Below are 72,089 nucleotides of genomic sequence, written 5' to 3'. Positions count from 1 at the left end.
AGTGACTCAACAGAAATGTGAACCTACCTCAAAATCTATTAGCTAAATGTTGCAATATCAGCTCATTTGTGGTCCCTACAATAATGTACTGATGTTCTAGAACAGTGGCTTTCACACTTGTTTGTACCCCCTTTTTCTTATTCTGAATCACGTACCTCCTTTATCCGACTACAACAATTTGCTTAGAAAACTATTTAAAAACATCTATAGAGCATGATGATGGAATGAACGACTGATAACACACATGTTAAAGAATCTCATTTGTAAACAAGTGGAAATACACATTATTTCGTGCAGTGGTTCCCAACCTTTTTGGATCGTGACCCCATATTAATATCAAGAATTTATGGCAACCCCAAAGACATTTTGTTTTCTAGAATTAGTTTTTGATCATGTTTGAGCTCAGATATATTTTCACTGCATTTTAGTTGAACTAGATTTATATTTCACAAAGTGAAAGTATAGAAACACAGTTGTTAAAGATTGTGTTGTTTAAATTTTTTTAAAACAAAAACAATAATATATTAAAAATCTTATTGAATTTTTCAGAAATTTCAGGCAACACCAAATAAACTCCAGGTGACCCCAAGGTTGAGAATCAATGATTTAGTGCCTCCTGAATAGATTTATATCTATAGTTTTCATCATATCCAGTCATCTCATGTCTGGGGTGGGACCAGACAGACACTTTATTTGTTCCACTCTCTTCTCTCTCAAGTAACCCCTGTAGTGCCATCGCGTACCCTTAGGGGTACACGTAACCTAGGGGGTACACGTAACCTAGGGGGTACACGTAACCTAGGGGGTACACGTAACCTAGGGGGTACACGTAACCTAGGGGGCACCCTCCTAAAAGTGCAGGAATCACAGGATATATTTTAAACCTTGGAACAAATTACCTATGGACCTGAAAGACATGTCAGCTTTACGCATATTTAAAAGATCTTAAAATCATTTTTTACCAACATTAATGTATATATCGTGTTTTCTTAATGTATTTACTGGTGTAACGAACACGTGTCAATCACCATGATGGAAGCTAATGGGGATCCAATGAACAAATAAAGCAATAAACATGCATCACAAAGCTTTAAATAGACCCTGATTTCTTATTTGTAATCATTGATCAGCTGATCAAAGGTTCAAGTTTCAGTAATGTGTAGCTCTACTGTTCCTGTTGATCACAGTGCAGGGCACTATGTCTGTTAAAACTTATACCACAGTGATTTTCAAATCATAATGTTTCATGGTATCAGAGTATAGGGTATAGTTACTGCAGTACTTTATAAATGACTTTTTTCTTTTTACTGTCATAAGGAGTGAATGTTATAGAAACAATAATTAAATACACATTGTGTCTGTGTCAGACTTTCAGACACTCATTCACAGTTGAGATATAAACCAGTAATGTACTGTTGTGGCCACTAGACGGCGGTGTTTCTCCACACATCAGCTGTCCTTCTTCAGGACGCACCACACTGGGTGAACTAAACACACATTCTAATATATTATTATAAATCAGATATTGATAATTCATCACTTACGTTTATTTTGCATTAAAATTTTCAACATATTTGAAATGTTATTTTATGAATTTTTTTTAAAAGTTTGGATTTAAACATTTTTATTTATTTATTTTTTACTTTAAAAAGGTGTGTCTTACAGTTTTTCTCAATTGCTAAGACACATTTCTTGAAACCTGCTCTCCTTTTCTCTAAACTGTGAACACAAAACACAATTTCCAAGCTATATTCACAAAACGTCAGACTCTTCTTGCAAAACCAAACTTTCACCTCAAAACAGTTCAATCTGTGCTCAAAACTGAACTGTGTTGTCAAATCATGCCCCAAGTCAATCAGAATTAAAAACACTACTGAACAGTCACTAAACACTACGTAGAAAAATAGAAAACACAATGCTCAGGACATGAAACTGGAGAAATAAATGTTTATTCACTGTAGGCTAAATGCATGTTGCAAAACAAAGAACCTGTGCATAGCACTTGTACAAAAAGACAAAACAGAAATCTTATGCATTTACACGTATCTTATGCAGTTGCCACTTGTGTACAGTAAGCCCATGTAAAAAGTACAAAAATATGCATTACTCAGCCACAGCATCATGTCTCCGTACTGGGTCAGGCCACAGGACTTCATCCACATCACAGGCCACATTTTGTCTGGCCAGGCAACGGGGAAAAAACCCCTGGCATGCCGTATCCAGGCTTGCCAGATTGACGTTTTTCAATCTAGAGGTCCAGTGGGTTTTACGGATGGGCGGGACTTACAGCTCTATAGTATGTCATACAGTAATTGCTGTCAACGTTTACATACTGTACTATAATGTAAAAAAAAAAAAGGTAATTACCTGTTCTCGTCTCTAAATCTTCGGATTATGGTGGACACAGTGAATCTACTGATGTTTGGTGTACCCTTTGTCCAGCCTCCCTCATGCTCATACCATGGACAAGAACATGGTCAATCACCAGTAGCTCTGATTTCATCAGATATTACTGTTCTTGTCTTCGCTGACCACCTCGCCCTCCTCTCACACGAACTCTTCCTCTCAGATTTCTATCCATTGTAGGGCCTCACAAACCAGTGCTCTTCCCTTACATCAATAGCCACAAGTGTGATCAGTTTTGAGTTGTTGTGTTCAAGTGGTGACACCAGTGCTTTAATTGTGTTTGACTTTTGTCACCTGTGCTCACCATTATGCAGCACGGGTGCATCACAATGAAAATGTGTTGGCAAGTTGTGTCTAAACAGGTGAAAAGTGTTTATGGTTTTGCCAAAAGAGTGATTGTTTCAATCAGTGGGTTCAGGCAACTGAGCATTTGGTTCAGACAATAGGGTTTAGTGTTTTAGCAATTGAGAAAAACTGTATTACGATGTATGAGGCGATTATTGTGATTTCTTTTTATATATGACTTAAAAAACAACTAATCTGTAAATGTGTACACCTTTATGAGAACATTATGTATGAAATATACTTTATTGGCATATTTTACACTCAAAACATTGGCTTTAACATGCCATGAGCCAACAACTTCAAATAAAAAATAACATATAATCTGCCTGTGGCAGAATAATGTGATATAGCAGGAAGAGCTCCTGAAAAATGAAACTGTTTATTACTACTTAATACTTATTTACTGTAAAAAGTAACATGGCTCATACTGAGTGTACCAACAGAAAATTAGGATGTTCTACACATGCAGTTAGTGCAGAGACAGGCTTCACATATGAAGTGGATTTGCAGGCCTTTAGAAGTGAAAGAACAAGATGTGATTTCCATGTTTGTGTGGGTCTTAGTGTTGAAATACTAAATGCATTGATGAGTGTGACAGACTAAATATATTATAGAACTGGGATAACCTATATGAGAATCAATGAAACTATTTATTATCAGAAATTATGCAACTGCAAAAAACTAAGCTGACAGGAGGGAAAAGTACTGAGTAATAACAGCATCAATAGAAATGTAATATAGAAAGTATCCCAAAAAAAAAAACAAATACTCAAGTAAAGTACATTTACTTTATTCATTCACACTGTATGTATACATGTGCAATATAGGAAACAGTTTGTTGACATTACTTGAAATTGAATGGTTGCCGTGGCAGCAAGATGAAAGAGACTCAAACGTAACTAAATCTTCAGTTGCTTCTCTCACTGCAAGTGGTGAAGTAGCAAAAACTCTCTGAGTATCTTTGTATCAAAAAGTAAAACAATCAATTTTTGTGAAATTTGAAAGGTTAAATTGTAAAAACATGAGTGAGGAATGGCTGCTGCAGGTAAGACACAATTTACAGACAAAATATGAGGATTAATTTTAATCTGCTTAGTAAAATGAAAACTATAGTCATTAAAGGAATCACTAAATTTTCTTTAACAAAAAAAGTACATAATATCCTTAGAAACTACTTTTACTGGTTTTAATAGATTGAAAACATTTTTCCTGAAAAAAACAATTCAATATTTTATGTAGATGATACTGAAACAGTTTGAGAGTCTATGCATGTTATTAGTGTTGTCAAGAAATTAAAATAAAAAGAGTGTTTAATTAATTATGCTCTGTAATTAATTTATTTCATTAATGTATTTTTAAATCTCACTTAAAAATATCTGAGAAAAGCCCTCAACTTCAGGTATTTTCATTTAAATTAATTACATTATTGTGCAGATCAAAAGACTGATACAAAATAATGTATTATTTATAACAGACTTGAACAGATGCAGACGTAGCTATTTACTATAATTCAGCTGTATTTGAGACTATAGGAGAATAATGCTGTGTACTTTTGTCAATTTTCATATCATAAAAACTAAAAATGAAATAAAACATCAGGTCCATATGAAGTGCTATAAGTTAAGGCATGAAAAACAATAACAACACTTTTCTGAGCTATAAAATGATTAAACAGTCTGTGTAATTACACAGAACTTGTTGCTTTTTCTCTCCTTCAGATCATAACATTTATCCAGTGAGTTTGTTCATTTGTCAGTCGTAAACTTATTCATTTTGGCTCTGAACCCTGTCATCTTGTCCAGTGTGTATTGGCAACACAGCGTGTTAGCATGTAGCAGCTAGCACTGTCCGAGTGTCCGTGCTAGCCGCTACATGTTAGCATTGAGGTGGTAGAGGAGGCTGCAAAACATCCAGTGATCAGCAAACTCTCTTTCTTAAACAATTTGTAAACTACTGGGCTTTTGTTTTCCATCCGGTGTTTTTAAAAGTACAAATTAACACCAACAAAGCTCACCAGCGTCCTGTGTTGTATTGTAGTCTGTGCATCAGTATTATGGGTATACCGGGAACTCTTTAAATAACAAAGGTTCCGCGCTGTTCGGAGCGCAAAAAAGCGATTAACGATATTATTTTAATATTTATTTTTACTGTAATTAATTAATCGCAATTGACGCGTTTAAGTCCCATCCTTACATGTAATACATAAAATAAGGGTGTTTGATTTCAATGTTCACAGAATGGATGTGATTTAGCAGAAAGAGCTCCTAGAATATGTATTAATACTTTTTTACTGTTAAAACTTACTGGATTTGCAGGCCTTTTTTAGTAACAGTTTGTTGACATTACTTGAAACTGAATGGTTGCCGTGGCAGCAAGATGAAAGAGACTCAAACATAACTAAATCTTCAGTTGCTTCTCTCACTGCAAGTGGTGACTTGTCTAAGTATCTTTGTATCAGAAGTAAAACAAGCTATTTTTGTGAAGTTTGAAAGCTTCAATTGTAAAAACCTGAGTGAGGAATGGCTGCTGCAGGTAAGACACAATTTACAGACAAAATATGAGGATTAATTTTAATCTGCTTAGTAAAATGACAGAAAATGTAGTCATTGAAGGAATTACCTGGATTTTCTTTAGGAAAAAAAAAGATTATTATAATTAATAAATTTTTTTTTAAAAAAAGTACAAATTATACTTAAAAAAAATCTTGAAAAATAAGTTTAATATCTTATGTAGATGATACTGTTTGAAGTGTGAAAAAACTCTGTCAGTGTATCTTTGTATCAGAAGTAAAACAAGCTATTTTTGTGAAGTTTGAAAGCTTCAATTATAAAAACCTGAGTGAGGAATGGCTGCTGCAGGTAAAACAGACTTTACAGACATAATATGAGAATGAATTTGAATCGGCTAAGATGAAAGAACACTGTAGTCATTGAAGGATTCACTAGATTTTCTTTAAACAAAAAAAAACAGAAATACAGATTGTCATTATTAGAGAATACGTTTACTCTGGTTTTAATATATTAAAAATACTTTTCCTTGAAAAATAGGCTCAATATTTGATGTAAATGATACTGTTTGGAACACTTTGTGGGAGCTTTCAGAATCAAAGATGTGTGTGCATATCTTTTACTGTAAAAAGTGCTCAGTGTACCAACAGAAAATTAGGATGTGCTACACATGCAGTCAATACAGGGACAGGACTTCACATGTACAGTGGATTTTCAGATACTGTTGGATTCTCAATCATCTTGCAGTTAGACAACCTTTCACTTTCAAATAATGTCAATAATCTGTTTCCTATATTGTACATGCATGTATTCAGTGTGGACAAATGAACTTAAAGTACTTAATACTGTACGTAACTATTTTTGAAGTATCTGTACTTTATTATTATTCTTGCTGGATATTTTTTCATTACGTTTCTATTGATGCTCTTGTTACTCAGTACTTTTTCCTCTTGGGCTTTTTTTCTAACCCAAACTTTAGAAGTGACAGGACAGAACAATATTTCCTTCTTTGTGTGAGCATTAGTGTTAAATTACTGAATACTAACCTTGTGCCCTGTCATTTCACTTTGACAGCACATCCTCTAATGGTAGGGCATGCCCTCCACAGCCCCTCCACTCGATACACAATCCTAGAGTTTATCGGAGAAGGTAGCTTTGGGAAAGTTGCCAAGTGTCGTGCTCACAACAGCAGCAAATTGGTTGCAGTAAAAATCCTAAAGAAGGAGTATTTTCAAGATGTGGAGGACGAAGTAAGTGTTTGGTGCCTTCAACAGAACTTTAACTATGAATTTTTGGGGTAAAGTGATATGAAGGTGATCTAACTGTCCTTTTTTCCCTCCAGCTGTCAGTGTTGAAGACCATCAGCTCTCTGAATGCTGACCACTTCAATCTGGTCACATTCTATGAGCAGTTTGAATACCTGGGCTATAAGTGCCTCGTCTTTGAGCTGTTGGACGTGGATTTGCTCCACCTGGTTTGTTCACTGAACGTCAACCACATCCGTCCTATTGCAAAGCAGGTATGAATCTTTTTGTTTCTTGCTGATTGATTAGGAAAGCCTTGAGTTCAAACCTGAGCTTAAACAGCTCCATAAGAGGAACTCCATTCTCATCCTGTCTTTTCTCATTGTGTCCCTGCAGCTGATGGTGGCATTACAGGGACTCAAAGCTGTAAGAGTAATGCACACTGACATCAAGCCAGACAACATTATGATGGTCAACATTGATGAAAGTCCATTCAGCGTAAAGCTCATTGATTTTGGAATGGCTTCTCCCATCTCTGCCGCCATGCCCGGGCTCAGACATCAGCCCATCGGCTACAGGTATGAGGATGTCACCCTGAATGACTTATGGGTTTTTGGAACAAACGTGTGTTTTTATAGTGTTGGTACTTAATGCTAAAATATAGAGTTCTGAAGTATATTTCATTCATTTTGCTTCACAGGGCCCCAGAGGTTTGTCTTGGCCTTCCTTACTCGGGGGCCATTGACATGTGGGGAGTGGGCTGCACGCTGGCATTCCTCTTCCTAAATGACAACCTCTTTCCTGTCCACTGTGAATACCTCATGGTAGATCGTCTTTTCTATACATCATCCCTCCATTCATTTAATTACCCATGTGCTCTTTTTTACAGGTATAGAAAGTGTTGAAGAACTGCCCCTAATGTGTATAATTGTGTGTTTTTTGTGCAGATGCAGAGCATGGTGGAGATGCTGGGAATGCCATCAAAGTACCAGCTCCACTTTGGCTTATACAGCAAGAGGTTCTTTTGTCATGAGGTGGATGAATTGGGCACAAGATGGAGGCTGCTGGTAAAACATAGTTTTTATTGTTGTTGAACCTTGACTGTTGCCCTAAACTTATCTTAAACCCCTTATATTGTCATTGTGTTTCCTCAGACACCAGAAGAGTACACCTCTAGGAACAGAAGACAAGCTGAGGAGTGGCCCGAATATCGTCCACATTTGTCATCATTAGATGACCTGCTCTATGTAAGTGTTCTCTATGACATTTGAGTTCAAATACTTAGAGATCTCTTCTTTAAAATCTAACCTACTTCAGACATGTTTATAAGCTGAATTTACTCACCATTATCGTTAACATGAGCAAGAGAGGTATAAACTAGTGTATTGACCGAACTCTATTTAATTTAATCCAGATGTCTGAACTAGGGGACAATGAGACGTGGAAGACAGGAAGGCCTTCATCGAGTTCCTGAAAGAACTGTTGAATCTGGATGGGGAAGAGAGAATCTCTCCCATTGATGCTCTTCAGCATCCCTACATTACAGGGTCATACCTGAGCCAGGAGCCAGACAACAGAGAACAGTGAGTAACTGCACTGTGAAAGCGATCACGCACATGAAGGTCATTTTGTTGTTCTTTTGAATTTTGTACTAATCTTCTTTTATTTTTCCTCTAGTCAAACCGAGGCACAGGTCATTGAAGAACATTCACCTGAAGATTGGGATGCCGAGTACCCTCTTAATAATGAAAATGGCAAATGTGGACGCATTGTGGTACAATTACCTGAAGATTGGGATGCCGAGTACCCTCTCTTCAACGAACACAACAAATGTGGACTCATTGTGGCATATTAGGCCAAAGATTGAAATACCAAGTACCCTCTCTCATGCAATTGGTAAATGTAGACATTCTGAGTAGTATTTTCTTGTTCTTCTTTGTATTTCTTTGTAAATTTGTTCATTCAATGTATTTTTAAGTAACTGTATTGAATGAATAATCTTAGTATATTTTTTTATTTCATTGTATTTGTAAATAATCCTATTGCATGAATTTTTTAGCCACATTTTTACAATAAATATTTATGACTAACCTGCTTTGTTAATGTTTTCATAGTTTTGACCCCTTTCTCAAACATTTTCTTTTTAGTTCTTCGGGGAAGTCCCTGACATTGTAGTGTGCTAAAAGTTCTGCAGAGCTGCTAAATCTCCTGGAACAAAATGAAAAGGGGCTTTGTTTTTATAAGTCACTAAGGGTTATGGCATATTGCCCAATACAATGTCGGCCTCAAAACTAATTCCAAACTCCAACTTGGTAGCATGATCTCAACTTCCTCCTATGGTTACCAGGAGTCCATGTGGCCTTTGTCCTGTCTATTCACCTCATGCTATTCTTCAACAATAATGTCACTGATATAATAATAAATCATATATTTAGAATTGGTAAAACATTTGTGATGGAATAAAATCTGACAAAATATTAATAATTTATGAACAGTCATAATAATTTTGACTCTGTCCATAATCAGTTTCCTATGGAAGAGCTCAGCACAGTACAAAAACAATGAAAAGGGTCGGCCATGGGTGTAGCTAACAAAACTGCACATCAAAATGAAAAAGGGCCTCTGCTCTCTAAAAGGTGACAGGGATTGCTCTCCTCTATCACCCATTGAATATATCAAAATGATGGAGACAATTAGGACCTGAATTATAATTAGGGCATTGTTCGCCACAAACAATCAAAGTAGTACTTGGATCAATTATTTACTGTACAGGTGCAGCAGATCTCTCTGATTGGCACGATGAGCTGGACATGGCTGTGCACTTTGTGCCAATCTGTAACAGTATGGTAAATCCCCCAATAGATCCTCTGGAATTATGAAACATTTTTGCCTGAGTAAAAACTAACCAATAAATTGATATTATTTCAAATTTTGTTGTTTTTTTCCTGCATGGAAATATCAGTAGCAGTGAAACAATCTTGTCAAAAAAATTGCAAATATGGCGAAAGCTGCATTTCTTTGCACTAGACAAATATATGCTGTCAAGACCTTGATGTACTTTGCCACCATGTAGACCCCTACTTGTGTGAATGTGGACAGTAAAACAGAAACAGACTTTACGTTGAGAACAATTAAAGACTCAGACTCTCAAATTTAGCCAAACATTGCAGAGTTCTGTTCATCCTCTCAACCTCATCCACCTTATTTAAGTTGTAGCGAGTTGTATTTCAGTTTCAGGGTGATCAATACGCTGTATTACTGCGATATGTTCAATCAAAACTTAGACTTTTTTTATTGTCATTCAAACTTGAAAGAATAAAATTTTGTTGCATAACAGGATTAAAAAACAGCAGCAAGTATTTACATTATTTTTCTAAAACAAACAGGAAACAGGTTTATTACTAAAAATGCCAGTAGGCTAAATGTTATGATAAATCAAACAAGTGATAATTCTGAATGTTTTTGTATGTACTAACTCTGGGGTGCCAAGTGTAAACATTTAGTATAAAAGTTGTAGCTAACACATTTTCATTATTTATCTCACTTTTCACATATTTAGCACATTTTCCTACATTTAACACAACACTTAACCACATATATCGAGGTTAAAAAAAGCATTAAATCTAAATATTTAAATCTAAATCTAAATGATATTTGTTATATCTAAATGCTTAATCTTCTATCTAAATGTTAAATGTTGAATCTAAATATTAAATCTAAATCTAAATGTTAAATCTAAATCTAAATGTAGCACTTAAATGTTTCGCACATGTGCTAATTGGTCCTGCACCTTGTAACCTCAACAAATACACAAGCAGAGACACACACAGCCGCTCCTAAGCACCTCTTCAACGATGCATGCCTTGGAGATATGTATGGCTGGTTCTCTCCCAGCGGCGGAGATTGAGCATACGGTCATGGCAGTTGTACGAGGCAGGCATCGTTGACTAGGTTGTGTATTGGTTGAGGTTACAAGGGGCGGGGCCAATTAGCATATGTGTGAAACATTTAAGTTCAACATTTAGATTTACATTTAATATTTAGATTTAACATTTAGATTTAGATTTAACATTTAGATTTAAAGATTTAGATTTAAAATTTAGATTTAGATTTAGATTTAACATTTAACATTTAGATTTAAGATTAAGCATTTAGATTTAAGATTAAGCATTTAGATTTAACATATAATATTTACATTTAGATTTAAACATTTAGATTTAATATTTAGATTTAGATTTAACATTTAAATATTAATTTAGCATTTAGATATGATATATAACATTTAGATTGAGATTAAATATTTAGACTTAGATTTAACATTTAGATATAACATTTGATTCTCCACTCACACAACACACAAAATAGACAAAAAAAGAGCAAATACAACTTGACCAGCAACTGTAAAAGTTTCCGTATTGACACACAAAAAACAGTTCATTTTGTCGACTCGTTAATTTTTTTTTTGTTTTTTCACAATTTTCTTAAATTGATCAAATGTTTGGTTTGGCCAAATTTCCAATGAATAATCATTTAATTACCTCATTCATCATCGCTCAAGGTTATTCTCATCTTCTTCAAGGCTTGCATGGTGGATTAGTTCACTAAGCCAAGTTCTGCCATATTAACTTTATTCTTATTTTCACTTCAACACATTTCTCTTTTTATCTTTAATTTCTTTATTTCACTCTTTCTTTTACCTAAACTTATCATTACACTTTTTCCTTTCCTTTCATTTATTTTAACAATTTAAACAGAACTCCTTCACACATCATCAACACATATATTTTCCTTCCCGCACACTGTTCTTGTCAGTGTAACATCTCCACAGCACACAGCCATCTCCCCAACACACACCATTCCAAATTCGTGAAAACCACTCACCCAGTCTGATGGTGCCGGAGAGGCATCTATGACTGCAGAAACATCACATCAGATTGCACCGACAATGCCAATTTATGGTGAGTTCCCTTTTATCTAAATGTTGATGTGATGATGTGAAGAATTCTAGGCGGACGCCATCTTGATAGTGAAGATGAGTGTCCGAATTAGACCCTCCATGACAAGGTCTGAGAGCAGCAAAGCCAAATGCTACTCAAACGGAAAAAAAGCCAAGCAAACACATTTATGATCTGATGAGAAACCTGAAACCAACACTTGGTGTCAAAGGCTTTAGCTAAGGAACAAAGAGAGGAAGCAACAAATGTTTATTGTGGACCCTAAAGGTGGTAAACCTCCTATATATCAAAAAACTGGAGCCGGAGTCCGACATTTATATGACATACAGCTGTGGCTAGTCTGGGACCAAGGAACCTCCTTGGTTTCCGTCTCAATATAACACTCTGGCAACTGTGCTGGCTAGGTTTAATTGTGAAATCATGTGTTCAAGCATGCAAAAGACCAAAGTTCAAATCTAGGTAAAAATGTATATTGCATTAAATGAATATCATGTGAGGCAGTCAATACACCTCAATACGATCAACCGTGACACTGCGCACACACACAAACTGAAATGTGATAAAACCACCACCAGGGATTGGGTCGCCGATTGGAGTCCACAACATCTGTCTACAGGAAAAAGGGGAACCATAAAATGGCCACACAGCACACTCACACTAAACAATAAACAATATAGAAATAACAAAAAACAATATAACCAAAATCAAACTATGAAATAGATCAAACTCAATGAATCAATAAACAATAATGATTAAATCTCAAATACAAGAGAAATACAAAATAAATCAAATTAAAATCGATACACAAATGAAGGATCACATAAATCAATAAACATCCATCCATCCATCCATCCATTTTCTGGATGGATGGGTCGCGGAGGCAGCAGTCTCAGCAGAGATGCCCAGACCTCCCGATCCCCGCACACCTCCTCTAGCTGTTCTGGGGGGACCCCGAGGTGACACCAGGCCAGCTCAGAGACATAGTCCCTCCAGCGTGTCCTGGGCCTACCACGAGGCCTCTTCCCAATAGGACATGCCTGAAACACCGCCCGAGGGAGGCGACCGGGGCATCCGAAACAAATGCCCGAGCCACCTCAGCTGGCTCCTTTCAACGTGAAGGAGCAGCGGCTCTACTCCGAGCTCCTCCGGAGTGACTGAGCTTCTCACCCTGTCACGAAGGGTGCGCCCAGCCACTCTGCGAAGGAAACTCATTTCGGCCGCCTGTATCCGCGATCTTGTCCTTTCGGTCATTACCCAAATCTCATGACCATAGGTGAGGGTAGGAACGTAGATCGATTGGTAAATTGAGAGCTTTGCCCCCAGACTCAGCTCTCTCTTCACCACAACAGCCCGATACAGCAACCGCATCACTGCTGACGCCGCACCGATCCGTCAATCGATCTCACGCTACATCCTACCCTCACTTGTGAACAAGACCCTGAGATACTTGAACTCCTCCACTTGAGGTAAGGACTCTCCACTGACCCAGAGAGGGGAAGCCACCTTTTTCCGGTGGAGAACCATGGCCTCAGATTTGGAGGTGCTGAACCTCATCCCGGCCGCTTCACACTCGGCTGCAAACCGCCCCAGTGCACGCTGAAGGTCATGATTTGATGAAGCCAACAAAACAACATCATCTGCAAATAGCAGAGATGAAATCCTGAGGTTCCCAAATTGGACTCCCTCCGGTCCCTGGCTGCACCTAGAAATTCGGTCCATAAAAGTGCTGAACAGAACCGGTGACAAAGGGCAGCCCTGGCGGAGACCAACATGCACTGGAAACAGGTCTGACTTACTGCCAGCAATGCGAACCAGGCTCCTGCTGTGGTCATACAGGGAACGGACAGCCCTTAGCAAAGGTCCCCGGACCCCATACTCCCGCAGCACCCCCCACAGGGCACCATGAGGGACACGGTCGAACGCCTTCTCCAGAACCACAAAGCACATGTGGACTGGTTGGGCGAACTCCCACGAACCCTCGAGCACCCGATGAAGGGTATAGAGCTGGTCCAGTGTGCTGCGACCGGGACGAAAACCGCATTGTTCCTCCTGAATCCAAGGTTCGACTATCGACCGGATTCTCCTCTCCAGCACCCTGGAGTAGACCTTGCTGGGGAGGCTGAGGAGTGTGATTGTAACTGGAGCACACCCTCCGATCCCCCTTCTTAACGAGAGGGACCACCACCCCGGTCTGCCAATCCAGAGGCTAGTGTTGTGGTGGTCAGGACCGGTCTTGGTCTCGAGACCGGTCTCGAGATCAAATTTTAAAGGTCTTGGTCTTGTCTCGGACTCTGAAGCATTTTGACTCGGTCTTGTCTCGGACTCGGGCTGCCCGGACTCGGGATTTTCCGTCAAGACCGTTCGAGACCAGCACTAATTCCTGCTATTTTTAAACTTTTTTATAATGTGATAATAACACGGAGAAGAACGGGATAAAACAATCTTTTATTCATTATTTAATCCACCCTGTATAATGACCACAACCTTCCTTAATGTGACTGAGTGACGTGTGTGACACACTCATACGTGTCTGGCTACGGTGTCAGTTTGGACCGCGGAGCGCAAGGTAGATATGAACTAATCACCGGTGAAAATCCCAGTAAAACTCCAGAAAACAATCATCAGTAATATATATTATCTCCCTGGTAAAGACAGTAGCTCTAACAACTGGTAAAATAATAAACTGATGATATTACAGCCTGTGAAGGCTGGATAGGGGACGCGCTTACTCTGTTTCTGGGTCCTAGTGCCAGCCGACGGTGAAGCCTGTTCCGTTTACCGTGTTTACTGAGGTCCGTGTGTGTTTAATAAGTCCGTGTGTGTTTAATAAGTCCATGTGTGTCCGTGTGAAAGTCTGCATGTTTATGCATCTGTCCATCCACTCTTTTCATTATATCCATGTCTTTTAAGGCTTTATTACATAATGTCGGCTGTAATCCGGGCAAACGCCATCTTGGTTTATGTCGTCACCAGCGCGTCATCGCCGCAGAGTTGCACTAGCCCAGAATGACTTAAATAACTGTAAAGAGGTCTTATATTAGTCTATTTTCTTTTTAAAGTGGTGTTTTTTTTGTGACTTTAGACTCCAATTACATTTATGTATATAATATGTTCCCCACAAAATAAACAGGTTCACAATATAATTATTTTTTATAGTTTCTGTTTCCACTGTATCCAGAATAATCATAATAATTCTCAACAAGAACTATTGATTGATTTGTCACATGACTTTTCCAGGGTTTGTGTTTGTTTTATTTAGTTTCACATCTACCTGTAGATCTATGTTTTTTACACTGCTGACAACTTGTTTGTAGTTTTATTTCAGAAAGTTTCACTTTTACAGTTACAGTTGGAAACCTTTGTTAATTGAATATCCTAATTACATTACAGCAACCAAATTAAACTATATCAACTAAGTGAATTAATAAAAATGGCCTGTGTAAAGGCTTTTTCAAACTAAAAAATTATCTTGTGAACTCTGTGACCTGTTGACCTGCACAACTCAAAGAATCAGAATCAAGAATCATTATTTCTTGGTAGAAATACTTTTAAACACTTGCTGTACATTCAGCTGACATAAAAATCTTGTTTTTTTCAAATATGTAGAATAATTGTGAATTTATCAGTAGTAGTAGTAGTTTTAATATTTTAGTTAATTTTTTGCAGGCACCTTTTTTGTCCGTCAAATGTATTTAAAATAAACTAAAATTAAAGAGAGAATGTTATTTAACTGTTGAACCTTGTCATACTTTTATTTATTTATATATATTTTTTTTAAATTGAAAAAAAAAATGTTTATGGTCTTGGTCTCGGTGTCGGCTTGTCTCGGTCTTGGTGTTGACTCGGTCTCGGCTCCCGAAAGTCTTGGTCTTGTCTTGGTCTCGGTGCATTCTGGTCTCGGGCAAGTCTTGGTCTCGGATAGTGTGGTCTTGAACACAACACTACCAGAGGCACTGTCCCCAACTGCCACGCGATGTTGCAGAGACGTGTCAACCAAGACAGCCCCCGGAGCCCTGCCCCCGAGGAGCTTTTCAACCACCTCGGTGACTTCAGCCCGGGTGATGGGCGAGTTCGCCTCTGAGTCCCCAACCTCTGCTTTCTCATCGGAAAACGTGGCAGTGGGATTGAGGAGACCCTCAAAGTACTCCTTCCACTGCCCGACAACATCCCCAGTTGAGGTCAGCAGCTCACCCCTGCACTGTAAACAGTGTTGGTGAAGCACTGCTTCCCCCTCCCGAGGCGCCGAACGGTTTGCCAGAATCTCTTCGAGGCCGACCGATAGTCCTCCTCCATGGCTTCTCCAAACTCCTCCCAGACCCCGTGAACTGCCACCTTAACGTGGTGGGGTTGTTTGAGTGCCCGAATGATCCAAGGAGCTATGTTGTTTGGGGCATTATGCCCCTGGTAGGGTCTCCCATGTCAAACAGGTCCTTGGTGACGGGTCAGACTAAGCGCAGTTCAGAAGACCCTCTATGGACATAATAAAAGCAAAGACCGGGACATCGCTCGGGATGGCGCAGCCGGGGCCCCACCCTGGAGCCAGGCCTGGGGCTGGGGCTCGAATGCGACCGCCTGGTGGTCGGGCCTTTGCCCACGGGGCCTGGCCGGGCCTAGCCCGAAAGGACGATGTGGGCACGCCCTCCTGTGGACCCACCACCCGCAGAGGGATCCGTAGGGGTCGGGTGCAGAGAGGACTGGGTGGCGGCGAGCACCTAGAAGCCGAGGAGCCAGCGCACTCCGCCACAGCCCCCAACCCCCAACCAAGGAGCACAGGACACGTCAGCACACATGACAAACAATCAGCAACAGGGTTTGCCTTCCCAGCAACATGCTGAATGTCCGTCGTAAAACTCAGATGAACGCTGTTGACGAGCTGACCATGGCTCAAACATCTTAGCCATTGCAAACATCAAAGGCTTATGGTCGACATAGGCTGTGAAAGAACGGCCCTCTAGCAGGAAACAGAAATGATGAGTTGCTAAATACAATGCCAGCAGCTCACCGCCCCCACAGCAACATCCGAAGCATCTGCTGTCAGGGCAACACCTGTCTGGCGCACCCCTCGCCCACCGCACCGGTGGGCGAGGGGTGCGCCAGAAGTGCTGCATCCGCCAGAGCAGCTTTAGCTTGGTCAAAAGCTAGGACTTGCTCAGGGGTCCAATCGACCAGGTCCCTGGCTTTCCCCATTTTCAGGGCCCCATAGAGTGGTTGCAGGAGGTGGGCCGCATGGGGCAGGAAATGATTGTAAAAATTCACCATTCCCAGAAACTCCTGCAGAGGCTTAACCGAAACAGGATGGGGAAAATTTGCCACCGCCTGCACTTTGGACGACAAAGGAACAGCGCCCTGAGACGAAATACGGTGGCCTAAAAAAAACGATCACTGGTAGGCCAAACTGGCACTGAGCCAGGTAAACAATCAGGCCATGTGTCACGGTCCGGTGTGGGTGTGGACCCAAATGCAAGGAGAGATGGAGGCCTGATTAGGAATGGGCCACACCTGGGTGCAAACATGAGGGAGCTACTCAATCACCAAGCACTCACACAGACATCACTGAGGGGTGGAGCCACAAGCAGGAATCCCTGAAACACAGACAAGAGTTAACACAAGACTAGACTCAAAATAAACAAAGACACAGAATAACTAAACTTAAACAACAGAACATGACATAACCCCCCCTTTAAGGAGCGGGTTCCAAACGCTCTCAAAACAAAAAAAATCTAACCACCCAAACACCAAACTAGGGTGGGTGGACGGGGAACCCGGAGGAGGGTCAAGACAGTTCCGGCGGCCTCCCATGAGGCGGAGCCAGCGAAGCAGGGGACCAGGAGTCCGGCGGCCTCCCCTGAGGCAGAGCCGGCGAGGCAGGCGGGAAGACCTCCGGCGGGAAGACCTCCGGCGAAGAGGGCTCAGACGAGGCAGACGGGAAGACATCCGGCGAAGAGGGCTCAGACGAGGCAGACTGGAAGACCTCCAGCGAAGAGGGCTCAGACGGGCCGGGAAAGCTGGGAGTTGGCGGCCTGGTGCGGGGAGCCGGCACTGGCGGCCTGGTGCGGGGAGCCGGCACTGGCGGCAGGGCAGGCGGCGGCCGGGTGCGTGGAGCCGGGACTGGAACGCTAGCCTGACAGCTAGGGGACACAGGAACGCTAGCCTGGGAGCTAGGAGACACAGGAACGCTAGCCTGGGAGCTAGGAGACGCTGCCTGGGAGCTAGGAGACACAGGAACACTAGCCTGGGAGCTAAGAGACACAGGAACGCTAGCCTGGGAGCTAGGAGATACAGGATCGCTAGCCTGGGAGCTAGGAGATACAGGGACGCTAGCCTGGGAGCCAGGAGATACAGGGACGCTAGCCTGGGAGCTAGGAGATACAGGGACGCAAACCTGGGAACTTGGAGACTGGCGGGGTTGACCCTTCCTTCTCGAACGACCTCTACCTCGTTGTAGGCTCCGGGGTCCTCCCAAAGCCAGTCGGGTTGAGTATTTCCCACGGTGCGGCGGGTCACGCAGCATGTGGACTGCTGATCCAAAGCCGCAACAACCAAGAAGTACCTGGAGTCGTCCGCTGTGATTCCTTGTAGGTGGAACGGGGTATTTTTGGCATTTATTCCCTCATTACACCCCAATAATGAAATTATTTTCTTAAAAACAAGTGTGTGTGTGTGTGTGTGTGTGTGTGTGTGTGAATGAGAGAGAGGGGCAAAAGCAGGAGCGGTAGAAACAGCAACACCCCTCGCGGAGCCTTCGTGATTGGCACTCTGCAAAAAGGGGACACTGATACTGTAAGTTGATGACCAAAACATTGAAGGAAATTTTGTCCGATGAAACAAGATTCCATGGCTGCTCCGTTTGTATCATGAAATAGTCAAAGCTTTAGTTTCTATTCACTAACAAGAATAAATTCCACACTTCCATCATTCTACATTTCCTGTTCAATTCAAATGTGATGCCTTAAGATGTTATTTAGAGCTGAACTGTAATTCTGATAAGTGTTTTTTTTTTTAATAATTGCCATGTGATTATTAATCAATAATATTGCTTCTTTTCAGATGAATATTAAACATACACAATGTATTTTTAGGACAGTTTTTACCTTGTAGAGTATTTTCAGTATGTGAAGTGTTTTAGAAAAACCTGGTGTAATAGACAAGTAACTAATCAAAACATCAAACTGGTCAGTTATCAACATCCCTATTGTAAATCAAGTCCTTTTTGCAGTAGTTCAGAAGCTGAATCCACTGCTGTCCATCAGTCCTGATTCTTAAGGAGGAATGGGAGTTATGTTAAGCTGGAGTTAGATGCTCTGCTTTCTTCCAGAGAGAATGAAGCCGACAGTTGTAGATGTTACTGTGCAAGGATAGAATTCTACTGCAGTGAGTGTTGAAATCATAGTGGACTGATATAAAACTGGGTTTACAGGAACCATCAAAACTCACACATTTACTGCATACACACACGACACATACGTCCAGCATTTGGGGGGAAAAATGGCAGATTTATTAAACATGGACAAACACCAAAATAATCAATATTTGTAAAACAAGCTTTAAAATGCTGCAACAAATATTTGGTCACAGATACAAATGTGTGCATTTCAGCCACATCCACGCCCTGATGAGCAAAGATACACTGCAGCTCAGTCTGTGATTTACAGAGTCAGAATAATCCATATCACAGTTTAGTGTTTGCATTCCTCAACACTGAAACCATTCAAAGCCATTTAGGACCAAAACAACAGTTCATCACATTCGACTGTTTTATACACACTGACATTTGTTTTTGTCTATTTTAATTAATCAAACAAATTATTAAAAAAGATTCAGAATTATAAATATCTAAATTTAAAATAGTGGAGGTAAAAGAATGAAGCTGCTTTAGCTTCATAAATGTATAATCGCCTCAGAAGATTCATGTTTCTGAAACAACGTTTTTAAATTTGGTTTCTTTATTTTGATCCTTTAGCATATATTTAATAAAAGAAGTTCCACATTTTGCAGCATTTCTACAGACATCAAACATCACATTGTAAAAATTACACTCCAGTGTGGATGTTTACATGTTTCTTAAGAGTTGGCCACAAGTTTTTAAAACTACAAGTTTTACTACAAACATTACATCCAAAGGGTTTCTCTCTAGTGCAGGGGTATTCAGGACACCATTGTCTGAGTCTTTCCCTCCCTTCAGCTCCGTCGCCTGTTTCTTTTACTGTTTCTCATTAATGCAATCTTTCTTTTCTTTTCTCCACTTTCTCGTGTCCTACCCTCCTGCCCGTCTCTGCTCTGAATTTATTCCTGAAAAATGTATCACGACATAAGTGTTTGATATCAGTCGATATCGATAATTATTGATTCGGTTTTTTAAAATTATTGAAAATAAGGACCAGAAGAAAAAAGGCCAAATGTAAAAAAAAAATATTTTAAACATAATCTTTAACATTTAAAAAGGTCAACACAATTATGGAGAAAAACTAAAAAAAACCTCAATAAAATGAAGGTTTGCTATATTTGTAGTGTTCAATGTACAAATATAGACATTGAATAAATGCGTAAACAAACAAAATTTATTTACGCATTTTGTAAATAATAAATCAGTGCACATCTGAGGTAGAACTAACATCTCCGACATGAAATGAACAGCAGGGTATGAAATTAAGAAATTATTGTGGGGTATTTTTGGCATTTAATCCCTCATTACACCCCAAAAATGAAATTGTTTTGTGTGTGTGTGTGTGTGTGTGTGTGTGTGTGTGCGTGCGTGCGTGCGTGCGTGCGTGTGTGTGAGTGAGTGAGTGAGTGAGTGAGTGAGAGGGGCAAATGCAGGAGCGGATACTAAAAAGGGGATACTAATACTGTAAGTTGATGACCAAAACATTGAAGGAAATTTTGGCCGATGAAACAAGATTTTTGGGGGGCGTTCTTGAATAAATTAAAAGGCCAAGCCATGGCCCTAGCTAATTTCTGACACTGACAAACAGTAATATGGCAGTACACGTTACAGGTGGCCAAACCTGCCTGTTGATGCCCAATCTGATCAGATGTGTGAAGCTAAGCAGGGCTAGACCTGGTTAGCAGTTGGATGGGAGACCACTGAGAATTCCAGGTCATCTCTTCTTCTCACTTCTAACAGAGTTCAGTGAAATCATTTAACATTCTATCACACATTTTCTATTGATATTGATTACATCTCTATCTAAATATATATCACTATTGTTTTATCGCCCAGGCCTAGTATTACACAAACCTGATAGGTTTAGCTGTCTCACATAAGATGGAGAACTTGTACGCGACTGGTTTGAGCGTTTCCTTGTCGGCTAGAACGCTACTGTAAAGACTGCAATAGCTGGACAGGCTAGATATAGAAGCACCACATTAACTTTTAATTAATTACTCCTTTTTATTTTGTGGGTCTGGGTCTGCATATTTGGTGACCGTTGCTCTAGTGTGAATTTTCATGTGTCGATTCAGGTTAGTCTTTTGAACAAATCTTTTCTGACAAACATCACAAACATAGGGTTTCTCCCCCGTGTGAATTAACAAGTGCATCTTCAGATGCAACCTGCAAGAAAATGATCTCTGACAAAAATCACAACCAAAAGGTTTCTCTCCAGTGTGGATTTCCATGTGTCGCTTCAGGTGAGACTTGTGACAAAATCCTTTACTACACACGTCACAAACAAAGGGTCTCTCTCCTGTGTGAATTCCTGTGTGTTTCTTCAGATCACATCCTATGCTAAATTGTCTCCCACACACATCACCACCATAGGGTTTCTCTCCAGTGTGAATTATTGTGTGGCTCTTTAGATTTGATCTGCTGCTAAATCGTTTCCCACAGACGTCACAACCAAAGGGCTTCTCTCCAGTGTGAATTCTCCTATGGATCTTCAGGTCAACTCTTCTGCTAAATAGTTTCCCACACACATCACACCCAAAGGGTTTCTTTCCTGTGTGAATTCTAATGTGGACCTTCAGATTAGATCTGCGGCTAAATCGTTTCCCACAGACGTCACAACCAAAGGGGTTCTCTCCTGTGTGAATTCTCCTATGGATCTTCAGTTCAAATCTTCTGCTACATAGTTTCCCACATACGTCACAAGCAAAGTATTTCTCTGTGTTCTGTGATTTTCCTTTGGTGTTCGTCTCAGTCCTAACCTCAGATGTCTGAAAGCTCTCACAGCTCATGTCCATGTGTTCACTCTGAGCTTCAGATTGGGACAAAGGTTCCCTCCAATCCTCACTGTCATCAGTGTCAGAGCAGTCTGTTTCCTCTCCATCAGTGTCTGGTTGTGTACAAGTGTTTACTGCATCTGGACCTTCACTGATGTCTACATTTGGTTCTACTTTCATGACTTTAGCTGAGCTGCAGGTTGCAGGTTCTCCTTTGATGTTCTTCTCATTTTGTCTCCAGTGTAGCAGAGAACACTGAACTCCATCCTCTTCACTCTTCACAGCAGCGTGTTATCCGTCTCCTGCTTTACCTCCAGACTTTCCAATAGTTCTTCCTCTTCCTTCTTTATGTGGAGATGATCCTGGAGCTGTAGGACATGAGCAGATTCTCCTTTACAGGAAACAAAAAATGGTTTATTGGATTTTTTTTGTTTGTGTATATTTTCCTAGAAATTTTGTAAATTTTTGTTGTTTTGTGTGTTTTTGGAGTAATTTTCTCTGTTTTGTTGTTGCTTTTCTATAGTGGGAAATGTCACACATTTACACACTATTGTTCAAAGTAAATGGATGGGCAAAAAGACCGAAATGTCACTACAAAAAATCATGACATGATGGACTAAACCCTCTGGAATGTAAAGAACTATGGCACAAAATAAACACTTACCTGCATGTTTTGGGACAATACTAAAATATGAACATTTAAATCATATTTTTCACTGTAAAACAAGTTGGTTCATGTTTAGCTTTAGCAACTGTAGTAAAAACAAATGGACACATCAAAGTAGGCTGCAGAGGGTTTGTAGCCACCTCAAGACCCAGGCTACTCAGAAAGATGGAGGGCGCCCACTTTATATCCCAAGGATGCCATCACCCAATTGATCATCCCACAGGGTTTAATCAGTGCCTCAAAACGTAAGCAACTAGGGATACTAACATCTCATCCTACACAACGCAACTGATCATCAGGTGAAAAAGTGACTGCTGCAAAAAGGCAGCTAACAACAAGGGAAAGACCTACTGATGGCATGGAAAGACAGCTGACCACAAGGAATAAACCCAACTGCGGCCACCACGAGCTTGCTACCCATGGCGGAGGGATCCACTTCAAATGGTGCATGCGTCCCACCCACACATGGCTACAAAAAAAAAATAAGATACCCGGCAGTGGTCACCCCCTGGACCGCTGGGATGTGTGGCTGGTGCCCTGCTGTGGTTATGGGGTGGGGGTGCCGCTCCGTGGGGCCAGTATGGTTCGGGGATGCCGCAGGTTGGGTTTGCAACTGTGCTGCTCTGCGTGTCCCTGGGGCCGTAGTGTCGCGTGCAATCTACCCTCTCCGGTGGCTACTGGATTTGAGTGATCCAGTTGTAGCCGAAGCTGCCCCCATCCTGGCCACCGGAAGGAAGTGGACTCAACTGGCTGCAACTGAGCAGGCAAAGGTGCAAAAGGAGAGAAGTGGTCTTGGTCTTGGGGCCAGCACACCAGTCTGGAGCAAGACCACTCCAGCAAAGAGACGTAAGCTGGTGGTCCAGGAGGTACACCGGTGCGCACAAGCTATGGCACAGGAAGTGGATGGCATGGGAAGAAGTGAGGAAGAGGAATATAACCTGGAAAAAGCTGTGGGAGATTGAGACATTCAGGGCGAGCTTTACAATCAGGGCTGCCAACCATGTCCTGCCTTCTCCTGCAAACCTAGGCCAGTGGTACGTTGAAGACCCCATGTGCCCTCTTTGTCAGACCAGACAGCAGGCAGCAAGGAGATGCACGGGGCTGAAAGACTTTGGCCAGAAACTCCGCTTCCCAACTGAGATCGCAGCTACCAACCTTGTCATTGTCTGGTCGCAGACAAGGCTGCGAGAAGGCTGGAAAGTGAAGGTTCCTCCGGTGGAAATAGGCAGCAGAGTTTGTAGTCAAATCAACATCCAGGCTTGTGAAAGAAGAACTACCAGCAGGCAGTTAAAGACCTCTCCATGGCTACTGAAAAGGTTAGTCAGTGGCTGTGGATGAAGAAGAAGGACTCCACCTGGGCTGTGAAATTAAGTTGATTTCATCTAGGGGTGAAGCTGGGATGCTGGGATTTACTTTTGAACCCTGTAGAGGTGTTGTTCAGTAAAACACCCAAGGAGGAGGGCGCCCACTTGACAACTCAATTGATCACCCCACGAGTCTCATCAATCAATCAATCAATCAATCTTTTATTTGTATAGCGCCAAATCATAACCAATAGTATCTCAAGACACTTTACAGTAGAGCAGTTTTAAGGACGGACTCTTCATTTTATGGATACACACATATGCATATATACGTATATACAGCCATCCACGTTATGCTGTGTTGGGTGTGTGCAGAGGAAAGGGTGGGGACAGAGTTGTTGAGACTCTGTAACTCCACACTGAGGATCCCACGGACCTGCAAGACAAAAGCCAGAAGGAGTACAGGAGCAAACACACAAGGGAAGAAGCAGACATAGAGGGAGTGTTAGAGAGAGGAATGGGACCCTCTCCGGTCCCTCTCTAACCTAAATGACCTCTCTCTTAACGCCCTCTCCATCCTCTCTCCAACCGAGCATGCCAGACCCCCACACCGGCAGTCTATGCCTATTGCATCTTAACTATGAGCTATGAGCTGGTTCCTAACTAAAAGCTTTACCAAAGAGGAATGTTTTGAGCCTAACCTTAAAGGTAGAGAGGGTGTCTGCCCCCCGAACCGTGGTTGGTAGATGGTTCCAGAGAAGTGGGGCCTGATAACTGAAGGCTCTTCCTCCTATCCTACTTTTAGAGACAAATGGAACAACGAGTAGTCCAGCATTTTGAGAGTGTAGTGTTCTGGGGGGATTGTATGGCACTACAAGCTCCTTGAGATAGACTGGTACCTGTCCATTTAGGGCTTTATAAGTGAGAAGAAGAATCTTGAATTCTATTCTATATTTTATGGGAAGCCAATGCAGAGAGGCTAATACAGGAGTAATGTGATCTCTTCTCCTAGTTTTAGTCAGTACACGTGCTGCAGCATTTTGAACCAGCTGAAGTGTCTTAAGCGACTTGCTCGGGCAGCCTGCTAAAAGAGAATTACATTAATCCAGTCGAGAGGTAACAAAAGCATGGACTAGCTTTTCGGCGCCGCCCTGAGACAGGATAGATCTGATTTTAGCAATGTTACGGAGATGAAAGAAGGCAGTTCTTGCAGTTTGTTTTATATCAGCGCCTTAAGACGTATGCATTGAGGGAAACAAACATCTTATTCTACACAACAAAATTTTAGGTTATGTATATAACCCTGGTTTTATGAGTAATATGCGTGAGATGTCTCACTATGTCTGCATTCCAATCCTGATTGGCCGGTGAAGTGGGTCCGTTCGCAAGGGGGAGACCCACCTCCTATAAAAGAAGGACGCGGACAGGTGCGCACCATTCAAAATAAGCACCTCTTCTCCTCATTCGAGCAAGAAGGGTAGTCTGGTGAAACATCGCACTCATATTACTCAAACGTCCAGCATGTAAAAGCAGACAAACGTGAGGGGGGATGTCCAACTCGCCGCCGCACGGATGTCCTGAACAGACACTCCCCTGAACAAAGCCCAGGATGTGGCAAGACCCCGAGTCTAGTGTGCACGCAGACCCGTAGGTGGCTGCAAACCCTGCCACGAGTAAGCCAAAGCAATAGCCTCCACCACCCACTGTGACAGGCATTGCTTAGTAATAGGCTTCCCCTTACGGGGATTGGCCCAGGAGACGAACAGCTGATTGCTCCTCCTGAGGCCCCTTGTCATATTCATCTAAGTGCGGATCGCACAAATTGGACATAACACGTCCTGTCGCTGCTCACCATGCAAGGCAGAAAATGCCAAAAGGTCAATGGGAGAACACGAGCCCACAACCTTCGGCACAAAAGCCGGGTTAGGTCTCAAGATGATCTTCGCATCACCTGGGAAAAGCTGAGCGCACAATGGATGAACCGAGAGTGCATGGATGTCACCGACCCTCTTGGCCGAAGCCAGAGCCAGCAACAAGACAGCCTTAAGAAAGGCGAACTTCAGGCCCGCCTCCTCCAGTGGTTCGAAAGGAGGACGTTTAAGTCCCTCCAAAACCACCGCCAGATCTCACGGTGGCACCAGTGATCTTAACACGGGGCGGAGCCTACGCGCCCCCTTCATAAACCGGCAGATCAGCAGGTGTTGACTGGCCAATTTATCCCCAAAGCCAACGTTTTTGTCAATCAGGTCCTGTAAGAAATTCCAAACTCACTCCCACCGGGCACTGAAAAGAGATTTGGTTCCTCTGAAGGCACCACCCCTCAAACAGCCTCCACCTAGACCAAATTTGGCCCGCAGTGTAATTATAGTTGGCCCACGAGGCAATCTCAAATGACTACTAGAGCTGGCCCACCAGTATTATAGACAAATCTGACAAAACCAGGAAGTAAACAGCGCATTCACCGCTAATACTACAAATCTCATAATGTTCTGCTGTTGTTTTGGTGCGTCAATCAGGTCGGACCCAGAAAAGAAGTACAACGTCCAAACGTTCAACTACAAACGGACAGTAGTCATAGCGACTTCACGCGACAACTTGCACCGTGCGACCTATTCCCAAAAATGGCAAAAAGAAAGGCAGAAAACCGGAGCTTTCTGGACAAGTGGGAGGAAGAATATCTGTTTACATATGTAAAAGACAGACCTGTTTGTCTTGTTTGTGGAGTCAACGTGGCTATAACTAAAGAGTACAACATTAGACGACACTATGAAACAAAACACCATGACAAGTACAAGGACCTGGACATGACTCATAGGAGACACAAAGTAGAGGAGATGAAAAGAAGTTTGGTTTTACAACAGAATATGTTCAAAAAAGCCACATCACAAAGTGTGGCTGCTGTAAAGGCTAGTTATATTGTGGCAGCAGAGATTGCAAAATCAGCCCGGCCCTTTAATGAGGGAGAGTGTGAAAAAGTGTATGATGAAAGTTGGTGACCTCGTGTGCACAGAGAAAAAGCAAGCATTTTCAAACGTGAGCCTGAGCAGAAACACAGTAGCTGAGCGCACATGTGATCTTGCCACCAATCTATATGACCAGCTGATGAAAAAGGGAAAATATTTCGTTGCATTCTCCCTTGCTGTGGATGAGAGCAGCAACGCATCTGATACTGCTCAGCTGTCAGTCTTCATCCGTGGAGTGGACTCAAATCTGTGTGTTACGGAGAAGCTATTGGGATTAAAATCAATGAATGACACAACCACAGGAAAGGAAATCTTTGAGGAGGTTTCCAAATGTGCAACTGAAATAAAGCTGCCGTTGGATAAACTTGTGGGATTAACGACAGATGGTGCGCCAGCAATGTGCGGTAAAAAGAGTGGACTGGTGGGCAGGGTTAGGGAGAAGTGCGGGAAGAGAACTATGCAGGTGAGCTAACTGTTTATCACTGCATCATACATCAGGAATCACTGTGTGGCAAAGCCCTAAAGATGGAACATTTTATGACCACAGTAACACATGTAGTTAACTTGATAAGAGCCAAAGGTCTGAATCACCGCCAGTTTAAGTCTTTTCTGGAGCAATGTGGTTCGGAATACGCGGACGTGCCGTATCACACAGAGGTGAGATGGTTAAGCCGAGGAAAAGTACTGAACAGATGTTTCGAGCTGCGTGAGGAAACAGGAACTGCTCAGTAATCCCTTTGCAGTTGATGTGGAAAACGCACCAACAAACCTCCAAATGGAGCTGATTGAACTCCAGTGTAATGACACGTTGAAGTCAAAGTATGATGCTGTGGGTGCCGCACAGTTTCCACAGTTCATCCCTGCCACAATGCCTCAGCTCCGCACCCAAGGTGCTCAGATGCTCTCCATGTTCGGCAGCACTTACCTATGTGAGCAACTTTTCTGTTCTATGAAGATAACCAAAACATCTCACAGGAGACGTCTGACTGACGAACACCTTCGCGCAATACTGAGGATTTCCTCACCTCAGAGCCTGAGCCCAGACATTGATGAATTGATGAACTAGCATCCAAGAAGAGATGCCAGGTATCTGGTTTGGACACATCAGATTAGATCAGTGTGTAGCAAACTGAGCAATAATTACCCTTTTCTTTATTCACTTTTTCTTGCTACTCCAAGGCATGGGCTTGAATGGTTGATTGGTTCATTATTGCTGTTTTATTTTTGAAATTATTAGCCTGTGTAAAAAGTTTATTTTGATATTTAAATCAGAAGGCTGCAAATAGAAAAGAGGCATATGATTATTATTTAAATTTTATTTGATAAATCAATGCCATTGATGTGTTTTTTTATTTGAAATTCGATTTTGCGTTGCTCATTCCATATTCAATATTAAAGCAAAACATGTTTTGGTCCATATTAAAAGGTTCATTTGTTCAATGTTGGCCCGTTACTTTGCTGAAGTTTTAAATTTTGGCCCACTGTGTATTTGAGTTTGACACCCCTGACCTAAAGTGATAAAGAGACCTAGTGGAGGGGGCTCGGGCACTCAGTATGGTGGAAATCACACACTGTGACAATCCCACGGCTGACAAATTGAGTCACTCAGGGGCCAAGCCCACAGCGCCAGACGGTCTGGATGCAAGTGGAAAACAGTGCCCCTCCCCCATGACAACAGGTCCCTGCGCAGCAAGAGCTGCCAGGGACGTGCACACAGCAGCCGGTAAATCTCCGCCAGCCAATGCATGGCCGGCCACAGTGGAGCCATCAGGATCAGTGTGTGTCCACATTCCCTCACCCTGGACAGGGTGGAGGGAATCAGAGCCTGCGGGGAAAATGCATAAAGAAGCACGCGCGGCCAAACGTGCGCTAGTGCGTCTACACCGAGGGGAGCCTCTGTGCTGCACAGGGAGAAGAACATTGCGCGCTGCGGGTTCTCTTCCGCAGCGAACAGGCACCACCTCTGGGTGCAGCATCCACTCCCCGTAGAGCGGCGTGCCCCTGGAACACAGGTCTGCGCCCACGTTTATGATCCCCGGAATGTGCGTCGCTCTTAGCGAAAGCTGACGCCCAACACTCCACAGGATCAGTCGGCATGCCAGTGACAGCAATCGATAAGAGCGCAACCCGCCCTGGCGATTGTTTCACGCCACCGCTGTGGTATTGTCCGTCCTTACCAGGACATAATGTCCCGTGACAGACAGAAGGAAATTGATCAGCGGGAGGAACACCGCTGACAGCTCCAAGTAATTTATCTGAGCAGGCAGGAGGACTGCATTCCAGCGACCCCTCACAGCCCCACCCTCGTGGGTCCCACCCTAGCCTGTTAAGCAGGCGTCCGTGGAGACCACCTTCCTGGACGTAACGATGCCTATAGGCACCCCATCCGTCAGGAAGCCCGGGGCACATTAGTGGCGCAGAGTTGCGCCGCATTCCAGCATGACCAAAAATCTCAGTGCGCCATGACGTACAAGATCGAGCCCATGTGAGGCCACCCACAGTTGGAAATCCCTCATGTGAATGCGACCGAGGTGGATCACGAGGATGGCCGAAGCCATCAACCTGAGTAAACGAAGACACAATCTGAACCGGACAGACGTGCCCGCCCGAAACAATCCAAGACACGCCCCAAACATCTTCACCAGCTCCGGAAAAAGACGCACAGTGAACGGTACCGAGCGCAGGGACAGACCCAGGAAAATTATTTCCTGTGTAGGGGACAACATGCTCTTTTCCGCATTCACCACAAATCCCAGATTTGACAGGTGATCCAGAAGAATGCACGTGTGCGCCCAGGCCTCCGCCTCTGATCGTGCCAAAAGCAGCCAATTGTCCAGGTACGTAGCCAGACGAATGCCCCGCCTCCTCAGTGAAGCGATCGCAGCATCCGTGCAGTGCACAAACACCCTCAGACTCAAAGAGAGGCCGAACAGGAGAACACGGTACTTGTAACACACCCCCCAGAAAGCAAACCGTAGCTACTTTCTGTGGGGTGAAATTGGAACGTGGAAATATACGTCCTTGAGGTCGACAGACGAGAACCAATCATTCTAACGCACCAGACGCAGTAGGGAGGAATGCGTGAGCATCCTGAAGGTGTATTTCCTGTGGCACTTGTTCAGGGCCCATAGGTCCAGGATGGGATGGATCACGGACCCTCCTCGTTTGGGGACCAGAAAGTACCTGGGGTAGAACCCATCCCGAGACCGAGCGGGAGAGACCACTGAGATCGCACTCCTGCAGGGATGTGATCTCTTCCTGTAACACACGGGCTGACTCTCCGTGGGCCCGAGAGAGCTTAATGCCGGTGAAACAGAGAAGGACAGATGGAAATTGCAGCCTGTAACCCTTCGATATCGTCCGTAATACCCAAGGCGGAGCCGCAAGCGCTCCATCTTTCTATCCTCAGGGAGAAAGATGTCAAGTGCTCTGGTGTACCCACTGAGAGAGGAGCCATACACGGAGCAATGGCGCCCTCTCCCGGAGGCAGAACGTAAACGAACGGAGAGCCCAAAAATGGCGCGACGGCGCCCCCTGTCGGAGGCCACCGGCGCAGACCGAGGCAGCTTAACTGTACAACGGTGGAGCCCCCTCGAAGTAACGGGCCGCATGCACAGTAGCAGGCCGCACTGCGGTGGCGCCCCCTGCCGGTGTCCGGCCCCTTCAGCCTAGGGGCGTGAGCGATGAACACATCACACTACCTTTCGGCAGTGAAGGACAGCACCTACCAAGCAAAGCAAGGTAAGAGCTGTATTCTACCCACTTCTCAGCCAGTTGTGGTCCAATGCAGGCGCTAGTTCTGCCACTGTCCGGCAGCTGGAATAAAGAAAATCCACCTGTGGACAGTTAAGCTGGCAAAGAAATATGCGAGATAGCTGAGAGGAGAAGAGGTGTTTGAATGGTGTGTGCCTGTCCGTGTCCTCCTTTTATAGGAGGTGGGTCTCCCCCTCGCGGACGGACGGGCTTCACCGGCCAATCAGGATTGACAGATTGAAATAAATGCTTCTGAGGAATGCAGACACGTTGCATGCCATAGTGAGACATCTCACAAAATATTAGGAAATAGAACTGACATTTTGACCTTAGAAGGACATCAGATGGCCTCTCATTTCTGTGGAGTGAAAGAAATACAGCAGACATTCCCATCAATAGAATAGAAAAGATTACAGCAGCCACCTTTACATTAACACCAGAGTCATTAATAATAACATGTTGCTGCGATACAACAGTAAATGTCAGAACATGTTGACAATGTCTGTAGAGACTCATTAAAGTGTAGATCTTCTCATGTGTTTATTGTGATCCTGCTGTGTAATGGTATTTTATTTTGTATTGTGTGCTGTGTTTTTAGTGTGTTTTGTATTGGTTTTATTTTTGCAGTGCATTTTTAGCTTTTGTTTTATGAGCCTTGCCAGTCACATGCTGTCATTTGATCAACCCCATCACATGACTATGTCCAAACCCTGAGGCTAATCAACACAGCTGAGGCTAATCAGCACCTGTGGCTGGAGCACAATAAAAGGGGCAGACAGGAGAAGGAGCTGTGGGTCTTCACCAGGTTCCCAGGGCACAGGACGGCACACGCACAGGGGACCACAAGCACGCTGGGATCACAAGTGTTGCAAGGCGATATACACGCAGGGGCAGAGGAGAACTCTGCCTTCCGTGTGAGTACCCTTGGGGAACGTAGTAACACTTGTTGGACAAAGTCAGATCGGGGATATTGTTGTGGGACGTTTGACTGCCGATAGCTGTTCTGTGTAGGTGTCCCAGCGTGTGGAGGACTGGAGCCAGCGGGAAGTATCGAGACTGATTGGAGTGTTAAGAGCCACATACACGCAGAGGGGAACTCTGCCTTGCCCTGGGACCCTGAGCCTGTGACCAGAGGGATCTACTGCCTTGGGACAAGGGAGAGCGGAGGACCTGGGCGTAGCTGCACATTGCACTTTATTGTGGACAGTGACTTTTTCCCCTATTTTATTCGTTCCTTAGCCCACATCGTTAATGGATTTTAGTATACATTGATTTTAATTTGTGGGCATTTTAATCTGTTTTACCTTAATCTTTTTAATAAATTTGTGACTTCTGCAGTTGCTGTCCTCCTTGGTAACTAAGAGGTGCTCACACCCGGTCGCTTTACTCTCCCTCCATAAACTTTTGGTCAATTCACTGTTATTCAAACTTCCCCAGCAACACCCCACCCCCATTACATTATCACTGCAGTGTTGGCCCACAGCACAATATGAACAGGTGAAGAGCAAACATTCAAGTCATTCAAGATCCATTTCAAAATAAAAGTAAACTTGATTACCACACAGGACGTTGGCTGGAATCCTCTTGTTCTGGAACAAAGCTTTTATTTCCAGTTTCTGGGAAAACAATAAATATATTTAATGATGAGGGTGAGCAGCTGTAGAAATATGTTGGTTAGATAAGTCTACAGTAAACATGGTCATAGATCTGTGATGTTACCTCCTCAGGTTCTCTGTCAGTCTGCTTTGCCTCCTGGCCTTGCTCAGTCATGATCTCCTTTATCAGCTGCAATTATTCACGGAGAAAAAGATTTAAACAAAAAATCAACAGACTCCAAAGCTCACTGTAGACATGTCAGGATAGATCAGGGATGGGCAAATGTATTCACTAATAAATGTGATCTAGCAGATATCTATTTGAACAGGAACGCATGTAGCATAGATCTATATAAACAGGACCGTATGTAGCATAGATCTATATGAACAGGAATATATGTAGCATAGATCTATATGAACAGGAATACATGCAACATATATCTACATGAACAATAAGGGTGAGAAAAAAATCTATTTTAAGATTTATTGCGATTTCTTGGGTGATGATTTTCTGCTTCTCAGAATAGATTTTTTTCTTATTGTATTTTTCACATTTCCGTGGATGACCGCTGGGTGGCGGTAATGCACCAACAAGTGATTGCATACATGAGGAAGACTTGCAGCAGCTGTGATTTCCCTTTTGGCGGACAAAGATGGCGGACAAACCAACACCTAAGATTAAAACTGCACCTGTGCGATTTAAATCTAAAGTATGGACATACTTTGGGTTTTGTTCGATTCCAGGGCGAACAGATTTGAACGTGACAAAAGCTGTATGCAAACTTTGCTCCGGACAAGTATTGTAATGTGGTAACACAACCAACATTAATACTCTTGTCTGTCACCATCCGGACTAAAGCTGGAGCAAGTAAAAACACCCAGCAGCAGACCAACGGACCCTGGATGGAATGTTGAATAAACTCCCAAATGGTTCAGACAAAGCAAGACGTATCGCAACTTCTACAACTACAAAGACCTCTGACCATATATCGTGGTGGAAAATACGGGCTTCAGAAAAAGGCTTTATAATTTGGAGACGCGGTACGTCAAACCGTCACAGAAGCATTTTTTTGGAGACAGCAATTTCTCATATCTACAACAAGGTGGTGTCAGAAGTGAAAGAAAAGCTGAGCAAAACTGAACGAGTCGCTCTTACCTGTGACTCATTGGACCTCCTAAGCCACTTAATCCTTCGTTACCATCACAGCCCATTACATCACTGATGATTAGTCATTATCCTCCCACATTCTCCAGAAAAGGGCAATGCACAAATCTCACACAGGGGCAAATATAGCAAAGCTGCTTCACACCGTCGCAAGTGAGGGGAACATCTCGGAGAAAGACGCTGCTTTAGTCACCGACAACACAGCTCACATGGCTGTTGCTGCACAGTTGGTCGGCTTTCTCCACATCAAGTGTTATGCACACCCCCTGAACAAGGGCTGCACAATTTTGACAAAAAACCTAACTGCAATTTTTCTGACAGATATTGCGATTGTGATTCCATCTACAATTTTTAAAAAATGTTTTTTTTCTTCCAAATTTCGTGTTTTCCACATTATTTTTTTTTCAATTTAGTTTTTTAAGAAATATTAATCATTTTTTTTCAGAAAATATTAGTTTTTAACTCGTGAGGAAACAAAATACTAATAAAAAAACATAATTAGGCAAAAATGTGTCAAAAATAAAGCAAGATACATTTAAAAGGTAGATATAAATTGTACTGTGAGGAAACAAAATAAATACTAATAAAAAATAAAACTATAAACAAAAATACATGTCAAAAATAAAAATGTAATTTAAAATAATGAGTAAGATACAGTGAAAAGGTAGATATAAGTTGTACTGACATGGATTGTTCTGACTACTGCTTTTTAAATATTTATATGTCATATAAAGATGTATCAGCGCAGCATTAATGTCACCCAATTCCCCCTCAGGGATCAATGGTTTACTGAATCTGAGCAGGTTTATTGATTACATTTTGATCAAATTAATTTAAATTAAGATAATTTAAATGATCCTGATGATATCACTCCAAACCTTAATGATTACACAAAAATAAATGGACGCAAGGATGCATCAGTTATTTCACCACTAGGGGCAAGAATATTTTATGTTTAAGACTCTACAATCCCTGGCATCAATGGTCTCGTCTACAACAACAGAACAACTTTTCCCACGAATCTTCTGTTGCTCTGATGAGATGTTTAAACAATGAGCAGGTGAAGATGATTGAAGCTGATTATGTTTTCACGGAGCAGCGCTACATGACACGTTAAAGTTAAGCAGGCACTGGTCGGCTCTATTTAGGAGTCAGCGATGATTTGCATAGTTTTTTTGCAGTTTAGACGGTGTTTAGTGCAGTTAAGACTGTGTTTGAAGCGGGGGGTGGGCGGTGCACCTAATAAGCAGTCTCCAAAACATTTCTTCATAAAAAACATACTTTTCCTCACGGTGACGGCGTTTCAACCCGATTCAATCCATTTCCGCATTGAACGATAGATTACGTTTTCATTGGTCGATTCTGTGATTTAGTTAAGATGGATGTTATTAGGCGCTAGTGTAGTTGTTGTTAGCGTATTCAAATGAGGGGTAACTGAGACTTGCTGCAGCACACATTTGCTTGTGTCCCATAACAATCTCTGACTGACCAGCAGCCCAGGAAGGCGGTTCTCTGCAATTCTGATCATATATATCACTCAAATGATGGAGACGGAATCAAAAAACTTCACCATCTGAGGTTAGGTTATCACAGTAGTGAAAACCTCAATATCGCTGCGATTAAAGTTAATCGTTCAGCATTACACTGAACCTGGCCTCTCAGCATGTACTAAAGCTGCCGGCGGTAGCAAGATGTAACAACATGTTACCGGTTTCTTCCACAGAAGCGCTACAGCATGCCATGCTGTATCATTTTATCATTTTGAATATTGACGTTTTGGAACGTATTAAGATGAATTTATTTCAACAGGAATACAATTTCAAGTGACTAATTCAGTTTCAAAACAGTAAATTCAATTTCAAATTGTTACTTGAACTAGAGAAATTCAGTTTCTTGGGGCAAAAATCACAGCCCAAACATTTCTCTTTTGGAGCAGCCCAACTACTGAGCATGTTGACCAGCTGCTGTTCCGTACGGTGGCTGGGAAGTGTCAGGTGAATGCATTTACAGAAACGAACACAAATGCAAACAGTTCACAACACGAATGCAAACCAGCCACAACGGAAGTGTTTCCGACGGACCGGTATTACAGTCGGACACGTTTCTGGCGGATGTTTTTAACCCACCAGAACAGAGAAGAACAAGAAGAAGACATCGAAACGCGTATGAAAGTAAGTGAAAGTTGATTAGGATACTCTTATATTTTTCATATCAGGCTATCATATCATAATACCCGTCCGACTGTAATACCGGTCCGTCGGAAACACTTCCATTGTGGCCGGTTTGCATTCGTGTTCGTTTCTGTAAATGCATTCACCTGACACTTCCCAGCCACCGTAGGTTCCGATATAAAAACATTGACACTCCCAAGCACGAGCTTGATGAACGTTAACAGTATAATTTGACCAACTTCCAAATGTGTTGTTTTATATATGCCTCCTTTCTGATGGAGGTTTTATTTTGTTATTTATTTCAATTGAAATAATAATAAATCAGTGAATGACTGGATGTGACGCAATGTGCATTATTATTTGGTACTGTGACATATTTCTAGGAATGTAGGTATTCAACTAATATTTGGGTAAGGAAAATAAAATCGTAATAATCATCACTGTAGAATCGCAATACTTGTAAAATCAAAATCGCAATTTAAATCAAATCTGCATCCACGAATAAGTATTAAAATTCCAGCCCTGTATCTTAGATCTATATGAACATTAACGTCTGTAAAATAGATCTATATAAACATTTATAAGGATTTATAAGGCTCTAATAACTAGTATAGATCTATAAGAACACAAGTGCACATCTCTAATATAGATCTATAGCAGTGAGCTGCTACACAGTACCGAGGCATTTGTGGTGCTGAGCGAGTGTTACGGTTCAACTGGTGACCGTGTTACCCTGAGGCTGGGCTGAGTAGAACAGTCAGTGTTAGGAAGATAAAAACAGTGCAGATGTTCTCCTAAAGGAGGTTTGACTGACAATAATCAGCTTTAAAGACAGAAAGCGGCTTCTCACCTTCTTCTTCTACTGCTTTTCCTCTTCTTCTTCTTTGGAGTTTATCTGCTGCTTACATCCTTATTGTTGCTCTATCGCCCTCTTCTGGATTTGTTAGCCTCCCACGTGATCCAGGTCCTTATATTCTCTGTATCAGTCTAGGAAGCGTCTCATTGAATGTGTATGCACCCTGTCCTACGTCTCCGTTTGTGTCAACAATCTCCAGGGTTTGTCATTCTACCACCAGAGAGTCCAGCTCTGTGTCCACCACAGATTAGACCTCTTTACCAGTCTGTACAAACATGAACCCACCCAACAACCACAACATGGAAGGTCCAGTTGACAGAATGTTGTGTCACTCACATGTACTACCCAAAACAATGTTTGACTGTTTGACCTACGTAAATCTTCTTGCTTCTCTCGACGAGGACAGTCGCATTCTCTGTTTCTCCCTCCCTTCCGTCTTATCTCTCCAGCTGCTGCTTTGTCTGGTCTTGTGAGCCTAACAAGAGCCTCTCTCTGTAACTCATCCAAAACCGGAATAATGGAATTAATTAGTTGGTCTCTCAGTGCTATCGATCAGATTTTTTCGACGAAAAGAACCGGGGGTGGTGAACCCGCATGTCCAAGCGGGACGTTTGCGGCTGGATACACCCTTGACCCTTGGAACAAGTGGCGAGTTGTGTGTCTGTCCATCCTTTCCGTGGAAGACGTGGAGGACATCTACATGATTGGAATAATGATAGTAGGCATGCTGCTGATCGGAACTGGTGGCTTCCTAATCTATCGAAAAGTCCGTACTACGCTGGCGACTGTTTTGGAAAAGCTGCCAGTGATTTCTGAAGGATGTAGCAGGGCTCTGAACACTCAGACTCATGTGTTGATCGATATCAAAAGCAAGCAAGAGCTGCTTTTGGATCGTCTACGCGTTATGGATAACAACTGGGAGAAGTTGGAGACCCGGCTTGGAAGTGGAAACTAGGCCATTCATTGGATTACAGCAGAGAGACCCAGGACAGAAGGCTATTGGAAATTAACATAGCCTGTATCAAATCACATTGCTTATCTCCCTTTCGGCTCCCCAGCCAGCCAAGGCTAAAGCCAAGGTTGTCTCAACTCTTATCACCAGGAAGTTTCTGCAGACGGCGGCTCTTACCCCCACTCCCTCCCCCCGCTCCTTCCCTACATTCCTCCTGGAACTGTTGATGCTGAACTTTTCCACACGTCATCTGGTTATCAGTAACGCAGCTACAGGTCTTCAACTTCAAATGCCTCGTCGGCCATCTTTCCCCACCTCCCCATCCACAGCTGCATGGAGGCGTGGTTGCAGCGCCCATTGGCAGCACGCCCATGTCCCCAAACGGCTGGAATCCTGCTGTTCTTCCCACCTGACCCCCTCCCCCAGCCAACCTCCCACCCAACCCTTCCTACATGCCTTGTCTCGAGTTGTTTGACTGTGTCATGCTTACATTTATGTTTGCAGAGGCGGTTTTTTTCCTGGTTTCACACTGTTTTCTCTGTTTAGGGAAATCAGTTTCAAACTGGCAGTTTTTTTTCCCCTCCCCCCTCCTCTCCTCCTGTTATTGATCCCTTTTTTCACCTAAATATGTGGGCGCCGCAAAAGGCTGCCCCGGTGTGTTGATGTGTCTTCTTCACTGCAACTACCAAGTCAAATTCCTCGTATTGTTCTAAACTGTACCTGGTCAATAAAGCTGATTCTGATTCTGATTCTGATTCTGATATTACATTAAAAAAGAAGAAAAACACTAATTTCTTTACAAATCTGAGTCTTATTTTTTCTACTTGAAGCACGTCATTCATACATACTGTATATCTGTGTAGTGTCAAATGTTGGCGATCAATCAATTCAACAATGTTGGCCCAAATGAGCTGGAGCAACGCATATGAGAAAGTGTTTTATTTCTATTAACTACAGCTGAGAGGAAACTTTGGTCCATGTGTAACACAGCAGTGATGGTTACAGCGTTCATCCTCTGCTTCAGTGGATCAATCACATCTGAAATGAAAAAAGAATAAAGCCACACATTTAATTCCTCCTAAACGTGTGTACAAGATTTATAACTTTGAGAGTGAAGCCCAAAGACAAGCTGTATGATTGTACTAGGGCCTAGGTTCCCAAAGTGGGGTACGTGATACCCCCATAGGGGGGTACATGAATAAAAAATAAAAATTGGAAACTGAAATATAAATGGACCAGCAGTCAGGAGCCTCCATGCATTGCCACAAATTACACCCATGGTGAGAGATTCTTATTTATTATATATTATTCCTCAACAGGATAGGTAAAATTCAGAGACAAATTTCACTGTACATTACATGTGACATTAAATCAGTGGTTCCCAATTTTTTTGGGTCGTGACCACATTTAATATCACACATTTTTGGCGTCTCCAGAGCGTTTTTCTTTTCTTTCTAGATTTAGCTTTTGATAATGTTTTGTTGTTGCGAGGATTAGTGACACAATGTGACAAGATGTGGCAGCTCAGATATTTTTATACTGCATTTTATTTTATGTAGATTCCATTTGTGAAAGTGAAAGCATAGAATACAGTTATTTAAGTTTGTTCTGTGTGTGGTCTTATGATTTGAAAAATAATTAAAACATTTCAAAAATACATTTTAATCATTTTTTTTTTTTTTTTAAATCATACTGCCACTGCAGTAGAACAATTGTTTACAAGAATTTAGTGAACAAAGCTGACTGCTTTTTAACTGTAAATAATATGTATCCAAATACTATTTAAACTATAAATGAATAATTACGTGTCTGGACACAAAACTTCCTCACAGTATGTGTGTAATAAACACTGGTTATAGCAGTTCACCATCATTAGCATCATTAGCTCACATACACACTGTATAGCTCTGTACGTACAGTAGCACTGATTCTAGCATGTTAAGCAGTAAGTTGGACCATTTATAACTTCTCTGATGAATACAGATATTTTCACATTTGATCGCTTTGAGTGTCTATGAAAAACATTAAATAAAATCTAATGCATTAATATTATTATTATCCACCGTATCCATGAAGTTGCCCGTAGTATTGTAGTTGGTTGCTAAGGAATTCAACCAGGACTCTAAGCTATGCTTTACAACGACTGTGTTCTCTAGAACTAAAGTATCCTCTTTACCTGTCCGTCACTAATGAGAAAGTTGTGCCGACTGCAAATCCTTAATATCTTTATATTTTAACTCGAAAAGTAAAAATCAATTAACGGCTGAATATCCAGCACTGTGGACGACGCCATTGTGATGAACTCTGACCCGGAACCCTGTGTTTAAAAAAAATAAAATTACAATATAATCCGCACGGGGAAAGAAAAAATTCGGAAAACGGATTTAGAAAAAAAAAATCGGAGAATGGATTAAAAAAGAAATTATTTCGGAAGACGGATTTTGAAAAACAAATTTCGGAAAACGGATTAAAAAAGAATATTAATTCGGAAAACGGGTTTAAAAAAATATTAATTCGGAAAAGGGATTTAAAAAAAAATTTATTTGGAAAATGGATTTAAAAAATATATCAGGGAGACTTATCAAACAGAGCTATGTGACCAGAACATCTGACCAGGGACAGGGTTGTCGTCCTGAAGTTGGAATATTCGGGGGTAGACGGGTGAGACGTTGTAAAGACAGTATTAGCGAATTAAGTTTCCCCAATTATACCAGCTTAATTCACCCAAGTTAGTGTATCATGGTAATACCTGTAACTCTAGGCTCTTACCCATTAGTTGGAGAGCTTGTTCTGATAATCCCATAGGGGGTTAAAAACAGGGGATCTCACAACAGTAAAATTGTACTATTTTTATCCAACAAAATGCGAGTAACAATGGAATGAATGTGGCAATCATTATAAGCAGTAGTATAAGTGATGGTCTGAGTAGATAGGTCACGCTGTGTCCAGGGTTAGTAAAGCCCCCCTCCACACCCCTGACTCAAAAAGTGGCCGTTTTTATAAGCTGCTCTAGCATCAAATCCACCAAGAGGAAATGGGCTGCTGAGGAAACTGAGAAGTTAAATGACAGCTCTTTCACAGCCCTATGTCATCACAGGAGTCTAGGTACTGGTAAACATGAGTCATTTCTGTGAACTGACCACATGTTGATTTCCTGTGTCCCAGAAATCAATATTTTGGGAATAGAGAATGTCTCACAATATTCAGTAATCGAAAATTACATTTGGGGTAAAAAAAAATTAAACATCTAGAAAAAAAAAAAGAAAAGAGTCCAGTGTAAATCAGGTGCAGCTTAAGCTTAGGATGATGATGATGATGATGATGATGATGATGATGATGATGATGATGATGATGATGATGATGATGATGATGAGGGTAACAAAGCATAACTTGATTGGCTTAATGTTTTGATGAATTTCTTCTCCCTGGCTCTTTTGCAGTCAATTTTTTTTAGATGTTGAACTATTTTACACTAATTTATTTTTATTAGGTGTTGAATTTAGTTTTACATGTCGAAATTTAGAATATATTTTGAGACATTTACTGTTTTTACCGTGAATTTATTTAAATTTTGAAAAAAGTGAGAAGCAAAAAAAAAAAAATTCTGTGCTTGAATTTTGATGACTTTTACAATTTGAAGTCTGATTTTGATGGTAAAAAAATTCAAAGATAGAAATTCAAACTGAGATGGCACAGATATACTTCCAATATGTTTGATTAGAGCTTGAACAAAGCTGGACTAGAACCTATTGGAAAGCAAGGAATTATCATACTTTCTACTACTGCGCAAAATGATGCGTTTCTGACGGTTTAAACGTGTTCAAATCTTCGAGAAAATTTGCACACAAGTCAGAAGTGGCGAACCATTTTATATTTTGTGGTCACTGCGCATGTGTCTGGCAAAATTATTTCATAGCGACCCTACATTGTTTTTACATTTGTAACATCTAAAACTGGTAACACATTTAACATGTTTCATGTCCAAGACATTTGGTAGATGTAGGCAGCACGTTAAGCCACATAAATGTCAATGAAGATGCAAAGAATAATTCTGATCTGAAACTTTTCATTGTCTTGATTTGCTGAATGAATAACCATTCTTTTTTCTCTCTCTGCTGTTTAAGCACCTCATGGCAGATTCATCACGCACTAAAGATGAGACACTTCCTGTTCTCCTTGAAGAGACGGAGCTATCCAGCAATAGTGGATCTGATAAAGGTTATGAACCGTTGTCAACATCATCCTCTGAGGATGAGGTTCTTACACAAGGTACAAAAAAGCAAAAGACAAAGTTTTATCAAAAAGCTCATCTTGTGAACAAGAAGCTGTGCAAATGAAAGAACGGACAGGAATAATACCACAAATTACAGTTAAAACTAGCAAAAAGAAGTATGGAGGAAGGAACTGGGATAAGGCCCATTACTGTTTCTACTGTAAAAAAAAGATCAAATTTAAAAATGGCACGACATTTACAAAGAAAACAGTGAAGAAAGTGTCCCCCCAGGTGATGATGTGGATCGTGAAAAAGATGTAGTTTGGAAAAAAGGGTCTTTGATGAAACTGGCTTGCATAATAATACAAAGTTTATTAAAACAAGCAGAATCAAAAAACAGGTCAGGGACAGGAACCCTGTGAGAGCAACCGGGGTCAAATCATGCTCTCTCAAAATCCAGCTTGGTGATCACATATATAGGCTGACGAGAAACTTGAAACCAACAAGTGGAGTCTAAGGCTTTAGCCTTAAGATAAAGGCAGGAAGCCACAAATGTTTAACTGGGTGGAAGAGCTCTCCTGTATAAGCAAAGAAAGCCAAAGTTAGACTGTTTTTGATATACTGCTATCAATGGAGGAAACATAAGTCTGGGAACAGGCAAATTTCAAGGTTCACAAGTCAATCAACATTCCAACAGCCGAGCTACAGAGGTAACTGGCTGGGATTGTATGTATCTTTTATTCCTTTTTTCATTTAGGGCGATTATTTTAAGTAGGTGAATTGCCTTGTTTTAATAGTAAATAGTCTAAATAATTTCAATGAAACAAATTGTGATAAAACTGTGATTGTGATTCTACAGAGAAAAGAACTGTGATTCGCACTTTGGCAGATCGTCCTCATGATTTAATCCTTAATGATCTGATATCATCAGATCGCACACATCCTTATCTGCAGCTAATTAAAATGAACACAACTCACTGAAGTTTAAAGTGTTTTAATAATTTTGTTTATGTAATTATCAGAGCATCTACAACTCTAAAGCACATTTTCACGAGAATATGGTTTCTCACCAGTGTGAGTTCTCATGTGACACTTTGGATTACGTTTTGTAACAAAACACTTCCCACATGTTTCACATGAATGTTTTTTGTGGAAGTTTGTGTGTTTTTTCAGTGACAGGGATTGATTGAAGCGTTTCTCACAGACGTCACAGTTGAAAGGTGTGGCAATTTGTTGTCCAACAGGAAAATCTTTACGTCTAAAGCTTTTGGTCTTAGTGTCAAGGTTACGTCTGTTGTTGGACTTCTGCTCCATGTGTTTCACAGATCCTGATTGTTGGTGTCTCTGTTTGTGAGCTTCACTTGGTTGGTCGACTGAAGGGGCTTCATGTCTGAAGCTTTGCTGACATTCCTGTGAAGAATGCTGCGTCTCATCAAACTGGAAAGTGAAAGTTGGAGCTTGTTCAGAGGCTCTACTTGGTAAATGATACTCCTGTGATGTGAATGACAGTCTCATTGGTAAGGTGATGTTGTTGGTTGAACTCCTCGTCCTCCTGTTGGGGATATTCAGGAGAGTCCTTGTTTTGGAGGACTGGCTCACCGTCTGCTTCTGTTTTAATATCTGCTACCAGAACAGAGTCAAGTTCTTCTTCAATCTGACTGATGTGTTGCTGTGGGAGATCTGAGGAGACAGAGTAGAAGAATGCCATCAACCTTGTGTAGAGTGGGAGGAGGAAGACTACTGTAGACCGTGTGATGAAGAATAGAGCTGAGTAAAAACAAATCGATTTGAAATTTACCAAAATAGATTATTTCATAGGTACTGAAATCGATTTTATTTGTACTCTAACCCCAGTAGTCTCATTCTATAGCCTGGCGTTAGCAAAGCTGACAACTGCGCCTGCTCAACGCGAGGGTGCATTCAATCCAGTGAACAAATGATAGATGAAGCTCACCTAGGGGTGTAAGAAAAAAGCTATTCAGTGATATATCGCAACATTTCACCACGTGATTATTGCATCAGTCCAAAAATCGTCCAAATAGATTTTTTAAATCATGTTTTTAATTAAAAAAAAAACATTTAATGTCGCTAACATTAGCATAGAACGTAAACTCCCGGTCACTAGGTGTCAGCAATGCATTTTAGCTTTATTTTCATAAAACACACTGGAAACTTAATAGATGTATGTGGTTCGTTTCTATTCAAAAGAATTTCAGAATCTGTTGTAAAAGCAAAAGTTAAACTTTTTTGAAAAATGTAATTTGAAAGTTTGATAAATGTATCATCTGCTTTTGATATTTGTACTTGAATTACAGTTGGTTAAAAAAAAATGATAATTTGAATGTCACATAATTGTGTACTTTTATGAAATTTGTAATTATTGACACTGTGATATTGTATTGTTTAGTATCGTGGTTTATTGGGATATATCGTATCGTGACATGCAAATTGTGTATCGTATCATCAGATTCATGGCAATGTACAGCTCTAAAGCCAGCACAACTTAAGTCAGAAGTTTGGAACCATCTCATAAATATCCAAGTAAAATTTGAAAGATCAATACTGAATCGAAATCAAATCGCGATTAATTGATTCAAAACCTTATTAATCAAAATCGAATCGATTCCGGATATTGGCCATGATACCCAGCTCTAATGAAGAACAAAAGTAGCAACCATTTCTAGATGCCTTGAGTTGTGGACGACGTGTGCAAGTTACATTCCTACTGTATTTTGGCAGAAAAACTACTGCCTAAAACAGAGAAGTGTGCAAGAACACAAATGACGAGTTCAAACTGTCATCAACAATGGGACACTTCCAGTGTTTGGTCCTTCATCGGCCTGTAGAACGCTGAGGTGACAAACTGACTCCATCATTCAGGATTTATTATATTTTGGCAATTTTAGTCCTCGCTCTATGAATGTAGCATGTCGTTACAACTCCTGTACATTTGGTGGTGGTATGCATCGCTTCTGTCAATAAAACCAAAGAAGAAGACGCGCTTGGTCCACCAGAGAAGAAGAAGAATACATTGGTTTTGACCGAAACACTTTTCCCACCGACCAAACACCATGTTCAGCCTGGGTGTGCGTTAGTAAACCGGTCAACGTGTCAGCAGAGCGACTGTCGGTTGAGACGCAGTGAAAACAATGAAAGTTTCACTTAAGTTCCAGTTTGTCATGTCGACGCATCGCTCCAAAAAACTCTGACCACGCATCAGAGATTCTCTGGACTTCATCACGACTGATTTTATTTGAGTCTTTCAGCAGCACAGCCAGTTGTAGGCCTGTGCATTATTATTTAATGTATACATGAATGGGTCAAATTAATCATATTTAGTATTTTATTTAAATTATATTATATTGTACATTGTTGGAATGTCGGTGCTAAATTTATTTATTTATTTTTTTTTAAAGCATTAATATTAATTTGTGCAATAGTAAGGTTTTAATTTTAGTGAGGTTAGTAACATTCAGAGCCATAAATGCAATGGGACAAATAAAAGGCTTAATCATGTTTTTCTGCGTTTTAGTTTTCTGCCTTAAGTTTTCTCATTTTTGGTTTCGGCCAAGAATTTTTTATTTAAAAAAAAATAATAATAATAATAATTATTTAAAGAGTAACTAAACCCCAAACTGTAGAATATGTGTATTTGGGTATTAAGTATTGCATGCAGGTCTATGATTAATTGTAATTAGTAATTAAATAGATATTGAAAAAAAAAAGTGTATTTTCATTATTATTGTTGTTAGTATTGTTGTCGTTGTTGTTTTTGTTGCTGCTGTTGTTTTTGTTGTTAGTGATTTGACCAGGCAAACCCGAACCACGGCTGGCTTGACCGCAGTGTCCATGTGGCTGCTGTAAGTGACACTGAGTTGTTGCTGCTGCTGAGGTTTGTGCACATAGAGAGAGAGAAGCGCTGCAGTAATATGCTTTTAACAGAGCATGTTATATTACTGTGATGTTACTGTCGGACTAACGTTAGCCTGTTAGCTCCTCTGAGGGAGGGACTTTGGAAAGTTTGGAGGCAGGACAAGAGAGCAGCGGAGAGGGAGGGGGAGAGAGGGATCTGAGAGTTGCGGACTGCACCTTTAAGTGAACATCAGTACGGCTTTAGATCCAATAGGTCCACCTCAAAGGAAGTTACGAAACTAATACTAATAAAAGAGATATCAACATCTATTGAAAACAATGAGTATGCTGTTGGAGTTTTTATTGATCTCAGCAAGGCCTTTGACACAATAGATCATTCGTTGCTTTTAAATAAATTAGAAAGGTATGGTGTCAGGGGCTTAGCACATGCTTGGCTGAAAAGTTATTTCAGTGATCAATATCAATATGTACATATTAATAATACAAACTCAGTGGAGGCAAAAATAACCCACGGTATTCCTCAGGGCACTGTTTTAGGACCTAAACTGTTTATTATGTACATAAATGATATCAGTGAAGTCCTAAGCAAATTACAATGTATCCTATTTGCTGATGATACCAGTTTGTAATGTTCTGGACATGATCTTGAGGTGCTTTTGAATACAGTAGGAACTGAACTTAATATATTAAAAACAATGTTTGATGTAAATAAACTTTCTAAAAATCTGCATAAAACTAAATATATTGTATTTGTAAATAAGAAAGTTAACAAACCATGTAGAATTGAAATTGGGAAGATAGAAATTGAAAAGGTGTATGTAAAAAAAATGTGGTTATCAATACTGATAAGTTAAATTGGAAAGTGCACATAAATATTCTAAAGACTAAGATTTCTCAACTTATTGCCTTATTATGTAAAATAAAACCTCTGTGAATCAAAATACTTTATATATACTGTACAATTCCCTCATCCTACCATACCTAAGTTATTGTGTGGAAATATGGGGGAATACCTATAAAACTAATATTTTCCTATTACAAAAGAAAGCAATTAGTTTGATCAGCCATGCAGAATATCTTGCTGCAACAAATCCACTTTTTATTAGATTAAATATCTTAAAATTTCATGATCTTGTTGATGTTTATATAGCAGTTTTGATGTACAAGGCACACAACCTCATGCTTCCTTAATGTCTACAAGAGATGTTTCACTCAAGAGAATCTAGATACAACCTCAGAGGAACTGATATGCTACAAAAACCCATGGCGAGGACTAATACAATGAGGAGGTGTATATCAGTCAAAGGAGTTGATTTATGGAATGGTTTACGTTATCAACTTAAAGACTCCAAAAATATTAATGCAATTTAAAAAATCTATAAGTTAAAAGTTATGCAAAATTATAGTACACTCGAATGAAGATCATTAGAAAAGAAGTTAAACGCAGATGCAAAACATAATTTTGATTCTTGAAGTTGAAGTTTTGTGCTTATATGTTACCATCGTTGGTATTACAGTAACTGTATTATGTGCCATCTTTGGTAATAGTGTCACAGTTGTAAATGGGGTATAAGTATTGACTTCAGCCGAAACCCCTTCATTTAGCTCTTAAAATATTTAAAGTACATGTTTTTTCTTTTTTTATTGTAATGTACAAGATCTCTGAAAACATGACGTGTTCTAAATGTTTATAATGACCGAAATAATTACAAGTACTAATGTTACTGTCATTGAGTTGTTTTCATGTTTTACTTTTACTTTTTTGAGTATATTTCTAAATCAGTAAATTTGCTTGTACTTACGTACGTTTTAAAAGAAGTAATTAATTACATTTCTACACCCAACCGTTACTGAGTGAATTATCATTTCGTTTTAAAATGTGAAACTACACAAAAAATGAAATGACCAGACAACAATCAAATGCATCACATCATAGCCGACCAATCAGATTAAACGTAATGCACCAAAACAGCATTGAATGCAGGTTATTTTGTCAGTTTTACAGTTTAGCTATACTTTTATTTACTTTATTTTTATTTTGAATTGAATTCATTGGTGTAATTTTATTTAAAAAATAATTGCGCATTTTGACAAACCTTTTAATACAGATGCCTTTGTGGAAAATAAATGAAGTTCCAAATGTGAAAGATTTGATCTACAATTTATTTTTAAGTTTATACATGAAATGTTTACTGCATGCATGAGAACTGTACCAAGATGCATTACTAAAGATAAAAGTGGGGGTGAAAGTAACTCGTAACTTTTACTTTGAATACTATTTGATTGAGTTACTTTTTACTTGTATTTGAGTATTTTATGTATCACTTACTTGTACTTCAGTACAATTTCAATCAAGTAACAGTACTTGTACTTAAGTTGGATATATCAGTACTCTTTACACCTCTGAGGTCTAAATTGATGTTTCATGTTATACCAATAAGGCATCTTTCAGAAATTAGGTGGACTTGAGTTTCTTGAGTTGCCAGTCAAACTCTCAGATTTTTATAACTTCATTGGAAAAATTTTTCAAACACAATTTCACATCACACAACACACCAATCTGGAACATTCATTGTCACTTAAAATTTTGATTAAACAACATATAATACATTCCAAAGTTATCCCTCAATTAAGACAGCTTTATATTAATGATGTTGAAATTTGTAACCTTAAATGTGATAACAATTTATTAGAAACACTTTTTTGAGTTCCTGCTCCACTCACTCTGAAAAAAGTGATTACATCCTCATAGATTTTAAAATTGACGAAAGGAAAAAGATGCAAATATTTAGGGAATTCAGTTTTGGCCAAAGTGAAAGAACTTCAGTTTAAGGTTATTAATAATGTTTACCCCACAAAATAATTACTGAGACAGATATTTCATTTGAATGTTGGTTATTGTGTATTTAGTGAAGTCGGGACTGAGGATTTGGATCATCTTTTCTTTTTGTGTGAAAAGTTTTTGGAGTGATGTTCAGAACTGGTTTCAATCTAAAGGGATACAACGTAATCTGTTCACTGTATCAGATGGGACATTTGGCTTGTTTGTTAATGATAATATAGTTGATTTTGGTGTGAATAATATTGTTTTGTTAGGTATATATTATATTCATAAATGTAATTTATTTAAATCTAAGCCTATTTTTACCCACTGCAGGAACAAACTTTAACTTTTTTCAGTTCTTTATCTTTTCTTCATGGCAGAAATGCCTCTAGACTTGTTTCTTTTATGAAAAAACTTAGATTTATTTCAATAAGCCTTATCACACTCTGGGAAATCTCGCTCGTTTAGTTCTCACGTATTCAATCAAAGGTTGAGAGGGATAAACCTGTCTTAGCTGACAGAGATTTAGGCTGTGTTTGAACTACTCGAACTAAGTTTGACGTCATAATTAGTATTTAGAATAGACTTTAAAGTTCTGCTGCTGGTGTATAAATCTGTGAATAAGTTTGGTCCAGAATACATCAGTGAGATGATGAGTTTAAACTGCTTCATGTTTTCTGTTTCTGTTCTTTTTAATCATGTAAAGCACATTACCTTGAGTATGAAATGTGCTGTACAAATAAATGTCCCTTGCCTTGCCTAAGCAACGGTTGTAAGAGGCACTCAACAATCTTAATTATTCACTAAATGTGTTACTGATTTAGATTTAATACATTAAAGCATCCAATGTGAACATTTTTAAATCCAAGTTAAAAGCTTTTTTTTTTTCTCTCTTCTCTTTATGAAATAAATAATAGTTTAAATGTTGATTTCATTCATTTTCCGACCCACTTATTCCTGTTTAGGGTTGTGGGGGTCTGCCGGTACCAATCTCCAGCTCTTATTGGGTGGGGGTACACCCTGGACAGGGTGCCAGTCCATCGCAGGGCAACACAGACAACCACTCACTCTCATTCACTCCAATGGGAGTGATTGAGCAATTTAGAGACTCCAGTCAACCTTACAGCAGCACTGGGTGAACAAGCAGAACTCCACACAGAACGGACCCAGGTATCCACCCCAGGGATTGATCCCAGAACCTTCTTGCTGTGAGGCAGACGTGCTAACCACCGTCACCCTATTTCAAACTGTTTAATGTTTTTCAGCTTCACAAGGTCAAATAAAACACAAAGAAGTCAATTGGAAAAAATGAAGAGATATCACTGTTAGAGCAAAAGTTGGGCATTTGGAGGAGTTGCCTGTCCTGAGAAGTTTCTTGTTAGTCTTTGACCGTTGATTTTCGAGCTAGTGATGCTTTTCATTGTCAGTTCAATTAAATTGTTGACTTCATCCATCCATCTTCATACCCGCTTATTCCCGTTTATCAGGGTCGCGGGGGTCTGCCGGTGCCAATCTCCGGCTCTCATAGGGCACTGGTACACCCTGGACAGGGCGCCAGTCCATCATAGGGCAACACAGACAGACAACCACTCACTCCTATGGGCAATTTAGAGACTCCAATCAACCTTACAGTCATGTTTTTAGATTGTGGGAGGAAGCCAGAGTACCTGGAGGAAACCCACGCAGTACATATATACGTACATATATATATATTTTTTTATATATTATTATTAGTAATTATTAGTAATTATTATTAATATATTATTATTATTGTAATTATTATTTATATATTATTATTAGTTTTAATTCTATTATTAAAACTAATAACTATTATTAGTTTTAATTCATCACTGCAGAGCAAACAGTTGGTGGAACAATGACTGATGACAAACTTTTGGGGTGTGCAGTTACATCAAGCCCTTTAATATTCTTCTCCTTCCTCTCCCTCATCTTCCACACTATCAGCACCAACTTCTTCATAATCTTTCTCCAGGGCAGCCATGTCCTCTCTGGCCTCTGAGAATTCTCCCTCCTCCATTCCCTCTCCAACATACCAGTGGACAAAGGCTCTCTTGGCGTACATGAGGTCAAACTTGTAGTTTAGTCTGGCCCAGGCCTCAGAGATGGCAGTGGTGTTGCTCAGCATGCAAACGGCCCTCTGCACTTTGGCCAGGTCTCCTCCAGGAACCACAGAGGGAGGCTGGTAGTTGATGCCCACCTTGAAGCCAGTGGGGCACCAGTCCACAAACTGGATGGAGCGTTTGGTCTTAATGGCTGCAATGGCAGCGTTGACGTCTTTTGGCGCCACATCACCTCGATACAGCAGACAGCAGGCCATGTATTTACCATGGCGAGGATCACACTTCACCATCTGATTGGCTGGCTCGAAGCAGGCGTTTGTGATTTCAGACACAGACAGCTGCTCATGGTAGGCTTTCTCAGCAGAGATGACCGGGGCATAGGTGGCCATTGGGAAGTGGATACGAGGGTAAGGCACCAAGTTGGTCTGAAACTCTGTCAGATCAACATTCAGAGCTCCATCAAAACGAAGAGAAGATGTGATTGATGAGACGGTCTGGCTCATGAGACGGTTAAGATTAGGGTATGAAGGGTGCTTAATATCAAGGTTCCTCTGGCAGATGTCGTAGATGGCCTCGTTGTCCACCATGAAGGCACAGTCTGAGTGCTCCAAGGTGGTGTGGGTGGTCAGGATGGAGTTGTAAGGCTCAACTACAGCAGTGGAAATCTGGGGTGATGGGTAGACAGCAAACTCAAGCTTGGCCTTTTTACCATAGTCAACAGAGAGCCTCTCCATCAGCAAGGAGGTGAAACCAGAGCCAGTGCCTCCACCAAAGGAGTGGTAGATGAGAAATCCCTGCAGGCCAGTGCACTGATCCGCCTGTAAAAAAAAAGCAATAAAATCCTTATTAGTTTTAAGATTAGGTTTTATTTCCTGCAACTTTCATTTCTTTTAGCTGTACCATTTTACGAGTCCTATCCATAACAAGTTCTATGATCTCTTTCCCAATGGTGTAGTGTCCTCGGGCATAGTTGTTGGCAGCATCCTCTTTTCCTGTGATAAGGTGATCTGGATGAAACAGCTGACGGTACGTTCCTGTTCGCACTTCGTCTATAGAGAAACTCAAAGCAGTAAAGTTATGTAGTTTCAAAATAATCTAATGAAATACACAATTCAGAATAATCTTCAATCCATAGACGTTTTTTTTTTAAAAAAAAAACATGACTTATTTAATTGGTGCAGTTTTCCTGATGTTTAGTCACAGGCCCAGGGCGCCATCTGCTGGAAGGGGCCAAATAGCACCACATTTCTTTTTTTTTTAAATGATAATTTAAAAAGGTATAATGAACGTGAAACACACCCTTTACAATCACTGTACATGTTTTCTCCTAATTGAATATTAATACTAAAAACCTTTAACTTTATATGTTAATCTTCTGCTCATATTTCTATTTATTTTATTCTAATTCTTGTTCTATTCTATATACAGTAATTATATTATGTTGTTTGCACATTGTGTTCTTTGATTTGATTAATCAGTAACACAAAACCTAAAATCAAACAGGAAAGTAACTGAAACTGTATATACTGTATTTTAACTTTTGATTGCACTGTTTTACATTGTTTTTGGATTTTTGCACCATTGTTGTTATTGTTTCCTTGAGACATTTGCACTATACCTGTAAGTGTTATGTTGTATTATTGTAATTTTAAATTTTAAAATAGGTTGTATATTTTTTCAATGGGTTTGTTGTATCACAGAATTGCATTGTTTTGTCTTGATATTTAAAAGAAATGATAATGTGTTCACAGTGATTCCAGTATAAAGAAGTATTCTGTGTATAGTTATAAGTTTGTTAGTCATAGTTCTGATATAATCATATAATAATGAGTAATGATATGATTACAAACCGATGACAGTAGGCTCCAGGTCTACATAAAGCGCTCTGGGGACACGTTTCCCTGTCCCAGTTTCACTGAAGAAGGTGTTGAAGGAGTCGTCTCCTCCTCCAGATTCCTGGTTAGAAAGCACCTGTCCGTTTGGCTGAATCCCATGCTCCAGACAGAAAAGTTCCCAGCAGGAATTACCGATCTGGACTCCAGCTTGGCCCACATGAATAGAAATAATCTCACGCTGCAGAGAGAAAACAATATATCAGGATCCTGGCATCACTTAATCATGACATCAGTTGGTCATATGCTAATTTGTTTATTGCAAAATCTAATCATTTGTTTAATTATGAATATAAAGCAGATGAAGACAATGAAATCCTGTCTTACCATTGTTTATCTTTCTTTTTAAATGCTCAGGCTTTGGAGAGAAGTTGTAGTGTCAGAGAGAACTTTAACTATGCGTTTCGACACCGTGTACTGTGAACTACACGCACTAAGTCTGACGTCATAACCAGTACGTCATTGCGTTCCAATAATGTACACATTTCACGCAATTACGTACTGGTTATTACGTCAGATTTAGTGCGTGTGTACACACATACGCACTAAGTCTGACGTCATAACCAGTACGTCATTGCGTTCCAATAATGAGCAAAAAAATGCCCGGATGTACACTATGGCCGTGTTGTAAATGTCTTTTTTTTTTACTTTTTGTGTTAATGTCGAAGATGCGACTGTAGACTTAGATAAAGTTATAAAAATATTCACAGATTCAGCTTTTCTGGACCAATAACTCATCAACGGAACATTGCTTTTACAAAACCGAGACCTCGTTACAATCACAGCAAGGTGGACTGAACGCTACAAGCGGATTTTCCTCAAAACGAGCCGTTCTCCGCTCTTGGTCATTTATATTGGCCTCTACGCGGAGCCGACTGTGGCTGGAATAAGCAGGGACCGTCTGCAAATTACAACACCGGAAAAAGGTACAAAAAATAAAAACCAATAACTTCACAAAGGAAAGTGGTAGTGTCATAAAACTTACAGCACACATAGTTGAACTTTTCTTGATTATACTACAACACTTAGTTTTAATAAATATTCATGTAATTTTAGTGAATTTTTTCATTAAATAAATACTAAAATATGCAATAACTGTACTATTACATGTTGTAGTGTAATCAAACTCACAGCACACATAGATTAACTCTTCATGATTATACTACAACACTTAGTTTCAACAAATGTGCTTTTGTAACATTTTAGTGACTTTTTTTTCATTAAATAAGTACTAAAATATGCAATAACTGTCTTATAACATGTAGTAGTTTTTTTTGGTTTTTTTTTCAGAGCACACATAGTTAATCAAGAAGAGTTCAACTATGTGTGCTGAGAGTTTGATGACACTACAACATGTTACTGAATGAAAAGCTGAACCTGTGAATATATTTCTAACTTTACCTAAGTGGTTCCTCACCCCTCCTGTTCCACTGATTGCTGGGCGGTGACACACACATTTTATATACGGTTATGGCCGCACTGTGTTAGTGTTCCTCTGCTGTCAGAATACCGCTGCTGCGTCAATGCGGCTGTTTTATTTTTATCAGCAGCCTATGCTCTTTAGACTTTGATTTATTTTGTATTTCTTTTGTGTGCATTGACATTCTGTTGGAGATTTAATACTTTGTTTATTGATTTATTTGCTCCTTCATTTGTGTTCTGATTTCAATTTCAATTATTTCGTAGTTCCTTTGTATTTGAAATTTAAATATTTGTTTACTGATTAATTGAATTTCATTTCTTTTGTTTGCGTTGATATTCTGTTGGACATTCAATTATTTTTCATTTGTTTATTGATTTATGTGATCCTTCATTTTTGTATTGATTTGAATTTGATTTATTTTGTATTTCTCTTGTATTTGAGATTTAATTGTTAATTGTTGATTGAGTTCAATTTATTTCGTAGTTTGCTTTTGGTTATATTGTATTTTGTTATTTCCATCCATCCATCCATTTTACCGCTTTTATCCGGGGCCAGGTCGCGGAGGCAGCAGTCTCAGCAGAGATGCCCAGACCTCCCGATCCACACACACCTCCTCCAGCTGTTCTGGGGGGACCCCGAGGCGACTCCAGGCCAGCTCAGAGACATAGTCCCTCCAGCGTGTCCTGGGCCTACCACGTGGCCTCTTCCCAATAGGACATGCTTGAAACACCTCCTGAGGGACGCGACCAGGAGGCATCCAAAACAAATGCCCGAGCCACCTCAGCTGGCTCCTTTCAACGTAAAGGAGCTCTACTCCGAGCTCCTCCCGAGTGACTGAACTTCTCACCTTATCTCGAAGGGTGCGCCCAGCCACTCTGCGAAAGAAACTCATTTCGGCCGCCTGTATCCGCGATCTTGTCCTTTCGGTTATTACCCAAATCTCATGACCATAGGTGAGGGTAGGAACGTAGATCGATCGGTAAATTGAGAGCTTTGCCCCCCAACTCAGCTCCCTCTTCACCACAACAGTCCGATACAGCGACCGCATCACTGCTGATGCCACACCGATTCGTCTATCTCAATCTCACGCTCCATCCTACCCTCACTCGTGAACAAGACCCTGAGATACTTGAACTCCTCCACTTGTTATTTCTATATTGTTTATTGTTTAGTGAGTGTGCTGTGTGGTCATTTTATGGTTCTCCTTTGCCCTGTGGACAGGTGCTGTGGACTCCGGTTGGCGACCCAATCCCTGGTGTGTGTGCGCGCAGTGTCACGGGTGATTGTATGATTTCCTCGTCCCTCCTTGGTTTTGGGCCTCCGAGGTAACCCAGCACTGTCCATTCCCCTCTGCTGGCCTTGTCTAATATTAGGTATCGATAGCAGGTGAGCTGCTTTTAACACTCATTGTAATAAAGATTATTTGTACTTCTGAACACTGTCTCTGGCCCCATGGTTAATTTTGAACCTGTGTAGCCTTTAGTCCACATGTTACAACTGGTGATCACTTCCTGGAGTGAAATTCCCCAGGTGGCGTTGTTCAGCAACCAGATTGATTATTTTATGATCCTCATTTTGCCACACAAACTTTAACTCATATTCAAAACACAGATGATATAAACTCCCCTGCCAAAAATATATGAAGGTAGATAAAATAAAATAAAATCTCGCAAGAACTGTCACTCAGGCCATTTCAGCTGGACTACAGATGAGAATACACAAAAAAGGACGGTTCAGAAGAAATCAAGAATGTTTTGACCAGAGAGACATGTAAACCCATGTAAATTTGCGATGGTAAAACAGGGGACGGGACCCGGATAAGCAAACTGCTTCTCTCGTCTCCTTTTTCGGCATGTACAAAAAAGAAAAAAAAAAAAAAAATGCAAAAAAAAAAAAAAAAAAAAAAATAAAAGAATGTAACCAAGTCGGAAATAAACTGAATAAATAAATAAATAAATAAATAAATAAATAAATAGATATGTTGCAAAATGGGATTTAGGTGAGAAAAATATTTGTGCATTTGTAGCTGCAGAATTGAGAAGTTGTAACCGTAGAATTGTGGTTATAAACAATAACTGGCACAAGAAATAAAGAAAAAAAAAACATACGAGTAAATGTTTGGTTACATGTTTGCAACTGTCATTTTATTTTTGTAATATCATTCTACACATTTGGTAATATTTTTTCTGTGACTTCACGTTCAGATCATGCATGTGTGAATATTTTCTTTGGGTTTAAATTGTAAATCTACAGGTTTACATTTTTTCCCATCATTTGTCTCGTGAAAATCATTTCACACGTGGGTGAATTTTTTATTTATTTTTTAACACAAGCTCACATCACATTCAACAAGTTCTCCCATTTTGCAACATATCTACCTTCATAAAAATACACAGCTCCAACATCTGCAATAATATCAATGATTCATGTAAAAAAAATACTTTGAGTCTTTGTGCAGTGACTCAACAGAAATGTGAACCTACCTCAAAATCTATTAGCTAAATGTTGCAATATCAGCTCATTTGTGTTCCCTACAATAATGTACTGATGTTCTAGAACAGTGGCTTTCAAACTTGTTTGTACCCCCTTTTTCTTATTTCTGAATCAAAGTACCTCCTTTATCCGACTACAACAATTTGCTTAGAAAACTATTTAAAAACATCTATAGAGCATGATGATGGAATGAACGACTGATAACACACATGTTAAAGAATCTCATTTTGTAAACAAGTGGAAATACACATTATTTCGTGCAGTGGTTCCCAACCTTTTTTGGATCGTGACCCCATATTAATATCAAGAATTTATGGCAACCCCAAAGACATTTTGTTTTCTAGAATTAGTTTTTGATCATGTTTGAGCTCAGATATATTTTCACTGCATTTTAGTTGAACTAGATTTATATTTCACCAAGTGAAAGTATAGAAATACAGTTGTTAAAGATTGTGTTGTTTAAATTTTTTTAAAACAAAAACAATAATATATTAAAAATCTTATTGAATTTTTCAGAAATTTCAGGCAACACCAAATAAACTCCAGGTGACCCCAAGGTTGAGAATCAATGATTTAGTGCCTCCTGAATAGATTTATATCTATAGTTTTCATCATATCCAGTCATCTCATGTCTGGGGTGGGACCAAGACAGACACTTTATTTGTTCCACTCTCTTTCTCTCTCAAGTAACCCCTGTAGTGCCATCGCGAACCCTTAGGGGTACACGTAACCTAGGGGGTACACAGGATATTTTAAACCTTGGAACAAATTACCTATGAACCTGAAAAACATGTCAGCTTTACGCATATTTAAAAGATCTTTAAAATCATTATTTTACCAACATTAATGTATATATCGTGTTTTCTTAATGTATTTACTGGTGTAACGAACACGTGTCAATCACCATGATGGAAGCTAATGGGGATCCAATGAACAAATAAAGCAATAAACATGCATCACAAAGCTTTAAAATAGACCCTGATTTCTTATTTGTAATCATTGATCAGCTGATCAAAGGTTCAAGTTTCAGTAATGTGTAGCTCTACTGTTCCTGTTGATCACAGTGCAGGGCACTATGTCTGTTAAAACTTATACCACAGTGATTTTCAAATCATAATGGTTTCATGGTATCAGAGTATAGGGTATAGTTACTGCAGTACTTTATAAATGACTTTTTTCTTTTTACTGTCATAAGGAGTGAATGTTATAGAAACAATAATTAAATACACATTGTGTCTCTGTGTCAGACTTTCAGACACTCATTCACAGTTGAGATATAAACCAGTAATGTACTGTTGTGGCCACTAGACGGCGGTGTTTCTCCACACATCAGCTGTCCTTCTTCAGGACGCACCACACTGGGTGAACTAAACACACATTCTAATATATTATTATAAATCAGATATTGATAATTCATCACTTATGTTTATTTTGCATTAAAATTTTCAACATATTTGAAATGTTATTTTATGAATTTTTTTTTAAAGTTTGGATTTAAACATTTGTATTTATTTATTTTTTACTTTAAAAAGGTGTGTCTTATTACGATATGATTCTTACCCCGATACATAGGTTACGATACAATACGATTTATCCCGATATTAAAGTATGAGGCGATTATTGTGATTTCTTTTTATATATGACTTAAAAAACAACTAATCTGTAAATGTGTACACCTTTATGAGAACATTATGTATGAAATATACTTTATTGGCATATTTTACACTCAAAACATTGGCTTTAACATGCCATGAGCCAACAACTTCAAATAAAATTACATTATTGTGCAGATCAAAAGACTGATACAAAATAATGTATTATTTATAACAGACTTGAACAGATGCAGACGTAGCTATTTACTATAATTCAGCTGTATTTGAGACTATAGGAGAATAATGCTGTGTACTTTTGTCAATTTTCATATCATAAAAACTAAAAATGAAATAAAACATCAGGTCCATATGAAGTGCTATAAGTTAAGGCATGAAAAACAATAACAACACTTTTCTGAGCTATAAAATGATTAAACAGTCTGTGTAATTACACAGAACTTGTTGCTTTTTCTCTCCTTCAGATCATAACATTTATCCAGTGAGTTTGTTCATTTGTCAGTCGTAAACTTATTCATTTTGGCTCTGAACCCTGTCATCTTGTCCAGTGTGTATTGGCAACACAGCGTGTTAGCATGTAGCAGCTAGCACTGTCCGAGTGTCCGTGCTAGCCGCTACATGTTAGCATTGAGGTGGTAGAGGAGGCTGCAAAACATCCAGTGATCAGCAAACTCTCTTTCTTAAACAATTTGTAAACTACTGGGCTTTTGTTTTCCATCCGGTGTTTTTAAAAGTACAAATTAACACCAACAAAGCTCACCAGCGTCCTGTGTTGTATTGTAGTCTGTGCATCAGTATTATGGGTATACCGGGAACTCTTTAAATAACAAAGGTTCCGCGCTGTTCGGAGCGCAAAAAAGCGATTAACGATATTATTTTAATATTTATTTTTTCTGTAATTAATTAATCGCAATTGACGCGTTTAAGTCCCATCCTTACATGTAATACATAAAATAAGGGTGTTTGATTTCAATGTTCACAGAATGGATGTGATTTAGCAGAAAGAGCTCCTAGAATATGTATTAATACTTTTTTACTGTTAAAACTTACTGGATTTGCAGGTCTTTTTTTTTTAGTAACAGTTTGTTGACATTACTTGAAACTGAATGGTTGCCGTGGCAGCAAGATGAAAGAGACTCAAACATAACTAAATCTTCAGTTGCTTCTCTCACTGCAAGTGGTGAAGTAGCAAAAACTCTCTCTGAGTATCTTTGTATCAAAAAGTATAACAATCAATTTTTGTGAAATTTGAAAGGTTAAATTGTAAAAACCTGAGAGAGGAATGGCTGCTGCAGGTAAGACACAATTTACAGACAAAATATGAGGATTAATTTTAATCTACTTAGTAAAATGAAAGAAAAATGTAGTCATTGAAGGAATTACTGGATTTTCTTTAGGAGAAAAAAAAATATTATTATAATTAATACATTTTTTTTTAAAAAAGTACAAATTATACTAAAATCTTGAAAAATAAGTTTAATATCTTATGTAGATGATACTGTTTGAAGTGTGAAAAAACTCTAAGTATCTTTGTATCAGAAGTAAAACAATCTATTTTTGTGAAGTTTGAAAGCTTCAATTGTAAAAACCTGAGTGAGGAATGGCTGCTGCAGGTAAAACAGACATAATATGAGAATGAATTTGAATCGGCTAAGATGAAAGAACACTGTAGTCATTGAAGGATTCACTAGATTTTCTATAAAAAAAAAAACAAAAACAAAATAAAAAAAAAACCAGAAGTACAGATTGTCATTATTAGAGAATACGTTTACTCTAGTTTTAATATATTAAAAATACTTTTCCTTGAAAAATAGGCTCAATATTTGATGTAAATGATACTGTTTGGAACACTTTGTGGGAGCTTTCAGAATCAAAAATGTGTGTGCATATCTTTTTACTGTAAAAAGTGCTCAGTGTACCAACAGAAAATTAGGATGTGCTACACATGCAGTCAATACAGGGACAGGACTTCACATGTACAGTGGATTTTCAGATACTGTTGGATTCTCAATCATCTTGCAGTTAGACAACCTTTCACTTTCAAATAATGTCAATAATCTGTTTCCTATATTGTACATGCATGTATTCAGTGTGGACAAATGAACTTAAAGTACTTAATACTGTACCTAACTATTTTTGAAGTATCTGTACTTTATTATTATTCTTGCTGGATATTTTTTCATTACGTTTCTATTGATGCTCTTGTTACTCAGTACTTTTTCCTCTTGGGCTTTTTTTCCAACCCAAACTTTAGAAGTGACAGGACAGAACAATATTTCCTTCTTTGTGTGAGCATTAGTGTTAAATTACTGAATACTAACCTTGTGCCCTGTCATTTCACTTTGACAGCACATCCTCTAATGGTAGGGCATGCCCTCCACAGCCCCTCCACTCGATACACAATCCTAGAGTTTATCGGAGAAGGTAGCTTTGGGAAAGTTGCCAAGTGTCGTGCTCACAACAGCAGCAAATTGGTGGCAGTAAAAATCCTAAAGAAGGAGTATTTTCAAGATGTGGAGGACGAAGTAAGTGTTTGGTGCCTTCAACAGAACTTTAACTATGAATTTTTGGGGTAAAGTGATATGAAGGTGATCTAACTGTCCTTTTTTCCCTCCAGCTGTCAGTGTTGAAGACCATCAGCTCTCTGAATGCTGACCACTTCAATCTGGTCACATTCTATGAGCAGTTTGAATACCTGGGCTATAAGTGCCTCGTCTTTGAGCTGTTGGACGTGGATTTGCTCCACCTGGTTTGTTCACTGAACGTCAACCACATCCGTCCTATTGCAAAGCAGGTATGAATCTTTTTGTTTCTTGCTGATTGATTAGGAAAGCCTTGAGTTCAAACCTGAGTTTAAACAGCTCCATAAGAGGAACTCCATTCTCATCCTGTCTTTTCTCATTGTGTCCCTGCAGCTGATGGTGGCATTACAGGGACTCAAAGCTGTAAGAGTAATGCACACTGACATCAAGCCAGACAACATTATGATGGTCAACATTGATGAAAGTCCATTCAGCGTAAAGCTCATTGATTTTGGAATGGCTTCTCCCATCTCTGCCGCCATGCCCGGGCTCAGACATCAGCCCATCGGCTACAGGTATGAGGGTGTCACCCTGAATGACTTATGGGTTTTTGGAACAAACGTGTGTTTTTAAAGTGTTGGTACTTAATGCTAAAATATAGAGTTCTGAAGTATATTTCATTCATTTTGCTTCACAGGGCCCCAGAGGTTTGTCTTGGCCTTCCTTACTCGGGGGCCATTGACATGTGGGGAGTGGGCTGCACGCTGGCATTCCTCTTCCTAAATGACAACCTCTTTCCTGTCCACTGTGAATACCTCATGGTAGATCGTCTTTTCTATACATCATCCCTCCATTCATTTAATTACCCATGTGCTCTTTTTTACAGGTATAGAAAGTGTTGAAGAACTGCCCCTAATGTGTATAATTGTGTGTTTTTTGTGCAGATGCAGAGCATGGTGGAGATGCTGGGAATGCCATCAAAGTACCAGCTCCACTTTGGCTTATACAGCAAGAGGTTCTTTTGTCATGAGGTGGATGAATTGGGCACAAGATGGAGGCTGCTGGTAAAACATAGTTTTTATTGTTGTTGAACCTTGACTGTTGCCCTAAACTTATCTTAAACCCCTTATATTGTCATTGTGTTTCCTCAGACACCAGAAGAGTACACCTCTAGGAACAGAAGACAAGCTGAGGAGTGGCCCGAATATCGTCCACATTTGTCATCATTAGATGACCTGCTCTATGTAAGTGTTCTCTATGACATTTGAGTTCAAATACTTAGAGATCTCTTCTTTAAAATCTAACCTACTTCAGACATGTTTATAAGCTGAATTTACTCACCATTATCGTTAACATGAGCAAGAGAGGTATAAACTAGTGTATTGACCGAACTCTATTTAATTTAATCCAGATGTCTGAACTAGGGGACAATGAGACGGTAGAAGACAGGAAGGCCTTCATCGAGTTCCTGAAAGAACTGTTGAATCTGGATGGGGAAGAGAGAATCTCTCCCATTGATGCTCTTCAGCATCCCTACATTACAGGGTCATACCTGAGCCAGGAGCCAGACAACAGAGAACAGTGAGTAACTGCACTGTGAAAGCGATCACGCACATGAAGGTCATTTTGTTGTTCTTTTGAATTTTGTACTAATCTTCTTTTATTTTTCCTCTAGTCAAACCGAGGCACAGGTCATTGAAGAACATTCACCTGAAGATTGGGATGCCGAGTACCCTCTTAATAATGAAAATGGCAACTGTGGACGCATTGTGGTACAATTACCTGAAGATTGGGATGCCGAGTACCCTCTCTTCGATGAACACAACAAATGTGGACTCATTGTGGCATATTAGGCCAAAGATTGAAATACCAAGTACCCTCTCTCATGCAATTGGTAAATGTAGACATTCTGAGTAGTATTTTCTTGTTCTTCTTTGTATTTCTTTGTAAATTTGTTCATTTCAATGTATTTTTTAAGTAACTGTATTGAATGAATAATCTTAGTATATTTTTTTTTATTTCATTGTATTTGTAAATAATCCTATTGCATGAATTTTTTAGCCACATTTTTACAATAAATATTTATGACTTACCTGCTTTGTTAATGTTTTCATAGTTTTGACCCCTTTCTCAAACATTTTCTTTTTAGTTCTTCGGGGAAGTCCCTGACATTGTAGTGTGCTAAAAGTTCTGCAGAGCTGCTAAATCTCCTGGAACAAAATGAAAAGGGGCTTTGTTTTTATAAGTCACTAAGGGTTATGGCATATTGCCCAATACAATGTCGGCCTCAAAACTAATAATGCAGAATTTGAAATCTGACTGTAGAAGAGCTGAGCGTAAATGGAGATCAACAAAACTCCAAATTCATCTAGAACTGTACAAAATAAGTCTGCGAAAATTCAATGATGGCTTGTTCAAAGCAAGGCAGCAATACTTTTCTGAAATTATTGCCAAAAATGTCAACAACTCTCGCACGTTGTTTTCTGTAATTGAAAAGCTCACAACCCCCCCAGATCAGATAGCCCCTGAATTACTGTCAGCTGGAAAATGCAATGAATTTGCTGTATATTTCAATGAAAAAAAACAATCAATAAGGTCAAACATCAGAACAAACCAGCAAAATCACAAAAAACTTGAACAGCTTCAACCACTGAGGGATGAGTCAACTACAATGTTAGAGTTTATTACAGTGAACCCAAAAACAATAGAGGAGACTGTTCAGCAGCTGAATCCATCAACGTGTTGCCTTGACACAATACCCTCAAACTTCTTTAAAACTGTTGTAAAGTCAATTGTCACTGATTTGTGTCAGATAATTAACTGCTCATTCCAATCAGGCACCGTACCAAAATCCCTGAAAGTAGCTGCTGTGAAACCGCTGTTAAAAAAGAGAACACTGGATGCCTCTATACTGGCTAACTATAGACCAATCAGCAACCTTCCATTCATGGCCAAGATCATTGAGAAGGTGGTCTTCAACCAACTGAGTCAATTCTTAACATTCAACAAAATATTTGATAAATTTCAGTCAGGTTTTCGTTCTCATCACAGCACTGAAACTGCTCTTATCAAAGTGATCAATGACATAAGGTTGAACACTGATTCAGGAAAACTATCTGTTCTCATTCTGTTGGATCTAAGTGCTGCATTTGACACTGTAGATCATACAATTTTGTTGCACAGATTGCAAACATGGGTTGGACTAAATGGAAAAGTAATGCAATGGTTTAAGTCATACTTGGAGGAGCGAAGCTATTTTGTAAGCATTGGAAACTTTGAATCTGACAGATTACCAATGTCCTGTGGGGTTCCTCAGGGATCTGTTCTTGGACCCCTTCTGTTTAACCTTTACATGCTTCCTTTAGGACAAATTTTACAGAACTGTAAGGTTGATTATCAGAGCTATGCAGATGACACACAACTATATCTATCACTGAACCCAGATGACAATGGTCCCATTGAGGTGTTGTGTGACTGTTTAGAAAAAGTAAACTGCTGGATGAGTGAAAACTTCCTTCAACTAAACCATGACAAGACGGAGGTGACTGTCTTTGGTAACAAGGAAAAGAGGACTGCTGTCAGCAATTATCTTGAGTCTCGATCTTTAAAAGCTAAAGACCAAGTCAAAAACCTTGGTGTTCTGATTGACTCAGATCTTACATTCAGCAGTCAGATCAAATCTATCACAAAAACAGCCTTCTACCACCTAAAGAACATCGCCAGAGTGAAAGGTTTAATGACTCAGAAAGATCAGGAGAAACTGGTCCATGCTTTTATCTCCATCAGACTGGACTATGTAATGGTCTTCTGACAGGAATCCCCCAAAAGAGCATCAAACAGCTACAGCTGGTTCAGAACGCTGCAGCTCGGGTCTTAACCAGAACAAAGAGGTCAGAACACATTACTCCAGTTTTAAAGTCTTTACACTGGCTACCAGTCAGCCTCAGAATAGACTTTAAAGTTCTGCTGCTGGTGTATAAATCTGTGAATGGGTTTGGTCCAGAATATATCAGTGACATGTTAGTCAGGTATGAACCCAGCAGGTCTCTCAGATCTATGGACACAGATCAGATAGTGGAGCCCAGAGTTCACAGTAAACATGGTGATGCTGCTTTTAGTTGTTATGCTGCAAAGAAGTGGAACAAACTGCCAGCGGAGCTGAAGTCAGCATCCAATGTGAACATTTTTAAATCAAAGTTAAAGGCACTTTTTTTCTCTACTGCATATGATTGAGAGAGAGATTTTTTGTCATGTTGTTGATGTAATGATGATTTTACTGATGATTTTAATTGATTTTACTGATGATTTTAAATGTTCTTATTGATTTAAATGTTCTTATTGATTTTAAACAATTGAATGTTTTATCATGTAAAGCACATTGAGTTGCCTTGAGTATGAAATGCGCTATATAAATAAATTTGCCTTGCCTTGCCTTGCCTAATTCCAAACTCCAACTTGGTAGCATGATCTCAACTTCCTCCTATGGTTACCAGGAGTCCATGTGGCCTTTGTCCTGTCTATCCACCTCATGCTATTCTTCAACAATAATGTCACTGATATAATAATAAATCATACATTTAGAATTGGTAAAACATTTGTGATGGAATAAAATCTGACAAAATATTAATAATTTATGAACAGTCATAATAATTTTGACTCTGTCCATAATCAGTTTCCTATGGAAGAGCTCAGCACAGTACAAAAACAATGAAAAGGGTCGGCCATGGGTGTAGCTAACAAAACTGCACATCAAAATGAAAAAGGGCCTCTGCTCTCTAAAAGGTGACAGGGATTGCTCTCCTCTATCACCCACTGAATATATCAAATATGGCGAAAGCTGCATTTCTTTGCACTAGACAAATATATGCTGTCAAGACCTTGATGTACTTTGCCACCATGTAGACCCCTACTTGTGTGAATGTGGACAGTAAAACAGAAACAGACTTTACATGGAGAACAATTAAAGACTCAGACTCTCAAATTTAGCCAAACATTGCAGAGTTCTGTTCATCCTCTCAACCTCATCCACCTTATTTAAGTTGTAGCGAGTTGTATTTCAGTTTCAGGGTGATCAATACGCTGTATTATTGAGATATGTTCAATTAAAACTTAGACTTTTTTTTTATTGTCATTCAAACTTGAAAGAACAAAATTTTGTTGCATAACAGGATAAAAAAACAGCAGCAAGTATTTACATTATTTTTCTAAAACAAACAGGAAACAGGTTTATTACTAAAAATGCCAGTAGGCTAAATGTTATGATAAATCAAACAAGTGATAATTCTGAATGTTTTTGTATGTACTAACTCTGGGGTGCCAAGTGTAAACATTTAGTATAAAAGTTGTAGCTAACACATTTTCATTATTTATCTCACTTTTCACATATTTAGCACATTTTCCTACATTTAACACAACACTTAACCACATATATCGAGGTTAAAAAAAGCATTAAATCTAAATATTTAAATCTAAATCTAAATGGTATTTGTTATATCTAAATGCTTAATCTTGTATCTAAATGTTAAATGTTGAATCTAAATATTAAATCTAAATCTAAATGTAGCACTTAAATGTTTCGCACATGTGCTATTTGGTCCCGCCCCTTGTAACCTCAACAAATACACAAGCAGAGACACACACAGCCGCTCCCAAGCACCTCTTCAACGATGCATGCCTTGGTGATATGTATGGCTGGTTCTCTCCCAGCGGCGGAGATTGAGCATACGGTGATGGCAGTTGTACGAGGCAGGCATCGTTGACTAGGTTGTGTATTGGTTGAGGTTACAAGGGGCGGGGCCAATTAGCATATGTGTGAAACATTTAAGTTCAACATTTAGATTTACATTTAATATTTAGATTTAACATTTAGATTTAGATTTAACATTTAGATTCAATATTTAACATTTAGATTTAAACATTTAGATTTAGATTTAAAATTTAGATTTAGGTTTAACATTTAACATTTAGATTTAAGATTAAGCATTTAGATTTAACATATAATATTTACATTTAGATTTAAACATTTAGATTTAGATTTAACATTTAGATATTAATTTAGCATTTAGATATGATATATAACATTTAGATTGAGATTAAATATTTAGACTGAGATTTAAAATTTAGATATAACATTTGATTCTACACTCACACAACACACAAAATAGACAAAAAAAGAGCAAATACAACTTGACCAGCAACTGTATAAGTTTCCGTATTGACACACAAAAACAGTGCTTTAATTCATTTTGTCGACTCGTTCATTTTTTTTTTTGTTTTTTCACAATTTTCTTAAATTGATCAAATGTTTGGTTTGGCCAAACTTCCAATGAATAATCATTTAATTACCTCATTCATCATCGCTCAAGGTTATTCTCATCATCTTCAAGGCTTGCATGGTGGATTAGTTCACTAAGCCGAGTTCTGCCATATTGACTTTATTCTTATTTTCACTTCAACACATTTCTCTTTTATTTCTTTATTTCACTCTTTCTTTTACCTAAACTTATCATTACACTTTTTCCTTTCCTTTCATTTATTTTAACAATTTAAACAGAACTCCTTCACACATCATCAACACATATATTTTCCTTCCCGCACACTGTTCTTGTCAGTGTAACATCTCCACAGCACACAGCCATCTCCCCAACACACACCATTCCAAATTCGTGAAAACCACTCACCCAGTCTGATGGTGCCGGAGAGGCATCTATGACTGCAGAAACATCACATCAGATTGCACCGACAACGCCAATTTGTGGTGAGTTCCCTTTTATCTAAATGTTGATGTGATGATGTGAAGAATTCTAGGCGGACGCCATCTTGATAGTGAAGATGAGTGTCCGAATTAGACCCTCCATGACAAGGTCTGAGAGCAGCAAAGCCAAATGCTACTCGAACGGAAAAAAAAGCCAAGCAAACACATTTATGATCTGATGAGAAACCTGAAACCAACACTTGGTGTCAAAGGCTTTAGCTAAGGAATAAAGAGAGGAAGCAACAAATGTTTATTGTGGACCCTAAAGGTGGTAAACCTCCTATATATCAAAAAACTGGAGCCGGAGTCCGACATTTATATGACATACAGCTGTGGCTAGTCTGGGACCAAGGAACCTCCTTGGTTTCCGTCTCAATATAACACTCTGGCAACTGTGCTGGCTAGGTTTAATTGTGAAATCATGTGTTCAAGCATGCAAAAGACCAACGTTCAAATCTAGGTAAAAATGTATATTGCATTAAATGAATATCATGTGAAGCAGTCAATACACCTCAATAAGATCAACCGTGACACTGCGCACACACAAACTGAAATGTGATAAAACCACCACCAGGGATTGGGTCGCCGATTGGAGTCCACAACATCTGTCCACAGGAAAAAGGGGAACCATAAAATGGCCACACAGCACACTCACACTAAACAATAAACAATATAGAAATAACAAAAAACAATATAACCAAAATCAAACTATGAAATAGATCAAACTCAATGAATCAATAAACAATAATGATTAAATCTCAAATACAAGAGAAATACAAAATAAATCAAATTAAAATCGATACACAAATGAAGGATCACATAAATCAATAAACATCCATCCATCCATCCATCCATTTTCTGGATGGATGGGTCGCGGAGGCAGCAGTCTCAGCAGAGATGCCCAGACCTCCCGATCCCCGCACACCTCCTCCAGCTGTTCTAGGGGGACCCCGAGGCGACACCAGGCCAGCTCAGAGACATAGTCCCTCCAGCGTGTCCTGGGCCTACCACGAGTCCTCTTCCCAATAGAACATGCCTGAAACACCGCCCGAGGGAGGCGACCGGGGCATCCGAAACAAATGCCCGAGCCACCTCAGCTGGCTCCTTTCAACATGAAGGAGCAGCGGCTCTACTCCGAGCTCCTCCGGAGTGACTGAGCTTCTCACCCTGTCACGAAGGGTGCGCCCAGCCACTCTGCGAAGGAAACTCATTTCGGCCGCCTGTATCCACGATCTTGTCCTTTCGGTCATTACCCAAATCTCATGACCATAGGTGAGGGTAGGAACGTAGATCGATCGGTAAATTGAGAGCTTTGCCCCCCGACTCAGCTGTCTCTTCACCACAACAGCCCGATACAGCAACCGCATCACTGCTGACGCCGCACCGATCCGTCAATCGATCTCACGCTCCATCCTACCCTCACTCGTGAACAAGACCCTGAGATACTTGAACTCCTCCACTTGAGGTAAGGACTCTCCACTGACCCAGAGAGGGGAAGGGGCTTCCCCTCTCTGGGTCAGTGGAGAGTCCTTACCTCAAGTGGAGGAGTTCAAGTATGCACGCTGAAGGTCATGATTTGATGAAGCCAACAAAACAACATCATCTGCAAATAGCAGAGATGAAATCCTGAGGTTCCCAAATCGGACTCCCTCCGGTCCCTGGCTGCACCTAGAAATTCGGTCCATAAAAGTACTGAACAGAACCGGTGACAAAGGGCAGCCCTGGCGGAGACCAACATGCACTGGAAACAGGTCTGACTTACTGCCGGCAATGCGAACCAGGCTCATGCTGCGGTCAAACAGGGAACGGACAGCCCTTAGCAAAGGTCCCTGGACCCCATACTCCCGCACCACCCCCCACAGGGCACCATGAGGGACACGGTCGAACGCCTTCTCCAGAACCACAAAGCACATGTGGACTGGTTGAGCGAACTCCCACGAACCCTCGAGCACCCGATGAAGGGTATAGAGCTGGTCCAGTGTGCTGCTACCGAGACGAAAACCGCATTGTTCCTCCTGAATCCAAGGTTCGACTATCGACCGGATCCTCCTCTCCAGCACCCTGGAGTAGACCTTGCTGGGGAGGCTGAGGAGTGTGATTGTAACTGGAGCACACCCTCCGATCCCCCTTCTTAACGAGAGGGACCACCACCCCGGTCTGCCAATCCAGAGGCACTGTCCCCAACTGCCACGCGATGTTGCAGAGACGTGTCAACCAAGACAGTCCTACAACATCCAGAGACTAAAGGTACTCAGGATGAATCTCATCCACCCCCGGAGCCCTGCCCCCGAGGAGCTTTTCAACCACCTCGGTGACTTCAGCCCGGGTGATGGGCGAGTTCGCCTCTGAGTCCCCAGCCTCTGCTTTCTCATCGGAAAACGTGGCAGTGGGATTGAGGAGACCCTCAAAGTACTCCTTCCACTGCCCGACAACATCCCCAGTTGAGGTCAGCAGCTCACCCCTGCACCGTAAACAGTGTTGGTGAAGCACTGCTTCCCCCTCCTGAGGCGCCGAACGGTTTGCCAGAATCTCTTCGAGGCCGACCGATAGTCCTCCTCCATGGCTTCTCCAAACTCCTCCCAGACCCCGTGAACTGCCACCTTAACGTGGTGGGGTTGTTTGAGTGCCCGAATGATCCAAGGAGCTATGTTGTTTGGGGCATTATGCCCCTGGTAGGGTCTCCCATGTCAAACAGGTCCTTGGTGACGGGTCAGACTAAGCGCAGTTCAGAAGACCCTCTATGGACATTATAAAAGCAAAGACCGGGACGTCGCTCGGTATGGCGCAGCCGGGGCCCCACCCTGGAGCCAGGCCTGGGGCTGGGGCTCGAATGCGAGCGCCTGGTGGTCGGGCCTTTGCCCACGGGGCCTGGCCGGGCCTAGCCCGAAAGGACGATGTGGGCACGCCCTCCTGTGGACCCACCACCCGCAGAGGGATCCGTAGGGGTCGGGTGCAGAGAGGACTGGGTGACGGCGAGCACCTAGAAGCCGAGGAGCCAGCGCACTCCGCCACAGCCCCCAACCCCCAACCAAGGAGCACAGGACACGTCAGCACACATGACAAACAATCAGCAACAGGGTTTGCCTTCCCAGCAACATGCTGAATGTCCGTCGTAAAACTCAGATGAACGCTGTTGACGAGCTGACCATGGCTCAGACACCTTAGCCATTGCAAACATCAAAGGCTTATGGTCGACATAGGCTGTGAAAGAACGGCCCTCTAGCAGGAAACAGAAATGACGAGTTGCTAAATACAATGCCAGCAGCTCACCGCCCCCACAGCAATATCCGAAGCATCTGCTGTCAGGGCAACAGGTGCGGCGGGCGAGGGGTGCGCCAGAAGTGCTGCATCCGCCAGAGCAGCTTTAGCTCGGTCAAAAGCTAGGACTCGCTCAGGTGTCCAATCGACCAGGTCCCTGAATTTCCCCATTTTGAGGGCCCCATAGAGTGGTTGCAGGAGGTGGGCCGCATGGGCTATTTGGTCCCGCCCCTTGTAACCTCAACAAATACACAAGCAGAGACACACACAGCCGCTCCCAAGCACCTCTTCAACGATGCATGCCTTGGTGATATGTATGGCTGGTTCTCTCCCAGCGGCGGAGATTGAGCATACGGTGATGGCAGTTGTACGAGGCAGGCAGCGTTGACTAGGTTGTGTATTGGTTGAGGTTACAAGGGGCGGGGCCAATTAGCATATGTGTGAAACATTTAAGTTCAACATTTAGATTTACATTTAATATTTAGATTTAACATTTAGATTTAGATTTAACATTTAGATTTAAACATTTAGATTTAGATTTAAAATTTAGATTTAGGTTTAACATTTAACATTTAGATTTAAGATTAAGCATTTAGATTTAAGATTAAGCATTTAGATTTAACATATAATATTTACATTTAGATTTAAACAATTAGATTTAGATTTAACATTTAGATATTAATTTAGCATTTAGATATGATATATAACATTTAGATTGAGATTAAATATTTAGACTGAGATTTAACATTTAGATATAACATTTGATTCTACACTCACACAACACACAAAATATACAAAAAAAGAGCAAATACAACTTGACCAGCAATTGTATAAGTTTCCGTATTGACACACAAAAACAGTGCTTTAATTCATTTTGTCGACTCGTTCCTTTTTTTTTTGTTTTTTCACAATTTTCTTAAATTGATCAAATGTTTGGTTTGGCCAAACTTCCTTTTTTTTTTTTTTTTTTTTTTTTTTTAGAAATACTTTATTAAAGGGAGGATGTAAAAAAAGAGAGGGCAGTGTTACACCAAGGTGAGGGGTTGGAGAGGGGTGGGGAAGTTAACAGGGAAGAGGAATACAAGATAGGAAATGGAATGGGTGGGGAGTAGTCGATAGATTTCAAGTGATGCGATGTGAAATTGTGGTTGTGTATATTGTGCTTATTGTTGAGTTATTAAGCCAGTTTGGTGACCAGTGTGCGGCTTAGGAATAATGGTGGTGGCTGTGAGCAGAGGAAGAAGTGAGTGGAAATTCCATAAAACAGGTATTTGGGAACAACGTGTCTGTGGTTGAGCCCAGTATGAGTGTTATCCCACAGCCCAAGGCCAGTGCATCCATGACAAATGTATTTCCAAGAACCGCCACTGCAAAACCCACGAGCCGCCCCTGGGCCCCGGGATCAGCCAGGCCAGCAGCAAGAGCTGGCAATCCGGGGGCCCCCGGCGACCACCACACGGCCAAGCAGCCCCCCGAACGCCCCCAAGATCCCAAACCGAGAGGCAACCATCGCCCCCCCCATACACACCCGAGAAAGCCCCAAGGAGCCAAGGACCAAGCGCACCACGCCACCAATCCAACCCCCAACCCCCAGACCCCCCACCCCCCCCACACCCCCGCGCCCAACCCCCCGAGGGGAGGGCCCAGAGAGCTCCCCGCCCGAGACCCCAGCGGAGGAGCCGAAGCCCACGCCCAGCAGACGACCAGAGCCACGCCGAACGGGCAGCCGGCGGGCACCCGCCGCCGGGCCCAGAGCCAGCAGGGACCCGACCCCAGGCCAGAGGGACCCGGAATGGACGCAGCACCAGGAGCAGCCCGCCCAGGGAGGACGACCACACCCCAAGCCGCATAAGGCACCAGGGGGCCGCCGGGAGTCTCCCCGCCGGCCCCCAGGCACCCCAACCTAGCCCCCCATGGCGCCCCAAATCACCTATTGTTGATGTCGCCCGCGCCACGGGCTTTAGTTTTTTTATTTATTTATTTTTTTTTTTTTTAAAAGCCAGGGCCCCCTCCAAGGGCCAAGCCAGACCGCCTTGCCGGGATGTGGCTCCCTGTGCATCCCCAGCACCCTGCCTCACGGGGCACTGCCCAAGCAGGGGCCG

At 40.6% G+C, this 72,089-nt stretch overlaps 3 protein-coding genes and 1 pseudogene across 3 annotated transcripts; 2 read left to right on the top strand and 2 right to left on the bottom strand.

The window, feature by feature from the left end:
* Window positions 1–6,977: 6,977 nt before the first annotated feature.
* On the top strand, window positions 6,978–8,306 carry LOC114462578 (homeodomain-interacting protein kinase 3-like). The gene is made up of 6 exons (XM_028445511.1): window positions 6,978–7,080; window positions 7,203–7,326; window positions 7,450–7,569; window positions 7,657–7,749; window positions 7,917–8,085; window positions 8,180–8,306. Exons 1-5 carry the CDS (start codon window positions 7,022–7,024, stop codon window positions 7,974–7,976), a joined length of 456 nt encoding a protein of 151 aa, XP_028301312.1. The 5' UTR covers window positions 6,978–7,021; the 3' UTR covers window positions 7,977–8,085; window positions 8,180–8,306.
* A 17,020-nt stretch (window positions 8,307–25,326) lies between these two features.
* LOC114462232 (uncharacterized) lies at window positions 25,327–32,158 on the bottom strand (annotated as a pseudogene).
* A 17,702-nt stretch (window positions 32,159–49,860) lies between these two features.
* On the bottom strand, window positions 49,861–52,344 carry LOC114462370 (tubulin alpha chain-like). The gene is made up of 4 exons (XM_028445169.1): window positions 52,255–52,344; window positions 51,886–52,108; window positions 50,936–51,084; window positions 49,861–50,853 (listed from the first exon to the last, which is right to left on the bottom strand). The coding sequence occupies exons 1-4, from the start codon at window positions 52,255–52,257 to the stop codon at window positions 49,876–49,878; spliced, it is 1,353 nt and encodes a 450-aa protein (XP_028300970.1). The 5' UTR covers window positions 52,258–52,344; the 3' UTR covers window positions 49,861–49,875.
* A 6,288-nt stretch (window positions 52,345–58,632) lies between these two features.
* On the top strand, window positions 58,633–61,828 carry LOC114462231 (homeodomain-interacting protein kinase 2-like). The gene is made up of 9 exons (XM_028444925.1): window positions 58,633–58,748; window positions 59,803–59,978; window positions 60,071–60,247; window positions 60,369–60,550; window positions 60,673–60,796; window positions 60,920–61,039; window positions 61,127–61,219; window positions 61,387–61,556; window positions 61,651–61,828. Exons 1-9 carry the CDS (start codon window positions 58,736–58,738, stop codon window positions 61,826–61,828), a joined length of 1,233 nt encoding a protein of 410 aa, XP_028300726.1. The 5' UTR covers window positions 58,633–58,735.
* Window positions 61,829–72,089: the final 10,261 nt, after the last annotated feature.

The sequence above is a fragment of the Gouania willdenowi genome, chromosome 4 (assembly GCF_900634775.1).
Source record: "Gouania willdenowi chromosome 4, fGouWil2.1, whole genome shotgun sequence".
NCBI lineage: Eukaryota > Metazoa > Chordata > Actinopteri > Blenniiformes > Gobiesocidae > Gouania > Gouania willdenowi.
Note: the sequence above shows the minus strand (reverse complement) of the source record. Positions and strands in the feature narration are given on the sequence as shown.

Coding starts and splice junctions, on each gene's coding strand:
- LOC114462578 (XM_028445511.1), top strand. CDS start 7,022: ATGGCTTCTCCCATCTCTGCCGCCATGCCCGGGCTCAGACATCAGCCC. Junction 7,081..7,202: donor CATCAGCCCATCGGCTACAG/GTATGAGGATGT, acceptor TTTGCTTCACAG/GGCCCCAGAGGTTTGTCTTG. Junction 7,750..7,916: donor CATTAGATGACCTGCTCTAT/GTAAGTGTTCTC, acceptor AATTTAATCCAG/ATGTCTGAACTAGGGGACAA.
- LOC114462231 (XM_028444925.1), top strand. Junction 60,797..60,919: donor TCCACTGTGAATACCTCATG/GTAGATCGTCTT, acceptor TTTTTTGTGCAG/ATGCAGAGCATGGTGGAGAT. Junction 61,557..61,650: donor GAGCCAGACAACAGAGAACA/GTGAGTAACTGC, acceptor TTTTTCCTCTAG/TCAAACCGAGGCACAGGTCA.
- LOC114462370 (XM_028445169.1), bottom strand. Junction 51,085..51,885: donor CCTGGAGCCTACTGTCATCG/GTTTGTAATCAT, acceptor GTTTCTCTATAG/ACGAAGTGCGAACAGGAACG. Junction 50,854..50,935: donor TGGATAGGACTCGTAAAATG/GTACAGCTAAAA, acceptor TTTTTTTTACAG/GCGGATCAGTGCACTGGCCT.